At 46.1% G+C, this 72,089-nt stretch overlaps 1 protein-coding gene across 1 annotated transcript; it reads left to right on the top strand.

The window, feature by feature from the left end:
• The first annotated feature begins 28,931 nt into the window (after positions 1-28,931).
• Positions 28,932-59,325, top strand: LOC138651553 (RNA-binding protein MEX3B-like). The gene is made up of 2 exons (XM_069741849.1): positions 28,932-29,519; positions 55,575-59,325. The coding sequence occupies exons 1-2, from the start codon at positions 28,964-28,966 to the stop codon at positions 56,831-56,833; spliced, it is 1,815 nt and encodes a 604-aa protein (XP_069597950.1). The 5' UTR covers positions 28,932-28,963; the 3' UTR covers positions 56,834-59,325.
• Positions 59,326-72,089: the final 12,764 nt, after the last annotated feature.

Below are 72,089 nucleotides of genomic sequence, written 5' to 3'. Positions count from 1 at the left end.
TATGAGATGGTTTACTGTATGTAAACCATGTCTCATATCATGTCGGGTTTTAGGAAGGAGAAAGCAAAAGCCGGTAATTGAATTACCGGCTTTTTGCTATATCGCGGCTGTATGAAGTAAGAATATATATACATATATGTGTCTCACTGACATATATATATATACCTATTCTATGTGTACATATTTATTCTACCTATTCTACTGTAAGCTGTCAGTGTGATTTTACTGTACACCGCACTGAATTACCGGCTTTTCTCTGTAACAGCGCTGCGTATTTCTCGCAAGTCACACTGCTGGTCCGTGTGTAATCCGTATTTTTGGGGCTTCCATAGACTTTCATTGGCGTTTTATTTGCGCAATACGGTGACAAACGCAGCATGCTGCGATTTTCTACGGCCGTAGAAAGCCGTATAATACTGATCAGTAAAATACGGCAGATAGGAGCAGGGGCATAGAGAATAATTGTGCCGTATTTTTTGCGAGTTTTACGGACGTAGTTTCTGCGCTCTTACGTCCGTAAAACTCGCAAGTGTGACGCCGGCCTTATCTGGTGCTCTATTCTGAGCACTTACATTGGGGTTTCCATCTAAATCTCCTAGTGACGTGATTCAGATGAAACCCCCTATAATGAGGCAGCAATGCTATTCTGGCCTCCGTCTGGCCTCTGTTCAGCGTTGTCCTTCTTTTCAGAAGTGCGCAAAACTGTGGCCAACAGCACATTTATGCAATCCTAAAAAGACGGACACCACCGGATCACAGGTCCTATGGCGTCCGCAGTGCCTCCATCTGCCTCATTATATTGAATATTCCGCTGGGAGTTCCGTCTGAATCACGTATTTCAGAGTTTTACATGGAAACCTCAATGTAAGCACTCAGCGCAGGATAAATGTGTGCCGAGCCTTAAGGCGATCTTCAAGAGGCAGAATGTACAAAACAGCAGGTGAAGAATTGATTTTATTTATTTTTTACGCCGTTCCTCATGCGGTATAAGTGAATGAGCGACTTTATTCTTCTGGTCAATGCGATTACAGTGAGACCAGATTTATATCTTTTTTTTATTCTTGGCAATTGTCACACACTAAAAAACGCTGTTTATTGCTAAAATTTTTGCATCACCATATTTTGAGAGCTATACATTTTCCATAGTTCGGCCCATAGAGTCATGTAGAAAGGATTAACTCCCACATGACCAGTCCAGAGACAGGAGAGCTGAACATAATCTCAGAACTGGATCATGACAGTATTATTACACTGGTGCAATCCACCTCCTTTGGGGGAGAGGGGGCCACAGATAGGGCCTGCACAGGAGACAGGGATACGCTGGCGGCTCGGGCCTCCTAACCGTCATAGGTACCCCCGAAATAAGGGAAAGCCAGGGCCCCATTAAAGTGGTAGGGACAGGTGCGGGTCCCAGTACGCCGTCCTGCCCCTTTATCGTCGCTTACAGCGTGACAGTATCACTGACCTTAAAATTTTTTCTTGGTCCAATATGGACCCCATTGCTGCTTTAGCTGGACAAATGCAGCAACTCATTCTAGAGGTGGCTGACCTCCGCTCGGCGGTTGTGCAGCGCACTCCAGTGGCCACTGCAGGGGTTGCTACACCTCCACAAGCTTCGCTGGAGCCTAAAATTGCATTACCTGACAGGTTCTCTGGGGGGCGTGACAAATTTGTTACTTTCAGGGAGGCCTGTAAATTGTATTTTAGGTTGCGTCCTCACACTTCAGGTTCAGAGGAGCAGAGGGTTGGAATTATAGTATCGCTCCTACAAGGTGACCCTCAGGCCTGGGCATTTTCACTTCCCGCTGACGCTTTGCCGTTACGGACAGTGGAGGAGTTTTGTCGAGCCTTAGGTCAAGTGTATGATGATCCTGACTGTGTCTCCCTCGCTGAGTCCACAATACGCCATCTTACACAGGGAGACCGGCCAGTAGAGGAGTACTGCCCTGAGTTTCGGAGATGGGCTACTGACACAATGTGGAATGACTCTGCACTCCGCAGTCAATTTTATCAGGGCCTATCTGATAAAGTAAAAGATGCCTTCACCCTATAGGAGACACCAACCACACTGGAGGCAGCTATGTCTCTTGCGATCCGTGTGGACCGCCGCCTGCGCCAGAGACGTAATGAATCGCCGTTATTCAAGGGTAATTCAGATTTGGACTCACCAGAATCTGAGTCTCTAGGGGAACCTATGCAGATGGGTGGCGCTTCTCGTTCTAGGGGGGCTGCAGTAGTACGGCGTAAGGAAGGTGCATGTTTTTTTTGTGGCAGAATGGGTCATTATGTGAATGTGTGTCCTTCTAGAAGACAACTGCCAGAAAACTATTGGGGTTGCGGGCAGGTTGGCAACTCGGGTGTACTCATTTCCTCCTTAGGTAAACCTCAATTTTTCCTACCAGCCGAGATTCGTCTTGGTGAAAATAGGTTCAATATCTCTGCCTTTCTGGACTCTGGGGCAGGGTTTAATTTAATTGATGCAGGGTTTGTTCAGGCACATGGGTTTAAGACTCAAGAGTTGTCTAGACCCATACCTATAATTGCCATTGATTCTGCACTCTTGAGCCAGGGGACTTTCACTCAGATCGTCCGTGGGGTGAGCCTACAAATAGGGGCGTTACACTCTGAGTCATTAGATTGTTATGTGTTGGGGGGTTTGCCGTCGCCTGTAGTTCTCGGTTTACCATGGCTCACGTTACACAACCCGGTGTTAGAATGGCAGACTCGGGAGATTACTAGATGGAGTGAGATTTGTCAGGAACACTGCCTGGGTACTCGGCTGGCCAGATTGAGTTCTCAGGTTTTGCCAGAGTTCATCTTAGATTTTGAGGATGTATTCTCTGAGGAGGGGAGTCGAGAGCTACCTCCACACCGTCCTTATGATTGCGCCATACGTCTCATTCCTGGTGCTAAACTGCCTAAGAGTAGGCTATACAACATCTCTGCTCCAGAGAGACAGGCCCTGAAGGACTATATCAAGGAAAGTCTGGCCAAGGGTCATATCAGACCCTCGTCATCACCCATTGCTGACGGGTTCTTTTTTGTTAAAAAGAAGGATGGGGGTTTACGCCCATGCTTAGACTTCCGTGAATTAAATCAGATTACGGTCCGGGATTCTTTTCCGCTCCCTCTTATTCCGGACCTCTTTAACCAAATTGTGGGGGCTAAATGGTTGTCCAAATTAGATCTCAGGGGGGCATATAATCTCATTCGGATGAAGGAGGGGGATGAATGGAAGACGGCATTTAATACTCCAGAGGGACATTACGAGAACTTGGTTATGCCTTTTGGGTTAAGTAATGCTCCTGCTGTGTTTCAACACTTTGTGAATGATATATTTAGTCACTTAATAGGTAGGTTTGTGGTGGTATATCTCGATGACATCTTAATTTATTCCCCTGACCTCGAGTCTCATCAGGATCATGTACGGCAGGTCCTTCAAGTACTCAGGGACAATAAACTGTTTGCCAAACTTGAGAAATGCATGTTCACGGTTAAAGAGATTCCGTTTCTGGGTTATTTCTTATCCTCCACAGGTTTTTGTATGGATCCGGCTAAGGTCAGGGCGGTGTCTTGGAGTGGGATTGTCCTGAGGACCTTAAGGCTTTACAGAGGTTTTTAGGTTTTGCAAATTTCTATCGCAAATTTATTAAAGACTTTTCAGTGGTAGCCAAACCATTGACAGACATGACCAAGAGAGGCAAGGATTTCTCCGTATGGTCCAGTGCGGCCAGTAAAGCTTTTGAAACTATGTAAAAGTGTTTTTCCACTGCACCCATATTAACCCCTTTCTGCCATTAGACGTACTATTCCGTCCATGTGGGGTGGGCTTTACTTCCCAAGGACGGAATAGTACGTCATAGGCGATCGGCCGCGCTCACGGGGGAAGCGCGGCCAATCGCGGCCGGGTGTCAGCTGCTTATCGCAGCTGACATCCGGCACTATGTGCCAGGAGCGGTCACGGACCGCCCCCGGCACATTAACCCCCGGCACACCGCGATCAAACATGATCGCGATGTGCCGGCGGTGCAGGGAAGCATCGCGCAGGGAGGGGGCTCCCTGCGGGCTTCCCTGAGACCCCCGCAGCTACGCGATGTGATCGCGTTGCTCCGGGGGTCTCTTACCTCCTCCCTGCAGCAAGTCCCGGATCCAAGATGGCCGCGGATCCGGGTCCTGCAGGGAGGGAGGTGCCTTACCAAGTGCCTGCTCAGAGCAGGCACTTGGTAACGCTGCAGCGCTGTTTGACAGATCGGTGATCTGTCAGAGTGCTGTGCAAACTGGCAGATCACCGATCTGTATTGTCCGCCCCTGGGACAAAGTAAAAAAGTAAAAAAAAAATTTTACAAGTGTGTAAAAAAAAAAAAAAAAAATCCTAAATAATGAAAAAAAAATATATATTATTCCCATAAATACATTTCTTTATCTAAATAAAAAAAAAAAACAATAAAAGTACACATATTTAGTATCGCCGCGTCCGTAACGACCCGACCTATAAAACTGGCCCACTAGTTAACCCCTTCAGTAAACACCGTAAGGAAAAAAAAAAAAAAAAGAGGCAAAAAACAACGCTTTATTATCATACCGCCGAACAAAAAGTGGAATAACACGCGATCAAAAAGACAGATATAAATAACCATGGTACCGTTGAAAGCGTCATCTTGTCCCGCAAAAAACGAGCCGCCATACAGCAACATCAGCAAAAAAATAAAAAGTTATAGTCCTCAGAATAAAGCGATGCAAAAATAATTATTTTTTCTATAAAATAGTTTTTATCGTATAAAAGCGCCAAAACATAAAAAAAATGATATAAATGAGGTATCTCTGTAATCGTACTGACCCGAAGAATAAAACTGCTTTATCAATTTTACCAAACGCGGCACGGTATAAACGCCTCCCCCAAAAGAAATTCATAAATAGCTGGTTTTTGCTAATTCTGCCTCACAAAAATCGGAATAAAAAGCGATCAAAAAATGTCACGTGCCCGAAAGTGTTACCAATAAAAAGTCAACTCGTCCCGCAAAAAACAAGACGTCACATGACTCTGTGGATTCAAATATGGAAAAATTATAGCTCTCAAAATGTGGTAACGCAAAAAATATTTTTTGCAATAAAAAGCGTCTTTCAGTGAGTGACGGCTGCCAATCATAAAAATCCGCTAAAAAACCCGCTATAAAAGTAAATCAAACCCCCCTTCATTACCCCCTTAGTTAGGGAAAAATAAAAAAAATTAAAAAAATGTATTTATTTCCATTTTCCCATTAGGGTTAGGGCTAGGGTTAGGGTTAGGGCTAGGGTTAGGGTTAGGGCTAGGGTTAGGGCTAGGGTTAGGGTTAGGGTTAGGGCTAGGGTTAGGGCTAGGGTTAGGGTTAGGGCTAGGGTTAGGGCTAGGGTTAGGGTTAGGACTAGGGTTAGGGCTAGGGTTAGGGTTAGGACTAGGGTTAGGGCTAGGGTAATGGTTAGGGCTAGGGTTAGGGCTAGGGTTAAGGCTACAGTTAGGGTAAAGGCTACAGTTAGGGTTAAGGATACAGTTAGGGTTAAGGCTACAGTTAGGGTTAAGGCTACAGTTAGGGATGGGGCTAAAGTTAGGGTTAGGGTTTGGATTACATTTGCGGTTGGGAATAGGGTTGGGATTAGGGTTAGGGGTGTGTCTGGGTTAGAGGTGTTGTTAGGGTTACCGTTGGAATTAGGGTTAGGGGTGTGTTTGGATTAGGGTTTCAGTTATAATTGGGGGGTTTCCACTGTTTAGACACATCAGGGGCTCTCCAAACACGACATGGCGTCCGATCTCAACTCCAGCCAATTCTGCGTTGAAAAAGTAAAACAGTGCTCCTTCCCTTCCGAGCTCTCCCGTGTGCCCAAACAGAAGTTTACCCCCAACATATGGGGTACCAGCGTACTCAGGACAAATTGGACAACTTTTGGGGTCCAATTTCTCCTGTTACCCTTGGGAAAATACAAAACTGGGGGCTAAAAAATAAGTTTTGTGGGAAAAAAAAGATTTTTTAATTTTCACGGCTCTGCGTTATAAACTGTAGTGAAACACTTGGGGGCTCAAAGTTCTCACAACACATCTAGATAAGTTCGTGGGGGGGTCTAGTTTCCAATATGGGGTCACTTGTGGGGGGTTTCTACTGTTTAGGTACATTAGGGGCTCTGCAAACGCAATGTGACGCCTGCAGACCATTCCATCTAAGTCTGCATTCCAAAGGGCGCTCCTTCCCTTCCGAGCCCTCCCATGTGCCCAAACGGTGGTTCCTCCCCACATATGGGGCATCAGCGCACTCAGGACAAATTGGACAACAAATTTTGGGGTCCAATTTCTCCTGTTACCCTCGAGAAAATACAAAACTGGGGGCTAAAAAATAATTTTGGGGGGAATTTTTTTTTTTTTTCACGGCTCTGCGTTAGAAACTGTAGTGAAACACTTGGGGGCTCAAAGTTCTCACAACACATCTAGATAAGTTCCTTTGGGGTCTAGTTTCCAATATGGGGTCACTTGTGGGGGGTTTCTACTGTTTAGGTACATTAGGGGCTCTGCAAACGCAATATGACGCCTGCAGACCATTCCATCTAAGTCTGTATTTCAAATGGCGCTCCTTCCCTTCCGAGCCTTCCCATGCGCCCAAACGGTGGTTCCCCCCCACATATGGGGTATCAGCTGTTATGAACAGGTGATTCAGAACCACAATGGACCTAGTGGTTAAGAGCACACAAAGTGACCTGATAGTTACTAACATAGGACGAGCTCTGAGACGTGGGAACTCTGCTGACCGCAATCCCTAATCCTATCATACCACACTAGAGGTAGCCGTGGATTGCGCCTAACGCTCCCTATGCAACTCGGCACAGCCTGAGAAACTAGCTAGCCCTGAAGATAGAAAAATAAGCCTACCTTGCCTCAGAGAAATTCCCCAAAGGAAAAGGCAGCCCCCCACATATAATGACTGTGAGTTAAGATGAAAATACAAACACAGAGATGAAATAGACTTTAGCAAAGCGAGGACCGACTTACTGAATAGACCGAGGATAGGAAAGATAGCTTTGCGGTCAACACAAAAACCTACAAACAACCACGCAGAGGGGCAAAAAGACCCTCCGCACCGACTAACAGTACGGAGGTGCTCCCTCTGCGTCTCAGAGCTTCCAGCAAGCAAGAAAAACCAATATAGCAAGCTGGACAGAAAATATAGCAAACAAAAGTAACACAAGCAAAACTTAGCTTATGCAGGGCAGACAGGCCATAAGAACGATCCAGGAGAAAGCAAGACCAATACTGGAACATTGACTGGAGGCCAGGAACAAAGAACTAGGTGGAGTTAAATAGAGCAGCACCTAACGACTTAACCTTGTCACCTGAGGAAGGAAACTCAGAAGCCGCAGCCCCACTCACATCCACCAAAGGAAGCTCATAGACAGAACCAGCCGAAGTACCACTCATGACCACAGGAGGGAGCTTGACCACAGAATTCACAACAGTACCCCCCCTTGAGGAGGGGTCACCGAACCCTGACCAGAGCCCCCAGGACGACCAGGATGAGCCAAATGAAAGGCACGAACCAGATCGGCAGCATGAACATCAGGGGCAAAGACCCAGGAATTATCTTCCTGACCATAACCCTTCCACTTAACCAGGTACTGGAGTTTCCGTCTCGAAATACGAGAATCCAAAATCTTCTCCACTATATACTCCAACTCCCCCTCAACCAAAACCGGGGCAGGAGGATCAACGGATGGAACCACAGGTGCCACATATCTCCGCAACAATGACCTATGGAATACGTTATGGATGGAAAAAGAAGCTGGAAGAGTCAAACGAAAAGACACAGGATTAAGAACCTCAGAAATCCTATACGGACCAATAAAACGAGGCTTAAACTTAGGAGAGGAAACTTTCATAGGAATACAACGAGATGACAACCAAACCAAATCCCCAACACGAAGTCGGGGACCCACACAGCGCCTGCGGTTAGCGAAGCATTGAGCCTTCTCCTGAGACAATGTCAAATTGTCCACCACATGAGTCCAAATCTGCTGCAACCTATCCACCACAGTATCCACACCAGGACAGTCAGAAGAAACCTGCCCTGAAGAGAAACGAGGATGGAAACCAGAATTGCAGAAAAACGGCGAAACCAAAGTAGCCGAGCTGGCCCGATTATTAAGGGCGAACTCAGCCAAAGGCAAAAAGGACACCCAATCATCCTGATCGGCAGAAACAAAACATCTCAGATATGTTTCCAAGGTCTGATTGGTTCGTTCAGTCTGGCCATTTGTCTGAGGATGGAAAGCCGAGGAAAAAGACAAATCAAAGCCCATCCTAGCACAAAAGGCTCGCCAAAACCTCGAAACAAACTGGGAACCTCTGTCAGAAATGATGTTCTCCGGAATGCCATGTAAACGAACCACATGCTGGAAGAATAATGGCACCAAATCAGAGGAGGAAGGCAATTTAGACAAGGGTACCAAATGGCCCATCTTAGAGAAGCGATCACAAACAACCCAAATGACCGACATTTTTTGAGAGACGGGGAGATCCGAAATAAAATCCATAGAGATATGTGTCCAGGGCCTCTTCGGGACTGGCAAGGGCAAAAGCAACCCACTGGCACGAGAACAGCAGGGCTTAGCCCGAGCACAAATCCCACAGGACTGCACAAACGAACAAACATCCCGCGACAGAGACGGCCACCAAAAGGATCTAGCCACCAAATCTCTGGTACCAAAGATTCCAGGATGACCCGCCAACACCGAAAAATGAACCTCAGAGATAACTCTACTCGTCCATTTATCAGGGACAAACAGTTTCTCCGCTGGGCAACGGTCAGGTCTATTAGCCTGAAATTTTTGCAGCACCCGCCGCAAATCAGGGGAGATGGCAGACAAAATTACCCCCTCTTTGAGAATACCCGCCGGCTCAGACAAACCCGGAGAGTCGGGCACAAAACTCCTAGACAGGGCATCCGCCTTCACATTTTTAGAGCCCGGAAGGTACGAAACCACAAAGTCAAAATGGGAGAAAAACAGCGACCAACGAGCCTGTCTAGGATTCAACCGTTTGGCAGACTCGAGATAAGTCAAGTTCTTGTGATCAGTCAAGACCACCACGCAATGCTTAGCTCCTTCAAGCCAATGACGCCACTCCTCGAATGCCCACTTCATGGCCAGCAACTCTCGATTGCCAACATCATAATTACGCTCAGCAGGCGAAAACTTCCTGGAAAAGAAGGCGCATGGTTTCATCACCGAGCCATCAGAACTTCTTTGCGACAAAACAGCCCCTGCTCCAATCTCAGAAGCATCAACCTCGACCTGGAACGGGAGCGAAACATCTGGTTGGCACAACACAGGGGCAGAAGAAAAACGACGCTTCAACTCTTGAAAAGCTTCCACAGCAGCAGAAGACCAATTGACCACATCAGCACCCTTCTTGGTTAACTCAGTCAACGGTTTAGCAATACTAGAAAAATGATTGATGAAGCGACGATAAAAATTAGCAAAGCCCAGGAACTTTTGCAGACTCTTCAGAGATGTCGGCTGAGTCCAATCATAAATGGCCTGAACTTTAACAGGGTCCATCTCGATAGTAGAAGGGGAAAAAATGAACCCCAAAAATGAAACCTTCTGAACACCAAAGAGACACTTTGACCCCTTCACAAACAAAGAATTCGCACGCAGAACCTGGAACACCATTCTGACCTGCTTCACGTGAGACTCCCAATCATCCGAGAAGACCAAAATATCATCCAAGTATACAATCAGGAATTTATCCAGGTACTCTCGGAAGATGTCATGCATAAAGGACTGAAACACTGATGGAGCATTAGAAAGCCCGAATGGCATAACCAGGTACTCAAAATGGCCCTCGGGCGTATTAAATTCTGTTTTCCATTCATCGCCCTGTTTAATACGCACAAGATTATACGCACCACGAAGATCTATCTTGGTGAACCAACTAGCCCCCTTAATCCGAGCAAACAAATCAGACAGCAGCGGCAAGGGGTACTGAAATTTGACCGTGATTTTATTTAGAAGGCGGTAATCAATACAAGGTCTCAGCGAACCATCCTTCTTGGCCACAAAAAAGAACCCTGCTCCCAATGGCGACAATGACGGGCGAATATGACCCTTCTCCAAGGATTCCTTTACGTAACTCCGCATAGCGGCGTGCTCAGGCACAGACAAATTAAACAGTTGACCTTTAGGAAACTTACCACCAGGAATCAAATCGATAGCACAATCACAATCCCTATGCGGAGGTAGGGCACTGGACTTGGGCTCATCAAATACATCCCGGTAATCCGACAAGAACTCTGGGACCTCAGAAGGGGTGGATGATGAAATAGACAGAAAAGGAACATCACCATGTACCCCCTGACAACCCCAGCTGGACACAGACATTGATTTCCAATCCAATACTGGGTTATGTACTTGTAGCCATGGCAACCCCAACACGACCACATCATGCAGATTATGCAACACCAAAAAGCGAATATCCTCCTGATGCGCAGGAGCCATGCACATGGTCAGTTGGGTCCAGTACTGAGGCTTATTCTTGGCCAAAGGCGTAGCATCAATTCCTCTCAATGGAATAGGATACTGCAAGGGCTCCAAGAAAAACCCACAGCGCCTAGCATACTCCAAGTCCATCAAATTCAGGGCAGCGCCTGAATCCACAAATGCCATGACAGAATAGGATGACAAAGAGCAGATCAAAGTAACAGACAAAAGAAATTTCGACTGTACCGTACCAATGGTGGCAGACCTAGTGAACCGCTTAGTGCGTTTAGGACAATCGGAGATAGCATGAGTGGAATCACCACAGCAAAAACACAGCCCATTCTGACGTCTGTGTTCTTGCCGTTCAGCTCTGGTCAAATTCCTATCGCACTGCATAGGCTCAGGTCCATGCTCAGATAGTACCGCCAAATGGTGCACAGTTTTACGCTCACGCAAGCGTCGACCGATCTGAATGGCCAAAGACATAGACTCACTCAGACCAGCAGGCATAGGAAATCCCACCATGACATCCTTAAGGGCTTCAGAGAGACCTTTTCTGAAAATTGCTGCCAGCGCACATTCATTCCATTGAGTGAGCACAGACCACGTCCTAAACTTCTGACAATATATCTCTACCTCATCCTGACCCTGAGACAGAGCCAGCAAATTTTTCTCTGCCTGATCCACTGAATTAGGTTCATCATACAGCAATCTGAGCGCCAGAAAAAACGCATCAATATTACATAATGCAGGATCTCCTGGCGCAAGGGAAAATGCCCAGTCTTGAGGGTCGCCACGTAATAAAGAAATAATGATCTTAACTTGTTGAACTGGGTCACCAGAGGAGCGGGGTTTCAAAGCCAGAAACAGTTTACAATTATTCTTAAAACTCAGAAGCTTAGCTCTATCTCCAGAAAACAAATCAGGAATAGGAATTCTTGGCTCTAACATAGAATTCTGAACCACAAAGTCTTGAATATTTTGTACTCTTGCAGTGAGATGATCCACACAAGAAGACAGATCTTTAATGTCCATCACTACACCTGTGTCCTGAACCACCCAAATGTCTAGGGGAAAAGAGAGACAAAACACAGTGCAAAGAAAAAAAATGGTCTCAGAACTTCTCTTTTCCCTCTATTGAGAAGCATTAGTACTTTTGGCCTCCAGTACTGTTATGAACAGGTGATTCAGGACCTAGTGGTTAAGAGCACACAAAGTGACCTGATAGTTACAAACATAGGACGAGCTCTGAGACGTGGGTACTCTGCTGACCGCAATCCCTAATCCTATCATACCACACTAGAGGTAGCCGTGGATTGCGCCTAACGCTCCCTATGCAACTCGGCACAGCCTGAGAAACTAGCTAGCCCTGAAGATAGAAAAATAAGCCTACCTTGCCTCAGAGAAATTCCCCAAAGGAAAAGGCAGCCCCCCACATATAATGACTGTGAGTTAAGATGAAAATACAAACACAGAGATGAAATAGACTTTAGCAAAGCGAGGCCCGACTTACTGAATAGACCGAGGATAGGAAAGATAGCTTTGCGGTCAACACAAAAACCTACAAACAACCACGCAGAGGGGCAAAAAGACCCTCCGCACCGACTAACGGTACGGAGGTGCTCCCTCTGCGTCTCAGAGCTTCCAGCAAGCAAGAAAAACCAATATAGCAAGCTGGACAGAAAATATAGCAAACAAAAGTAACACAAGCAAAACTTAGCTTATGCAGGGCAGACAGGCCATAAGAACGATCCAGGAGAAAGCAAGACCAATACTGGAACATTGACTGGAGGCCAGGAACAAAGAACTAGGTGGAGTTAAATAGAGCAGCACCTAACGACTTAACCTTGTCACCTGAGGAAGGAAACTCAGAAGCCGCAGCCCCACTCACATCCACCAGAGGAAGCTCATAGACAGAACCAGCCGAAGTACCACTCATGACCACAGGAGGGAGCTTGACCACAGAATTCACAACAATCAGCGCACTCAGGACAAATTGCACAACAAATTTTGGGGTCCAATTTCTCCTGTTACCCTTAGGAAAATAGAAAACTGGGGGCTAAAAAATAATATTTGTGGGAAAAAATTTTTGTTTTATTTTTACGGCTCTGCATTATAAACTTCTGTGAAGCTCTTGGTGGGTCAAAGTGCTCACCACACATCTAGATAAGTTCCTTAGGGGGTCTACTTTCCAAAATGGTGTCACTTGTGGGGGGTTTCAATATTTAGGCACATCAGTGGCTCTCCAAACGCAACATGGCGTCTCATCTCAATTCCTGTGAATTTTGCATTGAAAAGTCAAACGGCGCTCCTTCCCTTCCGAGCTCTCCCATGCGCCCAAACAGTGGTTTACCCCCACATATGGGGTATCAGCGTACTCAGGACAAATTGTACCACAACTTTTGGTTCCAATTTCTTCTCTTACCATTGGGAAAATAAAAAATTGGGGGCGAAAAGGTCATTTTTTTTCACAAAAATTATTTTTTATTTTTACGGTTCTGCATTATAAACTTCTGTGAAGCACTTGGTGGGTCAAAGTGCTCACCACACCTCTAGATAAGTTCCTTAGGGGGTCTACTTTCCAAAATGGTGTCACTTGTGGGGGGTTTCAATGTTTAGGCACATCAGTGGCTCTCCAAACGGAACATGGCGTCCCATCTCAATTCCAGTCAATTTTGCATTAAAAAGTCAAATGGCGCTCCTTCGCTTCCAAGCTCTGTCATGCGCCCAAACAGTGGTTTACCTCCACTTATGGGGTATCGGCGTACTCAGGACAAATTGTACAACAAGGTTTGGGGTCCATTTTCTCCTGTAACTCTTGGCAAAATAAAACAAATTGGAGCTGAAGTAAATTTTTTGTGAAAAAAAGTTAAATGTTCATTTTTATTTAAACATTCCAAAAATTCTTGTGAAACACCTGAAGGGTTAATAAACTTCTTGAATGTGGTTTTGAGAACCTTGAGGGGTGCAGCTTTTAGAATGGTGTCACACTTGGGTATTTTCTATCATATAGACCCCTCAAAATGACTTCAAATGAGATGTGGTCCCTAAAATAAAATGGTGTTGTAAAAATGAGAAATTGCTGGTCAACTTTTAACCCTTATAACTCCCTAACAAAAAACAATTTTGGTTCCAAAATTGTGCTGATGTGAAGTAGACATGTGGGAAATGTTACTTATTAAGTATTTTGTGTGACATATCTCTGTGATTTAATTGCATAAAAATTCAAAGTTGGAAAATTGCGAAATTTTCAAAATTTTCGCCACGTTTCCGTTTTTTTCACAAATAAACGCAGGTAATATGAAAGAAATTTTACCACTATCATGAAGTACAATATGTCACGAGAAAACAATGTCAGAATCACCGGGATTCGTTGAAGAGTTCCAGAGTTATAACCTCATAAAGGGACAGTGGTCAGAATTGTAAAAATTGGCCCGGTCCATAACGTGCAAACCACCCTTGGGGGTAAAGGGGTTAATACAGCCTGACATCACTCAGCCATTTGTGGTAGAGGTGGATGCCTCTGAGCTAGGGTTGGGAGCTGTATTGTCTCAGAGGATTTCTCTGAGTAAGTGGCGTCCGTGTGCATTTTTCTCGAGAAAATTATCTCCTACGGAGAAGAATTATGACATTGGTAACAGGGAGCTGTTGGCAATTAAATGGGCATTTGAGGAATGGCGTCATTTTTTGGAGGGAGCACTTCACCCTGTCATGGTGATCACAGATCACAAAAATCTGTTATATTTAGAATCTGCAAAGCGTCTTACACCTAGGCAGGCAAGGTGGTCTCTGTTCTTTGCCAGGTTCAATTTCTACATTACGTACCGGCCAGGAAATAAGAATGTCAAGGCTGATGCGTTATCCCATTGTTTCCCGGGGGTGGGGATAATTGTGAACCAGGTCCTATACTGCAGAAGGGTGTAGTAGTCGCCACAATTAATTATGATCTTGAGAAAGAGGTGGTAGAGGCTCAGGGGGATGCCCCAGCAGCCTGTCCGTTAGGTAAACTTTTTGTTCCAGCTAATCTCCGTCTCAGGGTCATAAATGAGCATCATGACACGGTTTTGGCCGGACATCCTGGAAGTAAGGTTACCGCGGACCTTCTCACTCGGCGTTTTTGGTGGTCTGGGCTAAGACATGATGTACAGGAATATGTCGCTGCCTGCAGTGTGTGTGCGCGTTCCAAGTCCTCTCGTTCTCGCCCGTCTGGGTCTCTCCAACCTTTGGAGATTCCCAATAGACCTTGGACTCATTTGTCAATAGACTTCATCACTGACTTACCGGTTTCGGAGGATAATACAGTTATTTTAGTCGTAGTTGATAGATTTAGCAAGATGTCTCATTTCATTGCGCTCCTCGCATTACCAAATGCAAAGACCCTGGCACAGGTCTTTATTAAGGAGGCTGTGAGACTGCATGGTATTCCTTCAGATATTATCTCAGACCGGGGGTGCAGTTTATTTTTAAGTTTTTGAGGGCTTTCTGCAGCCGGCTGGGGACTCATTTGTCGTTTTCTTCAGCTTTTCATCCTCAATCCAATGGTCAGAGTGAAAGCGTAAATCAAAATCTTGAGACTTATCTTAGGTGTTTCATCTCAGAGAATCAGGAGGACTGGGTTAAATACTTACCATTAGCAGAATTTGCTATAAACAATCGTACTCATGAGTCTACTGGTAAGTCCCCGTTTTTCGGGGCATATGGTTTTCATCCTCAATCTAGTTCATTTAATAGGAGGGATTACTCAGGTGTTCCTGAAGAGGAGAGGTTTTCTTCATCCATCACGTCCGTATGGCAAGAGGTTCTTGAAAAATTAAAGAGGATGGGTTCCAGGTATAAGAATGCGGCTGATCGGAGACGTGTGGAAGGTCCGAACCTGTGTGTGGGTGATTGGGTTTGGTTGCCCTCGAAAAATATTAAGCTGAGAGTTCCCTCGTGGAAATTGGGCCCTAGGTTCATTGGCCCTTATAGGATTGTGGCCGTCATGAATTCCGCTTCTTTTCAGTTGGCTTTGCCTCAGTCATTTAAGATCCATAATGTTTTTCATCGCTCCTTACTCAAAAAGGTTGTGGCGCCATCCAATTAGTCCCCTTCACCTCCATCTCCGGTCCTTGTTGATGGAAATCTCAAGTTCCAGATTTCCAGGGTTATGGATACTCGTTTAGTTCGTCGATCTCTACAATATCTGGTACACTGGAGAGGGTACGGTCCTGAGGAAAGGACGTGGGTACCTGCTACCGATGTCCATGCAGTTAGGTTGGTTCGGGCATTTCATACTGCTCATCCTGAGAAACCTGGTCCTGAGGTCCCTCGTAGAAGGGGGGGGGGTACTGTCACGGGACTACCGCGACAGAGAGGTTCCAGAGAACCGCAGCACTCAGGGCCTCGTTCACACACAGTGAACAGAAGCTCTTCACCTGTTTTCTGACCTAGCTGCTTTGTGCCAGCAGTGCAGGAGTTAACCTCATTGCTGAGAGCTGGGTCTCTCTCAACTGAAGTGAATTTCTTAATCTGATCCTCTATATAGACCCAGTCCTGACTACAGCTAGTGTCAGTGATCAGTTCTACTGCCTGGCTTGGAGGTTGATGGAGCATGGTGTTGGTGTTGGAGGTTTGTTTACAGAGATTGGTGTCTGCTGTTTTGGTTGCTTGTTAAACCTGTTTTCCTTCCTAAGTTTATTCCTTCTCTTCCCTTCTCTGTGTATCCTCTGTGGTTGTGTGAGCATTTGGTGAGTTTGAGACTTTTAGTTACCTTGTCTGTATACCCTGTTATTTGTTGTATTATTACACTGCTGCAGTCCACCTCCTTTGGGGGAGAGGGGGCCACAGATAGGGCCTGCACAGGAGACAGGGATACGCTGGCGGCTCGGGCCTCCTAACCATCATAGGTACCCCCGAGATAAGGGAAAGCCAGGGCCCCATTAAAGTGGTAGGGACAGGTGCAGTTCCCAGTACGCCGTCCTGCCCCTTTATCGCCGCTTACGGCGTGACACCCTGCAGCAAATGATAGGGTGTGTCAGTCTTGGTTATGCAAACTGCAGAGCAGGTGGCTCTGCAGAACTTCAGCCTGTGTGAGGTAACACGGAGCCAAAAGGTCTGGCAACCCTCAGTGTACACGGCGGTGCAGTTGCCCACAGTAACTCGTCTCAGATTGTCATGTTTCCCGGCTGAAATCTGGAGGATACCGTGTGCTGTTTATGTTGTGAGTTTGGACATTAAACTACATTTACTCAGAACTTTCCTGGGCCACTGCCTCATCACTGCATAGTGTGGACACCGCTGCACTACACACTCTTTAGACAAAAAGTTATCCATTACCTGGAAGCTACCAGGGAATGCAAACAGGACTCAAAACTTGTTTGTCCAACATGTTGGAGTTAATATGGGGAAGAAAGAGGCAAAATCCAGAATAGCGGGGTGGATTAGATCCACAATAGGGATGGCTTACGAGGCAGAAAGGAAACCACCCCCTAAAACGTTAAAAGCCTTTTCCACCAAAGCAGTATCCACGGGCAGAGAGAGGGGGAGCTTCAGTGGATCAGATTTGTAGAGCTGCAACATGGTTCAGCCTAAGCACCTTTTCTAAGCATTACCTGTTAGATGTAGTCTCAGGACAGGTTATTATTATTATTTATTTATATAGTACCATTAATTCCATGTTGCCTTTGGCAGGTTCTTCACGCAGTGGTCCCACCCTAAAAAAAACATGCTTTGTATTTTCCATAGTGCTATCAGGATTGATGACCTGGAAAGTGGTAATTAGGCCTACCGGTATTTGTGTTTCCAGAAGTCCATCCTGACAGCACAGCTAGTTCCCTCCCCTTGAGAAATTCTATACTTATGTGACGTAATGTTTGTATTAGGCTATGTGCACACGTTGCGGATTAGGCTTAGGAATTTCTGGTGCGGCTTCTGCCTCTCCTGGCAGAAAACGCACCTGCGGATTTGTTGCGTTTTTTGTGCGGTTCCGCAGCGTTTTTGTGCGTTTTTGCTGCGGTTTTCTTGCGGATTTGCTGCGTTTTTTACCCCTGCGGTTTTCTATAATGGAATGGGTACAAAAACGCTGCAGATTCACAAAAAAGAAGTGACATGCTACTTCTTTTAAACCGCAGCGTTTCCGCAGCGGATTTTCCGCAAAGTGTGCACAGCATTTTTTTTTCTCATTAATTTACATTGTACTGTAAATCACTTGCGGATCTGCAGCGTTTCTGCACTGCAAAAAACGCTGCGGATCTACAGAGAATCCGCAACGTGTGCACATAGCCTAAAGAATGCTTAATGAATTCGGTTGCATCCATCTTGGTGGGGTACTTGGAAAAGACAGTGATGGGTGGAGGTGGGAGGGTCCTTTTAACCTCTTGTTGTTTCCTGTCCCAGCAAGGGTAAGAAGGACGTCCTCCATGGTGCTGTCAGGAGGGGTGACCTGGAAAAAAGTTATGACTCTTGGGAGAAGGGGAGGAAAAAACAAAGCCAAAAAACCCAGAAATTAGCTGGAGTTAATCTTGAAAACCTTTCACCATTTCAAATTATTTTTCTTCTAAAGGTTTCTTAAACCATGAGTGCAATGAAATGCTTCCTTCTAGTCACTGCGTTCTAGCGTGCTCTGACCAGATGATGGACTGCAGAGGGACATGGACCACCTGCTAACACCTCCAGGCCAGATTATGGACTGCAGAGGGACGAGGACCCTCTGCTAACACCTCCAGGCCAGATGATGGAATGCAGGGGAACGAGGAACCCCTATTAACACCTCCAGGCCAGATTATAGACTGCAGAGGGACAAGGACCCATGCTAACATCTCCAGGCCAGATGATGGACTGCAGAGGGACGAGGGCCCCCTGCTAACATCTCCAGGCCAGATGATGGACTGCAGAGGGACGAGAACCCCTGCTAACACCTCGGCCAGATGATGGATTGCAGGGGGACGAGGAACCCTTACTAACACCTCCAGGCCAGATTATAGACTGCAGAGGGACAAGGACCCATGCTAACATCTCCAGGCCAGACAATGGACTGCAGAGGGACGAGTGCATTGAACAGCAAGGTGGATTGCAGCTGAGGGGAAAAAAAAATCTTTAAATCTTCAGCTTAGCGAGTGTGAACGAGCTGAGTGTGACCTGAGCGAAAGTGTGAACGGCGGTAAGTGTGACTTGTGATTCAGTGACTTTGGATTCAAGGAGTTTCCAAGGGAGGAATTACTGAATTGCTGTCTGTATTTTATTAATACTTTGCATTTGTTTTTTTTTTGTTTTTTTATTTAACGGTTCTGTCTGGTGCAAACCCCATTAGGAAATGTGCTCCACTATTGTTAATGCCATCCAGTGCACATCTTGCCACATGTATGCAGTCCTTGATCAGCCGGTCGAGGGTGCATACTGCTGTGCGCGATGTGAGCACGTTGAGCATTTGGAAGCCCAGATACTGGATCTAAATGTGCAGCTGGCAACACTGAGATCCATTGACAACATGGAAAGGAGTCTTCTGCTCACTGAGCAGACGCTCAATGGGATAGATGATGCGTGGGATGGTAGGATGGAGCTGCAGTACGGTGAAGTAGCAAGCTGGGTGACAGAAGGCAGGGTAGAGGGAAGAGTGCCAGGGAGGCTAGTCCTGATCAGTTAATAATTTAAGAAAGAATAGAGGTACAGAGAGGAACAACATCAAGTGCATGTATACTAATGCCAGAAGCCTCGCCAACGAAATGGACGTATTAGAATTACGGTAATGTTGGAGCATAATTATGACATGGTGGGGTATCTGAAACTTGGCTGGATGAGAGCCATGACTGGGCTGTTAACTTGCAGGGCTGTAGCCTGTTCAGAAATGACTGAACGGATAAGCGGGGGGGAGGGGTGTGTCTATATGTAAAATCATCCTTAAAACCCTATAGGCGTGATAATATAGGTGAATCTAATGAAAATGTAGAATCCCTGTGGGTGGAGATAAGGGGAGGGGGGAAAAATAATAAATTACTGATAGGGGTTTGTTATAAATCTCCAAAAATAATGGAAGCAATGGAGAATATCCTCGTAAAGCAAATAGATGAAGCTGCGACTCAAGGAGAAGTCATTATTATGGGGGACTTCAACTCCCCTGAAATAGATTGGGGAACAGAAACCTGCAGTTCCAGCAAAGGTAATCGGTTTTTGACAACTATGAGAGACAATTGCAGCGCCCCAGAGATCTGGTCGTTGCAGTATGACACTCTGCCGCTAAGGGGAGTGATGGTACGTCTGATGGCACTGAAGGAATTCTACTGACCAGGTATCACCAGCACACATTACACTTCACACTCCGGCCATTAGGGGGAGAAAAAGACTTTATTTATTGGGCCACTCCTCACACTGGTAAAACTAGGGGTTGGGTAGGAAGTTAGTCAGAAGCTGACTGGGTTGGATTCATGCAACATCCCGTGGCAGGGGGTGTTGCAGGGAGAAGACACAGGGGAGTCCCTGTCGGGCGTGGGAACCTAGCAGGTACCTAGCGAACAGAGCAGAACGTTATGGAACCGCGCCTGCACTACCTTGCGGTAAGAAAGAGACACGAAGCGAAGGGTATTGTGGGAACAGTGAGAAACGAGATCAAGCACAAAGGAGAGCCAGTAGGAGTCGTGCCGTGAGACCAAGGCAACAACCTACTGAGGCGCGTAGCCTGTGGCCGGAACACCGCGGAAGTAACTGACTCTAGGCCTTACTTCGAACTCCGCAGGACAGTTAATTATAGGTTGGCTGTCCTTAAATTTCCTACGAAGACATAGAGGGCAAGGCGTGGAGAGGGGCGTCTCTAGGGTCCCGGAAGAGCTCCGAGCCTTCCCGTCATACGGGTGCGTCCTAGCCATAACATATCTGGGGGACGAGAAACTAGTAACATCTGGAACAAGACAGAGAGAATTAGAAAGAACGAACGAGAACAGAAGTTGTGAGGACTATTCCGAATGCTCAGCAGGGTAGCACTACAACACACAGGCGCTAGTGGTAGGCACTGATTTCCACCTGCAAAGGGAACTCTGGATGTGCCCATCGGACCGGCCGGTCTCAGAAAGCCCTGTTAAACGTGCTCTGGATTGCGGATCCTGAAGTCTTCAGTAAACAGGTAAAGAGACTGCAACCTTGTGTCCTTGTTATTGTCTGCACCTCACACCATCGCCATCTACATCACTGGGAAGCCTGTTATGAACAGGTAATTCAGAACCACAATGGACCTTGAAGTTCAGAGCACACAAAGTGACCTGACAATTACCAAAAACATAGGACGAGCTCTGAGACGTGGGAACTCTGTTGACCGCAATCCCTAATCCTATCACACCACACTAGAGGTAGCCGTGGATTGCGCCTAACGCTCCCTATGCAACTCGGCACAGCCTGAGAAACTAACTAGCCCTGAAGATAGAAAAATAAGCCTACCTTGCCTCAGAGAAATTCCCCAAAGGAAAAGGCAGCCCCCCACATATAATGACTGTGAGTAAAGATGAAAATACAAACACAGAGATGAAATAGATTTAGCAAAGTGAGGCCCGACTTACTGAATAGACCGAGGATAGGAAAGATAGCTTTGCGGTCAACACAAAAACCTACAAACAACCACGCAGAGGGGCAAAAAGACCCTCTGCACCGACTAACGGTACGGAGGTGCTCCCTCTGCGTCTCAGAGCTTCCAGCAAGCAAGAAAAACCAATATAGCAAGCTGGACAGAAAATATAGCAAACAAAAGTAACACAAGCAGAACTTAGCTTATGCAGGATAAACAGGCCACAGGAACGATCCAGGAGGAAGCAAGACCAATACTAGAACATTGACTGGAGGCCAGGATCAAAGCACCAGGTGGAGTTAAATAGAGCAGCACCTAACGACTTAACCTCATCACCTGAGGAAGGAAACTCAGAAGCCGCAGTACCACTCTCATCCACCAAAGGAAGCTCATAGACAGAACCAGCCGAAGTACCACTCACGACCACAGGATGTAGCTTGGCCACAGAATTCACAACAGAAGCCCTGGGGACATACTTCACCTGTGGGAAGGTATACCATCTAGCTGCCATTCCACCACCCCAGCGGACCCCAAGCAGCGTCGGTCATCCTGACCGAACACCACAGGTGGCGTCACGAAACCTTGACAGACTCCTATCACCCTTTATTGGATGCCCCTTAGCAGGGTCACAGACCGGGTCCAGCCACCGTGACATTCCCAGAACTGAGCCAGCAGAGGACCGGTACCGAGTAATCCGTGGCCCTGTGTCAGGGGGCGATCCACAATTACCGTATATACTCGAGTATAAGCCGAGATTTTCAGCCCAAATTTTTGGGCTGAAAGTGCCCCTCTCGGCTTATACTCGAGTCACGGTCGGTGGTGGGGTCGGCGGGTGAGGGGGAGAGAGGTCTGAGGCATACTTACCTGCTTCCGGGGCTCCTGGCGCTGTCCCTGCAGTCCCACGGTCTTCGGGTGCCGCAGCTCTTTCCCTGTTCAGCAGTCATGTGGGACCGCTCATTAAAGTTATGAATATGGACTCCACTCCCATAGGGGTGGAGCCGCATATTCATTTCTCTAATGAATGGTGCCAGTGACCGTTGACAGACGAAGAGGCTGCGGCACCCGGAGACCAGCTGTCTGGGAGAAGGAGCCAGGGACGCCGGGAGCAGATGAGTATTACATATTCACCTGTCCACGTTCCACACGCCGGGCGCCGCTCTGTCTTCGCATCCTCTTGCAGTGACTGTTCAGGTCAGAGGGCGCGATGACGTACTAGTGTGCGCGCCGCCCTCTGCCTGATCAGTCAGTGCGGAGAGACGCCGAGACGGGACGCTGAGGAGCTGCAAGCAAGAGAGTGGGGGTATGTCGTTTTTTTTTTTTTATTGCAGCAGCAGCATTATATATGGCACAGTTTTATATGGCACATCTATGGGGCAATAATCAACGGTGCAGAGCATTCTATATGGCGGAGCACTATATGGCACAACTTTCTATGGCACATCTATGGGGCAATAATGAACGGTGCAGAGCACTATATAGCACAGCTTTATATGGCACATCTATGGGGCAATAATGAACGGTGCAGAGCACTATATGGCACAGCTTTCTATGGCACATCTATGGGGCAATAATGAAGGGTGCAGAGCACTATATGGCACAGCTTTCTATGGCACATATATTTGGGGCAATAATGAACGGTGCAGAGCACTATATGGGGCACAGCTTTTTATGGAGCATCTATGGGGCAATAATGAACAGTGCAGAGCATTCTATATGGCACAGCTTTCTATGGCACATCTATGGGGCCAAAATGAACAGTGCAGAGCATTATATGTGGCACAGTTTTATATGGAGCATCTATGGGGCAATAATGAACGGTATAGAGCATTATATGTGGCACAGCATTATACGGAGCATCTATGGGGCCATAATGAACGGTGCAGAGCATTATATGTGGCACAGCTTTATATGGAGCATCTATGGGGCAACAATGAACGGTATGGAGCATCTATTTTTATTTTTGAAATTCACCGGTAGCTGCTGCATTTCCTACCCTAGGTTTATACTCGAGTCAATAAGTTTTCCCAGTTTTTTGTGGCAAAATTAGGGGGGTCGGCTTATACTCGGGTCAGCTTATACTCGAGTATATGCGGTACCTTTCACAACTGGTTCAGGACCCAACAAGAAGGGGGGCACTGCTAGACCTAATATTAACCAACAGGCCAGACCGCATATCACATATAAGGGTTGGGGGTCACTTGGGGAATAGTGATCACAAAATAATAAGTTTTCATGTATCCTTTAATAAGATGTGTAGTAAAGGGGTTACAAGGACACTAAACTTCACGAGGGCAAATTTCCAACGGATGACAGATGATCTTGGTGTAATTAACTGGGACGATATCCTGAGACATAAAAATACACAAAGAAAATGGGAGACGTTTATTAGCATCCTGGATAGGACCTGTGCACAGTATATACCGTATGGGAATAAACATACTAGAAATATGAGGAAACCAATATGGCTAAATAGAGCTGTAAGGGGCGCAATAAGTGACACAAAGAAAGCATTTAGAGAATTAAAGGAAGTGATGAGGCATTAAATAAATACAGAAAATTAAATAAATTCTGTAAAAAGCAAATCAAGGCAGCAAAGATTGAGACAGAGAGACTCATTGCCAGAGAGAGTAAAAATAATTCCAAAATATTCTTTAACTACGTAAATAGTAAGAAACTAAAAAATGAGAGTGTTGGCCCCCTTAAAAATAGTCTGGGTGAAATGGTGGATGAGGATGAGGAAAAAGCCAATATGCTAAATGACTTTTTTTCATCAGTATTTACACAAGAAAATCCCATGGCAGACAAAATGACTAGTGATAACAATTCCACATTAAGTGTCCCCTGCTTAACCCAGCAGGAAGTGCGGCGGCGTCTAAAAATCACTAAAATTGACAAATCTCCGGGCCCGGATGGGATACACCCCCGAGGACTGCAGGAATTAAGTACAGTCATTGATAGATCATTATTATTAATCTTTAAAGACTCCATAATAACAGGGTCTGTACCACAGGACTGGCGTATAGCAAATGTGGTGCCAATATTCAAAAAGGGGACAAAAACTGAACTCGGAAATTATAGGCCAGTAAGCTTAACCTCTACTGTGGGTAAAATCCTGGAGGGCATTCTAAGGGATGATATACTGGAGTATCTGAAGAGGAATAACCTCATGACCCAGTATCAGCACGGGTTTACTAGGGACCGTTCATGTCAGACTAATCTGATCAGCTTCTATGAAGAGGTAAGTTCCGGATTGGACCAAGGGAACCCAGTGGATGTAGTGTATATGGACTTTTCAAAAGCTTTTGATACGGTGCCACACAAAAGGTTGATACATAAAATGAGAATAATGGGGATAGGGGAAAATATGTGTAAGTGGGTTGAGAGCTGGCTCAGGGATAGGAAACAAAGGGTGGTTATTAATGGAGCACACTCGGACTGGGTAGCGGTTAGCAGTGGGGTACCACTGGGGTCAATATTGGGCCCACTTCTTTTTAACATATTTATTAATGACCTTGTAGGGGGCATTCAGAGTAGAATTTTAATATTTGCAGATGACACTAAACTCTGCAGGGTAATCAATACAGAGGAGGACAATTTTATATTACAGGATGATTTATGTAAACTAGAAGCTTGGGCTGATAAATGGCAAATGAGCTTTAATGGGGATAAATGTAAGGTCATGCACTTGGGTAGAAGTAATAAGATGTATAATTATGTGCTTAATTCTAAAACTCTGGGCAAAACCGTCAATGAAAAAGACCTGGGTGTATGGGTGGATGACAAACTCATATTCAGTGGCCAGTGTCAAGCAGCTGCTACAAAGGCAAATAAAATAATGGGATGCATTAAAAGAGGCATAGATGCTCATGACGAGAACATAATTTTACCTCTATACAAGTCACTAGTTCGACCACACTTAGAATACTGTGCACAGTTCTGGTCTCCGGTGTATAAGAAAGATATAGCTGAACTGGAGCGGGTGCAGAGAAGAGCGACCAAGGTTATTAGAGGACTGGGGGGTCTGCAATACCAAGATAGGTTATTACACTTGGGGCTATTTAGTTTGGAAAAACGAAGACTAAGGGGTGATCTTATTTTAATGAATAAATATATGAGGGGACAGTACAAAGACCTTTCTGATGATCTCTTTAATCATAGCCCTGAGACAGGGACAAGGGGGCATCCTCTGCGTTTGGAGGAAAAAAGGTTTAAGCATAATAACAGACGCGGATTCTTTACTGTAAGGCCGGCGTCACACTTGCGAGTTTTACGGACATAAGAGCGCAGAATCTACGTCCGTAAAACTCGCAAAAAATACGGCACAATTATTCTCTATGCCCCTGCTCCTATTTGCCGTATTTTACTGATCAGTATTATACGGCTTTCTACGGCCGTACAAAATCGCAGCATGCTGCGTTTGTCACCGTACTGCGCAAGAAATACGCCAATGAAAGTCTATGGAAGCGTGAAAAATACGGATTACACACGGACAAGCAGTGTGACTTGCGAGAAATACGCAGCGCTGTTAGAGAGAAAAGCCGGCAATTCAGTGCGGTGTACAGTAAAATCACACTGACAGCTTACAGTCCAATAGGTAGAATAAATGTGTACACATAGAATAGGTATATATATATATATATATGTCAGTGAGACACATATATGTATATATATATTAATATTTATTCCAGCGCTATACAGCTTGAAAGCCGGTAATTCCAATACCGGCTTTTTCTTTCTCCTTCCTAAAACCCGACATGATTTGAGACATGGTTTACATACAGTAAACCATGTCTTCTCTCCATTTTTTTTGCAGATTCCACACTACTAACGTCAGTAGAGTGTATCTGCAAAATTTGGCCGTTCTAGCTCTTAAAATAAAGGGTTAAATGGCGGAAAAAATTGGCGTGGGCTCCCGCGCAATTTTCTCCGCCAGAGTAGTAAAGCCAGTGACTGAGGGCAGATATTAATAGCCTGGAGAGGGTCCACGGTTATTGGCCCCCCCCTGGCTAATAATATCTGCCCCCAGCCACCCCAGAAAAGGCACATCTGGAAGATGCGCCTATTCTGGCACTTGGCCACTCTCTTCCCATTCCCGTGTAGCGGTGGGATATGGGGTAATGAAGGGTTATTGCCACCTTGCTATTGTAAGGTGACATTAAGCCTAATTAATAATGGAGAGGCGTCAATTATGACACCTATCCATTATTAATCCAATTGTAGTGAAGGGTTAAATAAAACACAAACACATTATTTAAAATTATTTTAATGAAATAAAAACAATGGTTGTTGCAGTATTTTATTCAACGCCCAATCCAGTCACTGAAGACCCTCGTTCTGTGAGTAAAAAAACATAATAAACCAACAATATACTTAATATATTTTACTGTAGCCAGGGAGCTTTCTAGGTAATTTCCCACGATCTATGAACAGCCAGCAGAGGGCGCCTCACCGCAAATAAAGCTAAATATAGATCATTGATCTATTTTTAGCCTCATTCCCTGGGGTTTTGCAGCGAGGAGGAGCAGCCTGCATTAGCACAGCTCCTTGCTGCAAAATGTTTTAACCCCTTCAGAAGGATTTACATCGTTGGACGTTACAGATCTGCGGAGGGTAAGTATATTGTTGGTTTATTATGTTTTTTTACTCACAGAACGAGGGTCTTCAGTGACTGGATTGGGCGTTGAATAAAATACTGCAACAACCATTGTTTTTATTTCATTAAAATAATTTTAAATAATGTGTTTGTGTTTTATTTAACCCTTCACTACAATTGGATTAATAATGGATAGGTGTCATAATTGACGCCTCTCCATTATTAATTAGGCTTAATGTCACCTTACAATAGCAAGGTGGCATTAACCCTTCATTACCCCATATCCCACCGCTACACGGGAATGGGAAGAGAGTGGCCAAGTGCCAGAATAGGCGCATCTTCCAGATGTGCCTTTTCTGGGGTGGCTGGGGGCAGATATTATTAGCCAGGGGGGGGCCAATAACCGTGGACCCTCTCCAGGCTATTAATATCTGCCCTCAGTCACTGGCTTTACTACTCTGGCGGAGAAAATTGCGCGGGAGCCCACGCCAATTTTTTCCGCCATTTAACCCTTTATTTTAAGAGCTAGAACGGCCAAATTTTGCAGATACACACTACTGACATTAGTAGTGTGGAATCTGCAAAAAAAATGGAGAGAAGACATGGTTTACTGTATGTAAACCATGTCTCAAATCATGTCGGGTTTTAGGAAGGAGAAAGAAAAAGCCGGTAATTGAATTACCGGCTTTCAAGCTGTATAGCGCTGGAAAAAATATTAATATATATACATATATGTGTCTCACTGACATATATATATATATATATATATATATATATACCTATTCTACGTGTACACATTTATTCTACCTATTCTACTGTAAGCTGTCAGTGTGATTTTACTGTACACCGCACTGAATTACCGGCTTTTCTCTCTAATATATGTGTCTACTGACATATATATATATATATATATATATATATATATATATATATATATAGACAGTATATATATGTTTTTTTTTCTTTTTGGGACACATGGATCACTTCTATAGCGGTATGTTGGTTTTGCTAGCCTGCGAGAAAACCACGCAGTACGGATGACATACGGATTACATACGGTGGATGCCATGCGCAAAAAACGCTGACACACCCTGCCTACGGAGGAGCTACGGACCACTTTTTTCGGGACTTTTCAGCGTATTACGGCCGTAATATACGGACCGTATTGTTTTACGCTGTGTGTGACGCCGGCCTAAGAGCAGTGAGACTATGGAACTCTCTGCCATATGATGTTGTAATGAGTGATTCATTACTTAAATTTAAGAGGGGGCTGGATACATTTCTGGAAAAGTATAATGTTACAGGGTATATACACTAGATTCCTTGATAGGGCGTTGATCCAGGGAACTAGTCTGATTGCCGTATGTGGAGTCGGGAAGGAATTTTTTCCTCAATGTGGAGCTTACTCTTTGCCACATGGGTTTTTTTTGCCTTCCTCTGGATCAACATGTTAGGGCATGTTAGGTTAGGCTATGGGTTGAACTAGATGGACTTAAAGTCTTCCTTCAACCTTAATAACTATGTTACTATGAGGACCCCCTGGTAACACCTCCAGGCCAGATGATGGACTGCAGTGGGACGAGGACTCCCAGTTGACACTTCTAGACCAGATGATGGACTTAAAGGGACTCTGTCACCTGAATTTGGCGGGACTGGTTTTGGGTCATATGGGCAGAGTTTTCGGGTGTTTGATTCACCCTTTCCTTACCCGCTGGCTGCATGCTGGCTGCAATATTGGATTGAAGTTCATTCTCTGTCCTCCATAGTACACGCCTGCGCAAAGCAATCTTGCCTTGTGCAGGCGTGTACTATGGAGGACAGAGAATGAACTTCAATCCAATATTGCAGCCAGCATGCAGCCAGCGGGTAAGGAAAGGGTGAATCAAACACCCGAAAACTCCGCCCATATGACCCAAAACCAGTCCCGCCAAATTCAGGTGACAGAGTCCCTTTAAAAAGAGGGCCTCTTCCTAACACCTCCGTTCCAGCAACCGTAGTACGTCACAAACGTGCGCCACTGTTCGCAGCAAGGCGTCACTTGCCGGCCGGCTTAGCCCGGGCGCGCCACTTTTCACGCCCCTTTGTCTCCCTGCTCTCAGAACGCTGGATTGTGCCGTCATCGCGGAGTGGGCGGTGCCAGCGTCTGTGTCTCGCAGCCAATTGACCAATCTTTGTGTGAGCGCACGATGGAAAGAGAAGCCAGCCCCGCCCACCCGGCCAATGAAGGCGGAGAGCTCTCTGTGCAGCTGCTGTGGGCGTTACCTTCCGACCTGAGCGTCGTGCACGTGCAGCAAACAAAGGGCGAGCACGAGCACGGCTCGGGAGCGAGCGCCATAGGTAGCAGCGGCATGGATGAGCCCCGGGGAGAGGAGGAGCCGGGCGGAGAGAGCCCCCGGGGGCTACACGGAGATTCGGCAGGACAGACCGGCACCCGGGGGCGAGCTGCACAGGTGCTGTGCCGGGAAGCGCCCCAGTTGTCACACCATGACTCCGAGGAGCAGTGCCACATGCCAGTCCGGAGCCATGGCCGTCTGGAAGATGAAGAATCCTGCAGCGAACTCCTACTGGGCGAGGACCGGGCATGTGTGAGCGCCGCCGAGCGGACACCGCCGGGACACCCCCGGGAGCTGCCCGTGCCCGGCCCTGGAGCCCGGCCAGTGTGTGCGCCCTTCCCCGCCACTCAGGACTTTCCTCTTGTGCTGGACTCGCTCTCAGTGCTGGCACTCCACGATGATTCTGCGGAGGACGAGGCGCTGGACTCTGGGCTGCCCAGTCCAGACATGTTCGGGGAGATGACCGCGGAGCAGCTGCTGCTCTCAGGGGCCCGCAGGAGAGGGGCCAACATGACGGAGGGCGTCCCGGTGCCCAGCTCCGAGCATGTAGCCGAGATTGTGGGGCGCCAAGGTGAGTGGTACATGTGCACTGATGGAGGGGGGCCCTGGGGGTGTCTGCTGCCATCCTGGCACTGTATATACTGCACAGGTGTGTATGGTGCCCATTATAGGGCCCCGGGGGTGTCTGCTGCCATCCTGGCACTGTATATACTGCACAGGTGTGTATGGTGCCATCCTGGCACTGTATATACTGCACAGGTGTGTATGGTGCCCATTATAGTGCCCTGGGGGTGTCTGCTGCCATCCTGGCACTGTATATACTGCACAGGTGTGTATGGTGCCCATTATAGGGCCCCGGGGGTGTCTGCTGCCATCCTGGCACTGTATATACTGCACAGGTGTGTATGGTGCCATCCTGGCACTGTATATACTGCACAGGTGTGTATGGTGCCCATTATAGTGCCCTGGGGGTGTCTGCTGCCATCCTGGCACTGTATATACTGCACAGGTGTGTATGGTGCCCATTATAGTGCCCTGGGGGTGTCTGCTGCCATCCTGGCACTGTATATACTGCACAGGTGTGTATGGTGCCCATTATAGTGCCCTGGGGGTGTCTGCTGCCATCCTGGCACTGTATATACTGCACAGGTGTGTATGGTGCCCATTATAGTGCCCTGGGGGTGTCTGCTGCCATCCTGGCACTGTATATACTGCACAGGTGTGTATGGTGCCCATTATAGGGCCCCGGGGGTGTCTGCTGCCATCCTGGCACTGTATATACTGCACAGGTGTGTATGGTGCCCATTATAGTGCCCTGGGGTGTGTCTGCTGCCATCCTGGCACTGTATATACTGCACAGGTGTGTATGGTGCCCATTATAGGGCCCGAAGGGGTGTCTGCTGCCATCCCGTCACTGTATATGCTGCACAGGTGTGTATGGTGCCCATTATAGGGCCCCGGGGGTGTCTGCTGCCATCCCGCCACTGTATATACTGCACAGGTGTGTATGGTGCCCATTATAGGGCCCTGGGGTGTCTACTGCCATCCTGGCACTGTATATCCTGCACAGGTGTGTATGGTGCCCATTATAGGGCCCTGGGGTGTCTACTGCCATCCTGGCACTGTATATCCTGCACAGGTGTGTATGGTGCCCATTATAGGGCCCTGGGGTGCCTGCGGCCATCCTGTCACTGTCATCCTGTCACTGGCCATCCACACTTATCCCATCCCTAACCCACCTCTTCAACCTAACACTATCTTCTGGCACCTTCCCTTCTGCTTTCAAACATGCCACAATCAAGCCTATCCTTAAAAATCCAACCCTCGATCCAACTGCTATGTCCAGCCATCGCCCAATATCGCTGCTCCCATTCGCTTCCAAGCTTCTGGAGCAGCACGTCCACTCTGAACTTTCCTCCCACCTCTCATGTAACTTGCTCTTTGACAATTTGCAATCTGGTTTCTGCCCCCATCACTCAGCTGAGACAGCCCTGACCAAAATCACTAACGACCTACTTACCGCCAAAGCTAGACCTGTCTTCTGCTAGACCTGTCCTCTGCTTTCGACACAGTTGACCACTGCCTCCTACTACAGATCCTTTCCTCCTTTGGCATCAAAGACCTCGCCCTATCCTGGATCTCCTCGTACCTTTGTAACCGCACATTCAGCGTCTCCCACTCCCACACTATCTCTTCATCCCACCCTCTCTGTTGGAGTCCCACAAGGCTCTGTTCTAGGACCCCTACTCTTCTCAATCTATACACTTGGCTTGGGACAACTCATAAAGTCCCATGGATTCCAGTACTTACCTCTATGCTGACGACTTTCAGATCTACCTCTCTGGCCCAGACGTCACCGCTCTGCTGTCCAGAATCCCAGAGTGCCTATCAGCCATATCATCATCATCCTCCTTCTTCTCCTCTCGCTTCCTCAAACTCAATGTGGACAAATCTGAACTCCTCATCTTTCCTCCATCCAATAGATAAGTCAGGTAAGGAAGATCTATCTATCGCAATCAATGACATCGCTCTTTCCCCCATAGCGGAAGTCCGCTGCCTCGGAGTAACCTTCGACTCTGCCCTGTTCATCAAACCGCACAACCAAGCTCTATCCACCTCCTGTCGCCTCCAGCTCAAAAATATCTCCAGAATCCGTCCTTTCCTCAACCGTCAATCTACTAAAATGCTTGTACGAGCTCTCATCATCTCCCGCCTCGACTACTGCAACATCCTTTTCTGTGGCCTCACTAACACCCTTGCACCTCTTCAGTCCATTCTTAACTCTGCTGCCCAACTAAAATTCATCTCTCTCCTTGCTACTCCTATGCTCCCCCCCCTTCTGCAAATATCTTCACTGGCTCCCATTCCCTCAGCGTATCCAGTTCAAATTACTAATACTGACCTACAAAGCCATCCATAACCTGTCTCCTCCATATATCTCTGAACTATTCTCCCAATATCTTCCCTCCCGTAATCTCCGGTCCTACAAAGACATCCTTCTCTCCTTCACACTTATTTGCTCCTCATCCAATCGCCTCCAAGACTTCTCCCGAATATCCCCCATCCTCTGGAATTCTTTGCCACAACACGTCCGACTATCAACCACATTCAGATCCTTCAGATGGAACCTGAAAACCCATCTCTTCACGAAAGCCTACAGCCTGCACTGACCCCGCTGCCTCCTCATCACTACCGGAGCTACCGCTTCACCAACACCGGAGCTCCTGCAACCTACTGTCTACTTCCCCACCATCCTGTAGAATGTAAGCCCACAAGGGCAGGGTCCTCGCCCTTCTGTATCAGTCTGTCATTGTTAGTTTGTTACTGTACGTGATATCTGTAACTTGTATGTAACCCCTTCTCATGTACTGCACCATGGAATCAATGGTGCTATATAAATAAAAAATAATATACTGCACAGGTGTGTATGGTGCCCATTATAGGGCCCTGGGGTGTCTGCTGCCATCCCGGCACTGTATATACTGCACAGGTGTGTATGGTGCCCATTATAGGGCCCCGGGGGTGTCTGCTGCCATCCTGGCACTGTATATACTGCACAGGTGTGTATGGTGCCCATTATAGGGCCCTGGGGTGTCTGCTGCCATCCCGGCACTGTATATACTGCACAGGTGTGTATGGTGCCCATTATAGGGCCCTGGGGTGTCTGCTGCCATCCCGGCACTGTATATACTGCACAGGTGTGTATGGTGCCCATTATAGGGCCCTGGGGTGTCTGCTGCCATCCCGGCACTGTATATACTGCACAGGTGTGTATGGTGCCCATTATAGGGCCCTGGGGTGTCTGCTGCCATCCCGCCACTGTATATACTGCACAGGTGTGTATGGTGCCCATTATAGGGCCCCGGGGGTGTCTGCTGCCATCTCGGCACTGTATATACTGCACAGGTGTGTATGGTGCCCATTATAGGGCCCTGGGGGTGTCTGCTGCCATCCCGCCACTGTATATACTGCACAGGTGTGTATGGTGCCCATTATAGAGCCTTGGGGGTGTCTGCTCCCCTGTCACAGAATACACAAGAGCTAGGTGGATACCTGAATATTCACATCTGGCAGTTTCGGACGAACAAATACAAATAAGGCTACGTTCACATTAGCGTTGCGTCGGCGGCGCGACGCACGCTAAAACGCGCGCAAAAACGCGCGCGTTTTGCGACGCGTGCGTCGTTTTCCGACGAAAATCGGACGCACAGAAAATGCTACATGTAGCGTTTTCTTGCGTCCGACGCTAGCGTCGGAAACGACGCACGTGGCGAAAAACGCCACCAAAACGACGCACGCGTCCCCTATGTTAAACATAGGGGCGCGTCGCCGCTGCGTCGCCGGCGCAACAGCGACGCACATTGGCGGAACGCCAAAGTTCATGTTTGGGCACCAGAACAGTACCTGAAACGGATCCCCATTCACTTGAATAGGGGGCCCTAACATCCTGTGTTTGCTACACTGTCATGTGCATGATAATGCGGCAAACACCGTTTCGGACTGGTGGTAAAATTATCACCGCTGGTCGGACAGCCGCGGATCCCATGCTGTCAAATGACAGTGTGAGTGCTCAGCTGTGACCGGAGGTGTAAACTTTATTCATCACCTGGCTCCTAGGCTGTAAATAAATAATAATTAACAAAAAAAAAAAACCCCAGCATAGGTTACCTTGTGTTTTTGATAGCCAGGCACAATTCACATCTGTGGGCTGCAACCCTCAGCTTCAGCAAGGCTGGTTATCCAGAATGGAGGGATGGTAAGGGGCCACGGACATTGCCCCTCAGCCAAAAAAAAGCAGCCACCCAGAAAAGGCGCCTCTATTAGGCCATGTTCACACAGTGCGTTTTTTACCGCGGAACCGCGGCGGTTTTGCCGCTGCGGTTCCGCAGCTGTTTTCCATGCAGGGTACAGTACACTGTACCCTATGGAAAACAGGACACACTGTGCACATGGTCCGGAAATTGTAAAAAAAAAGACGCGCTGAATAGCTCCCGGAAAAAAGAAGGAGCATGTCAATTCTTTTTCCGGAGCCGCAGCGGTTCTGCACCCATAGACCTCCATTGTGAGGTCCAAACCGCAGTAAAACCCGCAGATCAAAAATATATCTGCGGGTTTTACTGCGATTTGATGTGCAGAACCGCTGCAGCAGGAAGTGCGGGGAGCGGGCGGAAGTGCGTGGGCGGAGTGTGGCTGCCCCCCCCGTGCTCCGATCCCGCCCCCCCGTGCTCCGATGCCCCCCCCAGTGCTCTGATGCCCCCCCCGTGCCCTAATCTCCCCCCCTTATACTCACCCGGCGTCCCGGTGTCCGTCCGGCCGTCTTCTCCCTGGGCGCCGCCATCTTGCAAAATGGCGGGCGCATGCGCAGTGCGCCCGCCGAATCTGCCTGCCGGCAGATTCGTTCCAAAGTGCATTTTGATCACTGAGATAGGTTATATCTCAGTGATCAAAATAAAAAAATAGTAAATGACACCCCCCCCCCTTTGTCACCTCCATAGGTAGGGACAATAAAAAAAAATAAAGAATTTTTTTTTTTTTTTTCCACTAAGGTTAGAATAGGGTTAGGGGTAGGGTTAGGGGTAGGGTTAGGGGTAGGGTTAGGGTTAGGGTATTTTCAGCCATTTTAACCCTAAAAAAATTCCTAGAAAACACACAGACTCTGGCTAGAAAACTGCATCAAAAAAACGCATCAAAAAACGCATCAAAAACGGACCAAAAAAGGACCTGCGTTTTCTGCCAAGAGCTGCAGTTTTTTAAAAAAACAGTCAGGAAAAAAAAAGGATGGAAATCCTGAACGTGTGAACATACCCTTAGACTCTCCAATTCTGGATCTTTGCCTGGCTCTTCCCACTTGCCTTGTGGTGGCAAGTGGGGTTGATGTCCCCTTTGTATTGTCAGGTAACATCAAGCCCACGTATTGGTAATGGAGAGGCGTCTATAAGACACCAATCCATTACTAATGCTATGGTTATATGGTAAATAAAGACACAGCCAAAGTAAAGTCCTTCATTAGAAATGAAACAAAAGACACTTTTCCACTTTAATTAAAAATAACAACCGTTGTACTCACTAATCGCCTAATTCCATTGTCTCCTGTAATAAAACAAAAATTAAAAAATATCCCTCACCTGTCCGTCGTTCTGCACACGCCGTAATCCATATCTGGGGGACATGTGCTGCTTGGGGACCCCCTCCATTCTTGATGAGCCTTGATGAGAGCTGAGGATTGCAGCCCCCAGCTGTGAATTTTGCCTGGCTGGTTATCAAAAATACAGCGTTGAAGTCCTGCTATACTCACCATCCGCCGCCTTTCCTGCTCCTCGGGACGCTCCGGTGACTGCTCCATTGCAAGCGGCAGCTTCCGGTCCCAAGGCTGGTATGAGCGCAGGACATGTGATGACGTCGCGGTCACATGACCGTGAGGTCATGGCAGGTCCTTGTCGCATACAATCCTTGCCACCGGAACCTGCCGCTTGCATGGAACGGTCACCGGAGCGGGGAAATGCGGCGGATGGTGAGTATAGCAGGTTTGTTTTTTTTATTCAACATGACATATTTTTACTATTGATGCTGCATAGGCAGCATCAATAGTAAATAGTTGGGGGGACACAGGGTTAATAGCAGCGGCAACGGAGTGCGTTACACCGCGGCCCGTTACCGCTGCCATTAACCCTGTGTGAGCGGTGACTGGAGGGGATTATGGAGCTGGTGCCGGGCACTTACTGTAGGGGAGAGACTAATCGGACTGTGCCCGTCGCTGATTGGTCGTGGCCGCCATGACAGGCAGCTGCCGAGACCAATCAGCGACGCGGGATTTCTATTATGGAAGTTGAGGACAGAAAGACGGAAGTACCCCTTAGACAATTATATACTAGACTAGATGGTGCCCGATTCTAACGTATTGGGTATTCTAGATTATGCATGTCCACGTAGTATATTGCCCGGCCACGTAGTATATTGCCCGGCCACTTAGTATATTGCCCGGCTACGTAGTATACAACACAGATCCACGTAGTATATTGCCCAGCTACGTAGTATATTGCCCAGTGACGTAGCATACAGCACAGAGCCATGTAGTATATTGCCCAACCACATAGTATATTGCCTAGCCACGTATGTCACAGGTTAAAAAATAAACATACTCCCCTTCCGATCCGAGGGCCCCTTGTAGTTCTAACATACTCACCATACTTGTAGTTCTGTCGCCTGTGCGAGGTCCAGGCGGCAGCTTCCGGTCCCAGCCTGCTCGCGCAGGGCCTGTGATGTCGTCGCGGTCACATGACCATGACGTCACGGCAGGTCCTTCTGCCAGACGATCTGTGCCAACGGAACGTGGTGGTTGTATCGCGAGGAGCGGGAAAGGCGGCGTAGGTGAGTATATAATCGTTTTTTATTTTTTTAATTATTTTTAACAGATGTTTTTACTATTGGCGCTGCATAGGCCGCGTCAATAGTAAAAAACTTGGTCACACAGGGTTAATAGCAGCGGTAACGGAGTCCGTTACCCGCGGCATAACGCGGTCCGTTACCCGCTGGCATTAACCCTGTGTGAGGGCAGACTGGAGGGGTGTATGTGGGCGCCGGGCAGTCAGTGCGGGGAGTAAGGAGCGGCCATTTTCTTCCGGACTGTGCGCGTCGCTGATTGGTCGCGGCAGCAATGACAGGCAGCTGCCGAGACCAATCAGCGAACGAATAACCGTGACAGAAGGACAGGCAGACAGCCGGAAGTACCCCTTAGAATCGGGCCACCATCTATATATAATTGTCTAACTCATCGGGTATTCTAGAATATACATGTCCACGTAGCATATTGCCCAGCGGCGAAGTCTATTGCCCAGCCACGCAGTCTATTGCCCAGCCACGTATGTAACCGGTTAAAAAAGAGTTAAAATAAAAACTAAACATATACTCACGTTCCGAGGGGCCCCTTGTAGTCCTGTCGCCTGTGTGAGGTGCACGCGGAAGCTTCCGATCCCAGGGTTGGTATGAGCGCAGGACCTGTGATGACGTCGCGGTCACATAACCGTGACGTTATGGAAGGTCCTTCTCGCATACCATCCATGGCCCCGTATCCTGCCGCTTGCACTGCCGAGGAGAGGACGCGACGGCGGAGGGTGAGAATAACCTTTTTTTTTTTTTTATTATTATTATTTGTAACATTAGATCTTTTTACTATTGATGCCGCATACACATCATCAATAGTAAAAAGCTGGTCACACAGGGTTAATGGAGTGCGTTACACCGCGGTCCATTAACGCTGGCATTAACCCTGTGTGAGGGCTGACAGGAGAGGAGTACGGAGCGGGCACTGACTGCGGGGTGGAAGGACCTGCCATTTTTCTGCTGGACTGTGCTGGTCGCTGATTGGTTACGGCAAAACAGCCATGACCAATCAGCGACTTGGATTTCCATGACAGACAGAGGCCGCGACCAATGAATATCCGTGACAGACAGACGGAAGTGACCCTTATACTTATAGTATCTACTATATAATTGTCTGTATATGTATCTTATCTATATCTATCTCACATACCGTATACACTCGAGTATAAGCCGACCTCCCCCCCCCCCCTTCCCCTCTTAATTTTGCCACAAAAAAACTGGGAAAGCTTATTGCCTTGAGTATAAGCCTAGGGTAGAAAATGCAGGAGCTACCGGTAAATGTCAAAAACAAAAGTAAAATTAATTGAGACATCAGTAGGTTAAGTGTTTTTGAATATCCATATTGAATCAGGAGCCCCATATAATGCTCCATACAGTTCATGATGGGCCCCATAAGATGCTCCATACAAAATATGCCCCATATAATGCTCCATATTAAAATATGCCCCATATAATGCTGCATAAAGGTTAATAATGGCCCCATAAGTGCTCCATAGAAACATTTGCCCCATACAATGCTGCATAAAGGTTGATGGTCCCATAGGATGATCCATGCATTATTGCCCAATAAGATGCTCCACACATCATTCCCCATACAATGCTCCACACATTATTCCCCATACGATGCGCCATACGTTGTGGCCCCATACAATGCTCCATACGTTGTGGCCCCATATGCTGTTGCTGCGATTAAAATAAAAAATCATATACTCGACTCTCTTCGCTCAGGCCCCCGACACTTGCGATAGTCACCTTCCTCGTTCTACGCTCCGCTCTGTCTTCCGTCCTTTGCATTGACTGTTCAGGCAGAGGGCAGCACGCACACTAATCGCGCCCTCTGACCTGAACAGTTAGTGCAAAGGATGAAAGACAGAGCGGCGCGCAGCGGTGGAATGAGGAAGGTGACTATCGCGCAATGCTCTCCTCCGATATACTCACCTGCTCCCGGCGCGGTTCCTGGCAGCGTCTCACTGTCAGATGGTCTCCGGGAGCCGGCGGCATCTTCCTGTGTTCAGCGGTCACTTACTGCTCATTACAGTAATGAATATGCGTCCATATTCATTACTTTAATGAGCGGTACCACGTGACCGCTGAACACAGGAAGAGCTGCCCGGAGACCATGGGACATGCAGGTACAGCGCCAGGAGCAGGTGAGTATATCACAGCCCAAAAAAGTGGGCTGAAAATCTCGGCTTATTCTCGAGTATATACGGTATCTACTATATAATTGTCTAAGGGTCACTTCCGTCCGTCTGTCTTTCTGTCTGTCACGGATATTCATTGGTCGCGGCCTCTCATGGAAATCCAAGTCGCTGATTGGTCATGGCTGTTTTGCCACGACCAATCAGTGACTAGCACAGTCCGGCGGAAAAATGGCCGCTCCTTCCTCCCCGCAGTCAGTGCCCGCTCCGTACTCTCCTCTAGTCAGCGCTCACACAGGGTTAATGGCAGCGTTGACCACGGTGTAACGCACTCGGTTAACGCTGCTATTAACCCTGTGTGACCAACTTTTTACTATTCATGCTGCCTATGCCGCATCAATAGTAAAAAGATCTAATGTTAAAAATAATAAAAAAATAAAAAATAGTTATATACTCACCATCCGTCGGATCAGGAACAGGCCTTTCCCGCTCTTCGTGACGCCCCTGTGACCGCTCCATGCATTGAGGTCTCACGAGATTATGATGTGCGGTCTCGCGAGACTGCTACGTCATCATCTTGCGAGACCGCAATGCACTCTTCAGACCGGAGCGCGTGAGGAGCGTCGGTAACCGCTTCGATCCGGGGGCCAACGGAGGGTGAGTACCGTATATAACTATTTTATTTTCATTCTTTTTTTTCTTTTCTTTTTTTTTTTCCTAACATGGATATGATGCCCACATTCCTATATACTGCGTGGGCTGTGCAATATATTACGTGGGCTGTATTATATACTACTGCGCGGGCTAGCATATTCTAGAATATCTATATATATCTCGTCTAATTCTGTCTGTCTGTAACGGAAATCCTGTGTCGCTGATTATTGGAGCAGAATTTAACCCCCCACTCGCAGTGCGACGTAGTTCACTCGCGTTTACTGGACAAGTTCTGTCAGTCATAGTGCCACATAGGCTACGTTCACGTTAGCGTTTTGCGTGTTTGCGTCGGACGACGCATGCGTCATGCGCCCCTAGACTTAACATGGGGGACGCATGGACATGCGTTGTGCGACGCATGCGTTTTTTTTGCCGCAAGCGTCGGGCGCATAAAACGCAACAAGTTGCATTTTTCTTGCGTCCAAATTTTGGCAAAAAAGGACGCATGCGTCGCAAAACGCAGTGTTTTTGCGTGCGTTTTGGTGCGTTTTTATTTGCGTTGTGCGCCGCTGCATCGGCGTAGCCATAGTGTTACGTTTACTCAATAATTTCTCAGTCACAGTCCCATATAATTCATTCACGTTTACTTCATAAATAAACTACATACATATTCTAGAATACTCGATGCGTTCGAATCGGGCCACCATCTAGTATATTATAAATATATATATTACAGTGCGGGAGCTGGATGATGAATACTCCCATCAGCCACTCCTGCTTTCACTGTTTAGCAGCAGCAGGCGTCGGATGATGGGAGCTGTAGTCCCAACAGCTGGCACCATTAATCGAAGGTAAACTTTATACCTCCGATCACAGCTGCGCGCTCACTCTGTCATTTAGCAGCGTGGGAGCTGCGGCTGTCTGACTGGCGCTGATGATTTTACTGCCGGTCAAAAATGGTTTTTGTTGCCCTGTCATGTGCATGATAGAGTGGCACTGGCAAACCTGGGAGCCGGACCACAACAGTAAGGGTCTGTGCACACGTTATGGATTTGGCTGCGGATCCGCAGCAGTTTTCCATGCGATGTACAGTACCATGTAAACCTATGGAAAACCAAATCCGCAGTGCCCATGGTTCGGAAAATACCGCGTGGAAACGCTGCAGTTTATTTTCCGCAGCATGTCAATTCATTGTGCGGAATCCGCACCATTTTACACCTATTCCATTATAGGAATCCACAGGTGGACTCTGCACGTAAAACGCAGGTCATTTTACCTGCGCATTCTTCAGAATCCGCTCAAAAATCCGCAGAGGAATCCGCAACGTGTGCACAATACCCTTACACTGACTTCCTGGTGAAGTCCGTGTTCGGTGTCGCCCATTTCTACATCAGACATACCATCCTGTATATACTGCACAGGTGTGTATGGTGTCCATTATAGAGCCCCCTGGCTGTTTGCTCACATCCCGTCACTGTATACACCAGAAATAACATACTGTGTATCTGTTCCATTGAGGGTTTTGTCTGAATCTCTTTTATTTTGGAGATTTACATGGAAACCCCCGATGTAGATGCTCTGGATAAATGTGAGCCAAACCTTATTGGTAATGTTTTGGAGGCAGAATGAACAAAAAACAGCAGTTGGGGATTTTTCATTTCCATACAACTTTTTCTTGTGTATGTTTTTTCTTTTTTTTTTTTCCCATGTACCGTATATACTCGAGTATAAGGCGACCCCCCCCCCCCCCCCTAATTTTGCCACAAAAAACTGGGAAAACTTAATGACTCGAGCATAAGCCTAGGGTGGAAAATGCAGCAGCTGCCAGGAAATTTCAAAAATAAAAATAGATGCCATTAAAAGTAAAATTAATTGAGCCATCAGTAGGTTAAGTGTTTATGAATATCCATATTGAATCAGGAGCCCCATATAATGCTCCATACAGTTTATGATGGGCTCCATATTAAAATATGCCCCATATAATGCTGCACAAATGTTGATCATGACTAGGGTTGAGCGACTTTTACTTTTTTAGGGTCGAGTCAGGTTTCACGAAACCCGACTATCTCAAAAGTCGAGTCGAGTGAAATCGGCCGATTATTGGGAAGTCGGGGATCGACCGAAACAAGAAACCCAATGCAAGTCAATGGGGAAGCATAGTCGGCAGTGAGTGGAGGCCAGGAAAACGCCTACAGTGCCCATTTTAATGGCAAAAGCATCCATTCTTGGTACTGAAGCTTGTCAATCTTAATTTACCTTATAATAATAGTTAGGCATTGGACATTGGGGGTCATTTGGCTAAAGTTGGGGGTATGGCTGGGTCAAGTATTTAGTGGGCCCACGGCAGTGGAGCAGGGAGAGGTAAGTATTTAAACTTTGCAAGTGCTGTGATCCTGAGCAAGCAGGGGGGGCCCACTCGTTGGCACTGGCACAGGGCCCATCAAAGTACGGCGGTGTGTTTGCACGGCGGGGGCGCCTCCCACCGGCAGCGACACTTTTGCGTACTATGAGGGGCCCTATGCCAGTGACGTCGCCAACGGGTATCTCCCCCCCCCCCCCCCCCCCCACCTGATGAAGGAACCTGCACTTTCATCTGCACCTTCCTCTTTGTCCCCGTGTAAGGTGGTATAGTATGTGGGAAGGGGAACCTCACTTTCAGCAGGGTCAGAATCTGGCTGTGTAGCGTGCAAGGGGAATGTAGCGGTCTGGGTCAATGTACCAGCAGAGTCATCTAGCACTGGCTGGGCAATGGGCAGGATGAGGAGGAAACACAGATATAGTCCCAAATACAAAAGTAGGCAAAAAGCAGTTAAAAATTGGTAACCGGACTAACCAGGCGGCATTGCTTTGTTCAGTGGAGGACAACTGTAATGAGAGGCTGACACAGTGAGTAGGCCCAAATCAGTAAGTAGTCTAAATGCAGTTCAAAATTGGTAACAGTAGTAAACAGGCAGACACCATTAGTAGGCCCCAACCTAACTAGTAGGCCAAATTCAGTTGTTCCATTTAACAACTATTTAACAAGAGCCTGAAGATAGAAGCTCAGGAAAGGCAACCAGGAGAACACCTTGGAGCGGCAGACACTGTTAGTAGGCCCCAACCAAACTAGTAGCCCCACTGCAGTTTTAAAATTCCGATAGGCTGAAAACCTGATAATTGCAGGTCATTTTTTTTTTTTTTTAAGAGGACAGCTGTATTGAGTGGCACAGACAGACACTGCTAGTAGGCCTTACACCACAAAGTTGGCTTGATGCAGGTTTAAAAAAGGTTACATGGGTACATGGTCGGCATTGGTGTGGTCAGTGGAGGACAATTGGAAGGAGGGACCGCAGACAGACTTAGTAGGCCTAAAATAACAAAAGGAGGCTCAATGCAGTTTCAATTATCTTGCAGGGGTACACAGGCAGCATTGGTGTGGTCAGCGGAGGACAATTGGAAGGAGTGTCTGACACAGTTAGTACTCCAAAATAATACATAGATGTTAATGTCTCGCAAAAAAACAAAACAAACAAAAAAAAAAGGGTGGCATACTTAGGTACAGGGGTGGGCTCCTCTGCTGACTTTCAGACATTGTTATTTGGCGCAAAGTATTTACTGGTGTAAATGTAGGACAGGGCCACTAAATATTTTAAGTAGCATCATACATGTCAACACATTGGTATTGTCAGTGCCAGGCATTGAAGGATGTCAGCGCATAGACTAAACAGCGGTGGAGCAGTGACGGATAATTTTGCAAGTGGTAGAGCACAGTTTGGGGTGGGGGGGCACTCTCTCGTGCCCGGCGGTACAGGCCCATGGCCCCTCATGTTACAACGGTGTGTCTGACGTTGGGTGCACGCCACCACCGCCAGAGACACTTCATTGTACTATGAGGGACCCGGTGCCAGTGCGGTCGACCAAAAGTGGGCGCACACACCTCTTCAGACAAACGGCACTCTCATGGGTGCTTTCGCCAAGTGGCGAGACCACGGCCACGTGGGGGGAGTCAGCCCATTTAGGGAGGTGTAAACATGTCGTATGCTGGACATACAGCAGCTGCAAATGGAGAAATTGGAACACTCAGTAAGACCTTTTTAAAGGAAAGCTAGGTGTCAGCTGGGAAAGGTGAGGCAAAATAATTAGAAATCCATGAGTGGTTCATTTTAATGAAGGTTAGATCATCAACATTTTGGGTAGCCAGACGAGTCCTTTTTTCGGTCAGTATTGAACCAGCAGCACTGAATACTCTTTCTGATAGCACACTAGCTGCTGGGCAAGAGGGCTCCTGCAATGCATATTCGGACAATTCAGGCCAGGTGTCTATTTTGGATGCCCAGTAATCAAATGGGAATGACGGGTGAGGGAGAACATCGATAGGGGAGGAAAAATAGTTAGTAACCATACTGGACAAATGTTGTCTCCTGTCACTTTGAATTGATGCTGCAGTACCTGTCCTGTCTGCGGTCATTGCGATATCACTCCACAACCTGGTCGGAAAACCCCCTCTGTCCAACGCCACTTCTGATTTGTGCACCTCTAACAACTCTGCCCTGTTGCCCCCTGCAGCTCGTGTGGGAACCATCACCGGCGCTGTGCTGGGAATGCCTGAATCAAACGGTCAGCAAGAGTTGCTTGTTTGGTTGCCAATATTTGTTCAAGGTTCTCATGTGACATGATGTTTTGCAGTTTCACCTTATAGCGTGGATCCAGGAGGCAGGCCAACCAGTAATCGTCATCGGTGGTCATTTTTATAATGTGGGGGTCCCTTTTTAGGATACGCAAGGCATAATCCGCAATCTGGGCCAATGTTCCAGTTGTCAATTCACTGCTTGTGCTGGGTTGAGGAGCACTTTCGGGCAAATCAACGTCACTTGCCTCCCTCAAAAACCCTGAACCTGGCCTTGCAACGCCACCAGTTTCTATTGCCCCCTGAGAAGCTTCCTAATCCAAAAAATACTCATCCCCATCATCCTCCTCGTCCTCCTCCTCTTCGCCCGCCACCTCGTCCAGTAGACTTCCCTGACCAGACAATGGCTGACTGTCATCATGGCTTTCCTCTTCCTCGGCTGCAGACGCCTGATCCTTTATGTGCGTCAAACTTTGCATCAGCAGACACATTAGGGGGATGCTCATGCTTATTATGGCGTTGTCTGCACTAACCAGCCGTGTGCATTCCTCAAAACACTGAAGGACTTGACAGAGGTCTTGTAGCTTCGACCACTGCACACCTGACAACTCCATATCTGCCATCCAACTGCCTGCCCGTGTATGTGTATCCTCCCACAAATACATAACAGCACGCCTCTGTTCGTACAGTCTCTGAAGCATGTGCAGTGTGGAGTTCCACCTTGTTGCAACGTCGATGATTAGGCATTGCTGGGGAAGGTTCAAAGATCGCTGATGGTTCTGCATACGGCTGGAGTGTACGGGCGAACAGCGGATGTGCGAAAGTCTGCGCACCTTCAGGAGCAGGTCGGGTAACCCCGGATAACTTTTCAGGAAGCACTGCACCACCAGGTTTAAGGTGTGAGCCAGGCAAGGAATGTCTTTCAGTTGTGAAAGGGCTATGGCAGCCATAAAATTCCTTCCGTTATCACTCACTACCTTGCCTGCCTCAAGATGTACACTGCCCAGCCATGACTGAGTTTCTTGATGGAAGAACTCGGACAGAACTTCCGCGGTGTCTGTTGTCACCCAAACACTTCATTGCCAATACAGCCTGCTGACGCTTGCCACTAGCTGTTCCATAATGGGACACCTCATGTGCAACAGTGGCAGCTGCGGATGGAGTGGTCGTGCGACTGCGGTCTGTGGACGAGCTCTCGCTTCTGCTGGAGGAGGAGAAAGGGGGGGGGGGGGCGAACGCCTGCAGCCAACGGTTTCCTAGACCGTGGGCTACGCAGAACTGTCCCAATATTGCTGTCCCCTGTGGACCCTGCATCCACCACATTAACCCAGTGTGCTGTGATGGACACGTAACACCCCTGGCCATGCCTACTGGTCCATGCATCTGTTGTCAGGTGCACCTTTCTACTCACAGATTGCCTGAGTGCATGGACAATGTGGTCTTTTACATGCTGGTGGAGGGCTGGGATGGCTTTTCTCGAAAAGAAATGTCGACTGGGTAGCTCGTAGCGTGGTACAGCGTGGTCCATCAGGGCTTTGAAAGCTTCGCTTTCAACTAACCGGTAGGGCATCATCTCTAACGAGATTAGTCTAGCAATGTGGGCGTTCAAACCCTGTGTACGCGGATGCGAGGATGAGTACTTCCTTTTCCTAACGAGAGTCTCTTGTAGGGTGAGCTGGACTGGAGAGCTGCATATGATGGAACTAGTGGGGGTGCCGGTGGACATGGCAGACTGAGAGAGGGTTAGTGATGGTATTCTTGCTGTTGGCCTACATACAGTGTTTCCTACCAACAACCTGGTTATTCCCTGACTGCTTTGGCCTTGCGACGAAACCTCCACATTTGCTGCAGGTGGTGTGGTAAACGGTGGGCTTACAGTGAGGGAAGGGATGTAGCATTGCTGACTAGCTTCATTGTGAGAGGGTGCAACAACGTTAAGGGTAGTTAGTCCAGGCTTTTAAGTGCATGGTGGTTAAATGTCTACGCATGCAACTTGTATTTAGATTTTTAACATTCTGACCTCTGCTGAAGGTCCTTGAGCATTTCTTACAGATGACTTTGTACTGATCATTTGGATCTTGGTTAAAAAAATGCCAGACTGCACTCTTCCTACTATCGGATACCTTTTCAGGCATTGCTCACTGAGCTACTTTAACCGGATGTCCACGCTGTCCTACAACTGTTTTTGGTTTTGCCACACGCTTTTGGCCAGATACGGGCCTGCCAGATGGAACCTGTTGCGATGTTGATGCCTGCTGTGGCTCCTCCTCCTCCGCTTCAGAGCTACTGCCGGCTGCACCCTGTTCCCCCAATGGCTGCCAATCGGGGTCAACAACTGGGTCATCTATGACCTCCTCTTCTATGTCCTGTGCACCTTCCTCTGTGTCACCGTGTAAGCTGGTGCTATAGCGTTCGTGACGGGGCTCCATAGTCTCATCTGGGTCAGATTCTGGATCAGTACACTGCGAGGGCAATGTTGTGATCTGAGTCAAAGGAACAGCATAATAATCTGGCTGTGGCTGTGCATCTGTGCACTCCCTGTCCGATTCATCTTGTAATGGGCATGGCCTGTTACCGTTCCTGGGTTAGAAAGGGAAATTGTTATGTGTAAAGAGCTCCATGGAGTAACCCGTTGTGTCGCCTGACGCATCCTTCTCTGTTGTTCTGGGTGAAGAACGCAAGGAAGCGACTTGTCCCTGACCGGGAACGTCCACTGACGACGCGCTGCTTTTACATTTTGCACTTTCCGAAGAGGAGGCAAAAGAGCTAGAGGCAGAGTCAGCAAGGAAAGCCAAAACTTGTTCCTGCTGCTCCGGCTTTAAAAGCGGTTTTCCTACTCCCAGAAAAGGGAGCGTTCAAGGCCTTGTGTAGCCAGACGATGACGGTGGCTGAACAACTCGAGACTTAGGTGCTATATTGCTTTTCCCACGACCACCTGATGCTCCATCACCACTACCATCATTACCAGCTGGCAATGACCGGCCACGACCTCTTCCACCAGACTTCCTCATTCTTGGAAATATGTAACCAAACTAACAAACAGTATTTGGTACTGTAAAACCAGTTACAAGGTGGACGCAAAATTGTTGTGAATTTAAATCTCCCTTTATAGGTGTGTGAGACTGCAGGGTAAATCAGGCCCACTGTATTACAGTACACAGTTTCAGTGGCTGACAGATATGCCACTAACAGGACTGACGCAGATGCACACACTGGAAATAAAAATCTCCCCTTTTTTTTTTATATGGAAGACTAGTGAATAAATCTGGCCCACTGTATTACAGTATATTTTCTGTGGCAGAAAATCAGACTGGACTGGCACAGATGCACAGATTTGCCAATATTAATCTTCCCTTCTTTTTTTTTTTTTTTTTTTTTTGATGGGAGACTAGTGAATAAATCTGGCCCACTGTTTTACAGTATTGTTTCAGTGGCACAAAATGACAGACCGATACCACAGACTGGACTGGCACAGATTTGCCAAGATTAATCTCCCCTTTTTGTTTTCATATGGAAGACTAGTGAATAAATCTCGCCCACTGTTTTACAGTATTGTTTCTGTGGCACAAAATAACTGACAGATACAACAGACTGGACTGGCACAGATGCACTGATTGGCAATATAAATCCCCCTTTTTAGGTGCGGGACAGTGCAGAAAAATACAGGCCCACTGTTTCACACTACACAGTTTCAGGGGCAGAAAGTGGCTTGAAGATATATATACTGTACTACAATTACTATCTCCCTACAGTAATCTCAGAAAAGTATGGCAGGCAGCAATAAAAAGGACTGCTGCACACAAGTGTGGACAAACAAACAAGATAGCTGTGCAGAAAGGAAGGAACAACACGATTTGTGCTTTGAAAAAGCAGTTGGTTTGCACAGCGGCGTACAAACAGCAATGCAGCTATCAGGGAGCTTTATAAGGCAGCCTAATCTACAGAGCTGATGCACAGAAATCTAGCCTCCACTGTCCCTGCAAGGAAAAGGTGGTGTTGGACAGTGGAAATCGCTCCAGCACAAGCAGTTTGGGGGTTTATATTCCCTGCCTAACGCTATCCCTGCTTCTGACGAAGCGGCAGCAACCTCTCCCTATGCTCAGATCAGCAGCAGTAAGATGGCGGTCGGCGTGCACGCCCCTTTATAGCCCCTGTGACGCCGCAGAAAGCAAGCCAATCACTGTAATGCCCTTCTCTAAGATGGTGGGGACTGAGACCTATGTCATCACGCTGCCCACACTCTGCGTCCACCTTCATTGGCTGAGAAATGGCGCTGAACGTGTCATATGAAACGCGACTTTGGAAAACTTATTGACTCGAGTATAAGCCTAGGGTAGGAAATTCAGCAGCTACCGGTGAATTTCAAAAATAAAAATAGATGCTCCATACCGTTCATTATTGCTCCATATAAAGCTGTGCCATATATAATTCTGCATACCGTTCATTATTGCCCCATAGATGTGCCATAGAAAGCTCTGCCATATAGTGCTCTGCACCGTTCATTATTGCCCCATAGAAAGCTCTGCCATATAGTGCTCTGCACCGTTCATTATTGCCCCATAGATGTGCCATATAAAACTGTGCTACCGGTATATATCTCTCCCCTCTCCCCATCTGCTTCTCACCTTTTATCTCTATCCTCCTCTTTTGGCCTCTCGCAGCATACTAACTCTCCAACACATGAAGATGGAAACTCCCTTGACTTGGTCTTCTCCCGACTTTGCTCAGTGGATGACTTCACAAACTCCCCTCTCCCGCTCTCTGACCACAACCTTCTTTCATTCTCTATCAAGAACTGCCATCCCGCTCAGGTCACCCCCACTTTCCACACCTATAGAAACATACAGGCCATTAACACCCAGAAACTTATGATGAACTTGCAGTCCTCATTGGCCCCTATTTCCTCCATCTCATGTCCTGATTCTGCTCTGAAGCATTACAATGAAACCCTGCAAAGTGCTCTGGATGAAGCTGCTCCTCCTATACATAAAACAACTCGGCACAGACGGCAACAACCGTGGCACACGCTGCAAACACGTTTCCTGCAGCGGTGCTCCAGGTGCGCAGAACGTCTGTGGAGAAAATATAATCTACCCGAAGATTTCATCCATTATAAGTTCATGCTAAAGACATACAATTCTGCCCTTCACCTCTCCAAACAAACCTACTTCAACACCCTCATCACCTCCCTGTCCAATAACCCTAAACGTCTCTTTGACACGTTCCAGTCCCTACTCAACCCAAGAGAGCAGGCCCCAACCACGGATCTCCGTGCTGACGATCTGGCCAATTACTTCAAAGAAAAAATTGACCACATTCGACAGGAAATCATCTCCCAATCTCTTCATACCATGCACTGTCCTCCCTCCCCCACTGCATCTAGTTCACTCTCTGACTTTGAAGCAGTTACAGAAGAAGAAGTAAGCAAGCTCCTTGCATCTTCTCGCCCGACCACTTGCACCAGTGACCCCATTCCATCACATCTCCTCCAGTCCCTTTCCCCGGCTATCACCTCTCACCTAACAAAAATATTCAACCTTTCCCTCACTTCCGGTATTTTTCCCTCCTCATTTAAGCATGCCATCATACATCCATTACTTAAAAAACCATCCCTCGATCAAAACTGTGCCGCTAATTATAGACCTGTCTCTAATCTTCCCTTCATCTCTAAACTCCTCGAACGCCTGGTCCACTCCCGTCTTACCCGCTATCTCTCAGATAACTCTCTTCTCGACCCTCTTCAATCTGGCTTCCGCTCTTTACACTCTACTGAAACTGCCCTCATTAAAGTCTCTAATGACCTACTAACAGCTAAATCTAATGGTCACTACTCCATGCTAATTCTCTTGGATCTCTCTGCAGCATTTGACACTGTGGATCATCAGCTCCTCCTCACTATGCTCCGCTCCATCGGCCTCAAGGACACCGTTCTCTCCTGGTTCTCCTCCTATCTCTCTGACCGATCCTTCACTGTATGTTTTGCTGGTTCCTCCTCCTCTCACCTTCCCCTTACTGTTGGGGTTCCTCAAGGATCAGTCCTAGGCCCCCTACTCTTCTCGTTGTATACTGCCCCTATTGGACAAACAATCAGTAGATTTGGTTTCCAGTACCATCTCTATGCTGACGACACCCAATTATACACTTCTGCTCCTGATATCACACCGACCTTTTTAGAAAACACCAGTGATTGTCTTACCGCTGTCTCTAACATCATGTCCTCCCTCTATCTGAAACTAAACCTGTCAAAAACTGAACTCCTCGTGTTCTCTCCCTCTACTAACCTACCTTTGCCTGACATTGCCATCTCCGTGTGCGGTTCCACCATTACTCCAAAGCAACATGCCCGCTGCCTTGGGGTCATCCTTGATTCTGACCTTTCATTCACCCCCCACATCCGATCACTGGCTCGCTCTTCTTACCTGCATCTCAAAAACATTTCTAGAATTCGCCCTTTTCTTAATTTCGACTCTGCAAAAACTCTGACTGTTTCACTCATTCATTCTCGTCTGGACTATTGTAACTCTCTACTAATCGGCCTCCCTCTTACCAAACTCTCCCCACTCCAATCTGTCCTGAATGCTGCTGCCAGGATCATATTCCTCACCAACCGTTACACCGATGCCTCTACCCTGTGCCAGTCATTACACTGGCTACCCATCCACTCCAGAATCCAGTACAAAACTACTACCCTCATCCACAAAGCACTCCATGGCTTAGCACCACCCTACATCTCCTCCCTGGTATCAGTCTACCACCCTACCCGTGCCCTCCGCTCCGCTAATGACCTCAGGTTAGCATCCTCAATAATCAGAACCTCCCACTCCCGTCTCCAAGACTTTACACGTGCTGCGCCGATTCTTTGGAATGCACTACCTAGGTTAATACGATTAATCCCCAATCCCCACAGTTTTAAGCGTGCCCTAAAAACTCATTTGTTCAGACTGGCCTACCGCCTCAATGCATTAACCTAACTATCCCTGTGTGGCCTATTTATAATAAAAAAAAAAAAAAAAAAGGTTCCTCGCATCATGTTCTCATACACTTTATGCAGTATTAGCCCTCTGTGTCTGTACTGCTACATACTTAGGCAGGTAACTGGTTCATGCAGCTTTACATGAACACCTGAGCCTTACACTATAGCTGGTCCGAATAACTAAAGCAATTGTTACCATCCACCTCTCGTGTCTCCCCTTTTCCCCATAGTTTGTAAGCTTGCGAGCAGGGCCCTCACTCCTCCTGGTATCTGTTTTGAACTGTATTTCTGTTATGCTGTAATGTTTATTGTCTGTACAAGTCCCCTCTATAATTTGTAAAGCGCTGCGGAATATGTTGGCGCTATATAAATAAAATTATTATTATTATTATTATTATTATATAATGCTGCGGCTGCTGCAATAAAAAAAAAAAAAAAATGCCATACTCTCCTCTCTTGCTTGCAGCTCCTCAACGTCCCGTCCCGGCATCTCTCCGCACTGACTGTTCAGGCAGAGGGCGGCGCGCACACTATACGTCATCCCGCCCTCTGACCTGGACAGTCAGAGCCAGAGGACGGGAAGACAGAGCGGCGCCCGGCGTGTGGAACGGGGACTGGTGAATATGTAATACTTACCTGCTCCCGGCATCCCTGGCTCCTTATCCCGGACAGATGGTCTCCGGGTGCCGCAGCCTCTTCCTCTGTCAGCGGTCACTGGCACCGCTCATTAGAGAAATGAATATGCGGCTCCTCCCCTATGGGAGTGGAGTCCATATTCATAACTTTAATGAGTGGTCCCACGTGACCGCTGAACAGGGGAAGAGCTGAAAAAGGCTTGAAAAAGGCTCAGATGGAGCTGAAACATCACCCGGCTATGTGGGTTGATTAAAACCTTCCACTTTTTTTCACTTTACAATGGAGTGCTGCCTCTTTTTTTCTATGTGAATTTGGTGCAATCGTTGGACTGGTTGCCTGGGGCCTTGCACCCGAAGATAAGTACAAGTGTTGTGCTGTTCCTTTTTTCCTAATATAAATAAATAAATAAATAAATATAAATATATATATATAGCACACGTTCAGTTTTTTTCGCGGTAAAAACGCTATAAAAACTCATTAAAAAACACATACATTATGCATCCTATCATTTAGAATGCATTCTGCATGTTTTGTGCACATGATGCGTTTTTTTTCCGCCAAAAAAAAAGGCATCGTGGTAAAAAAAAGCAGCATGTTCATTAATTTTGAGGATTTTCTGCGTTTTTCCCGCTATTCTATGCATTTGGAAAAAACGCACCACAAACACATCAAAAACGTGTTAAACGCATGAAAAAAAAACGCGAAAAAAAAAATGCATGCGGATTTCTGGCAGAAATGTCCGGTTTTTGTCAGGAAAATTTCTGCAAGAAATCCTGACGTGTGCAGATACCCTAAATGCCCTGATCCTGGAACCAGCAATATATACTTATTACTGATCAATACAGTGGGTACAGAAAGTATTCATATACGGTATACCCCCTTTAAATTTTTTCACTCTTTCATTGCAGCCATTTGGTAAATTAAAAAAAAATTCCGTCAGTTTGGATAGTGAACGTTGGTGGACAGCCATTTTCAGGTCTCTACAGAGATGCTCAATTGGGTTTAGGTCTGGGCCAGTCAAGAATGGTCACAGAATTGTTCTGAAGCCACTCCTTAGTTATTTTAGCTGTGTACTTAAAATCATTGTCTTGTTGGAAGGTGAACCTTTTGGCCAAGTCTGAGGTCCAGAGCACTCTGGAAGAGGTTTTCCTCCAGGATATCTCTGTACTTGGTCACATTCATGTTTCCTTCAATGACAACCAGTCGTCCTGTTCCTGCAGCTGAAAAACACTTCCATAGCATGATGCTGCCACCACCATGTTTCACTGTTGGGATTGTATTAGGCAGATGATGAGTAGTACCTGGTTTTCTCCACACATACGTCTTAGAATTATTACCAAAAAGGTCTGTCTTCGTCTCATCAGACCAGAGAATCTTATTTCTCATACTCTGGGAGTCCTTCATGGGTTTTTTTTTTTTAGCAAACTCTGTGCGGGCTTTCATATGTTTTGCTCTCAGGAGAGGCTTCCGTCAGACCACTCTACCATAAAGACCTGACTGGTGGAGGGCTGCAGTGATAATTTACTTTGTGGAACTTTCCCATCTCCCTACTGCATCTCTGGAGCTCAGCCACAGTGATCTTGGGATTCTTCTTTACCTCTCTCACCAAGGCTCTTCTCCCAAGTTTTGTTGTAACCTTGGCCAGATCTTTGCCTTGCCACAATTCTGTCTGAGTTCCTTGGCCAGTTCCTTTGACCTCGTGATTCTCATTTGGACTGACATGCACTGTGAGCTCTTATATAGACAGGTGTGTGCCTTTCCAAATCAAGTCCTATCAGTTTAATTAAACACAGCTGGACTCCGATGAAGGAGTAGAACCATCTCAAGGAGGATCACAAGGAAATGGACAGCATGTGACTTAAATAGGAGTGTCTGAGCAAAGGGTCTGAATACTTATGACCATGTGATATTTAAGGTTTTCTTTTTTATGAACTTTGCAAAAATTTCTACATTTCTGTTTTTTGGTTTTTTTTTTCAGTCAAGATGGGGTGCAGAGTGGACATTAACCCCTTACCGGCATCGGACGTACTATACCGTCCGATGCCGGCTCCCCTGCTTTGATGCAGGGCTCCGCGGTGAGCCCGCACCAAAGCCGGGACATGTCAGCTGTTTTGAACAGCTGACATGTGCCCGTAATAGGTGCGGGCAGAATCGCGATCTGCCCGCACCTATTAACTAGTTAAATGCCGCTGTCAAACGCAGACAGCGGCATTTAACTACCGCTTCCGGCCGGGCGGCCGGAAATGACGTCATCGCCGACCCCCGTCACATGATCGGGGGTCGGCAATGCTTGTGAATGGTAACCATAGAGGTCCTTGAGACCTCTATGGTTACTGATTGCCCGTCGCTGTGAGCGCCACCCTGTGGTCGGCGCTCACAGCACACGTGCAATTCTGCTACATAGCAGCGATCAGCAGATAGCTGCTATGTAGCAGAGCCGATCGGGTTGTGCCTGCTTCTAGCCTCTCATGGAGGCTATTGAAGCATGGCAAAAGTTAAAAAAAAAAAGTTTAAAAAAATGTGAAAAAAATAAAAAAAACATAAAAGTTTAAATCACCCCCCTTTCTCCCCAATCAAAATAAATCAATAAAAAAAATATCAAATCTACGCATATTTGGTATCGCCGCGCTCAGAATCACCCGATCTATCAATTAAAAAAAAGTATTAACCTGATCGCTAAACAGCGTAGCGGGGAAAAAACTCGAAACGCCAGAATTACGTTTTTTTGGTCGCCGCGACATTGCATTAAAATGCAATAACGGGCGATCAAAAGAACGTATCTGCACCGAAATGCTATCATTAAAAACGTCATCTCGGCACGCAAAAAATAAGCCCTCAACCGACCCCAGATGATGAAAAATGGAGACGCTACGAGTATCTGAAAATGGCGCAATTTTTTTTTTTTTTTTTTTTTTTTTTTTTAGCAAAGTTTGGAATTTTTTTTCACCACTTAGATAAAAAATAACCTAGTCATGTTTGGTGTCTATGAACTTGTAATGACCAGGAGAATCATAATGGCAGGTCAGTTTTAGCATTTAGTGAACCTAGCAAAAAAGCCAAACAAAAAACCAATGTGGGATTGCACTTTTTTTGCAATTTCACCGCACTTGGAATTTTTTTCCCGTTTTCTAGTACACGACATGCTAAAACCAATGATGTTGTTCAAAAGTACAACTCGTCCTGCAAAAAATAAGCCCTCACATGGCCAAATTGACGGAAAAATAAAAAAGTTATGGCTCTGGGAAGGAGGGGAGCGAAAAACGAACACGGAAAAACGAAAAAATCCCCCGGTCATGAAGGGGTTAATGTGAAAAAAATTAAACTTTTTTTGAATTAACCAAAATGGCTGCAATAAAACACAGTGAAAAATTTAAAGGAGTCTGAATACTTTCCGTACCCACTGTAGATTGGGGATAACTTGCTGGTTCTGAAATTGGGGCTTTAGGCTATGTGCCCACATTGCGGATTTCATGCGTTTTTGTGCGGATTCCACCTGCGGTTTTACACCTGTGGATTCCAATTACGGAACAGGTGTAAAACGCTGTGGAATCCGCACAAAGAATTGACATGCTGTGGAAAATACACCACAGCATTTCCTCATTGTATTTTCCGCAGCATGGGCACAGCGGATTTGGTTTTCCATAGGTTTACATGGTACTGTAAACCGCATGGAAAACTGCTGCTAATCCACTGCGGACCCGCAGTCAAATCCGCAACGTGTACACATAGCCTTAAAACCCTGAGAACAGATGGAAGCATGAGATGCACATATACAGTCTCCGCTTCTTGTATTGTCTATGGGCCTGCTGAGTACAGTTTTCATATAGTCACTTTGATAGAATGGCGTGATTTCTGTATATGTGAACCTCTGATACATTTTTATATTAGAATCAATGTTGGGGCTACTTTTTTTTTTTTTTTTTTTTTAGTTATTGCGACGCCATTGTTTCTAATCAGTGGAGTCGCATTGCACCATTTATGGTAGTGTGACTGCAACGAGTTGCTGGACTACATAGGAGTCTGTAATTTTAGCTGTATACTGCATTACTAATGTATTGCATATTGTACAAGCGATCACACTATTTGGTTTTGCCATGTCTGTAAAAGTCCAATCTTTTAACATAATTGATAATGGGTAGATCTTTCTGGTATAAGAAGCATTTTATTTTTCTAAATTCTTTTCTAATATCTATTCTCTCTCTCTTTCTTTTTTTTTTTTTTTTCTTTTTTAAATAGGGTGTAAAATAAAAGCTCTTCGAGCCAAGACGAATACTTACATCAAAACTCCTTTGCGAGGAGATGAGCCTATCTTTATTGTGACTGGAAGGAAAGAAGATGTAGAAATGGCCAAGCTTGAGATCCTTGCAGCAGCCGAACATTTTTCCATTATAAGAGCCACCAGAAATAAAATTAGTGGAATTCCAGGATCTACACAGGGACCTCCAAACTTACCAGGTCAAACTACGATTCAGGTCCGTGTCCCATATCGCGTGGTTGGTCTTGTGGTAGGGCCGAAAGGTGCTACCATTAAGCGGATCCAACAAAGTACTCACACTTATATTGTAACACCCAGTCGAGACAAAGAACCTGTTTTTGAAGTTTCTGGGATGCCAGAAAACGTAGACCGTGCACGCGAGGAGATAGAGGCTCACATTACCATGAGGACAGGTTCAGTGATCGATTTCCAACCAGATAATGACTTCCACTCAAATGGTACAGATGTTTGCATGGACTTCCTAGGGAGAGTCACGGGCAGTTTATGGTCCAAGGTACCAGCTCCTCGTCGAGGTTCCAGTGCATCACGAAATGACCTTTTGCATAGCTCATCATTGGAGAGTCCCTACTATGGCACAGAGGGCAGAGAACAAGGCCCTGAAAGTCCTTTTAGATCGGTTCTGACTGGAAGCTTTCAACTAGGAGAAGCCAACACAGGACAACCTCCAGTAGGTATTGAAGATTGTGAATTTGGCCTTGATCATCTTACCCTGGATTTAAATACACCCACAACTCTTTGGTCAACTTTTGATGCTTCACATGGACAGCTTCAGAATCTCAGTGGGTCTCCAGCTCATAGAAGACATAGTGGATTTAGTGGCTGTACGACACCTTTACTCTCACCTACTGTACCTGATAATGGTATTGGGCTTGAGCATCCACTGGCCCGCCGGATACACAGTGATCCAGTCAGTAGTATTTCATGGCTGCCGAACCAAGGATCTTTTTCGAATAGTGCTGGTTATTCATCCTCCTCCTCTCTTCCTACCAGTTCATCTGTGGCATCTGGTTCTCCCACTGACTCCAGCAGCTCAGAAGGCCACCGCAAGAATGGACGAGACTGTGTAGTTTGCTATGAGAGTGAAGTTATTGCAGCCCTAGTGCCTTGTGGCCATAATCTCTTCTGTATGGAATGTGCCATCCGAATCTGTGAGCGAGTGTTACCAGAGTGTCCAGCCTGCCATACCCCTGCCACCCAAGCAATCCGTATCTTTTCTTAACATCATATTCCGCCAATAACACTAGCCAAAGCTTTAGACTTACTTGGTTCTGTTTTTGTTTTGTTTTTTGTAATTTAAAAAGTGTTTTAACAGTTGACTATTATGTTAAGAGATGCAAAGGGTAGAAAGTCACTATGCTGGTTCAGTGTAAAATGTACAAAAAAAAAGTTTCATATGTTTACAGAAAGCCAATTTTGCCTCGGGAGAACACAACTGGGTCCAACCATCTTGCAGTATTCACTTAATGAGTTAAATGAGAAAAGGAGAGAACGCACCTTTTTGTGTAGACAATGGAGGGCATGACAGTGATCAATAGGGTTGTCTCATTCCAATAGCATCTTATATATGGGAGTATATTGCAGCTGCAAAAATGATGGCAATATGGTGTATGCTGTCCTGATTCAGTAATGACGGAGACCCCTGACTTGGTAGTACTCGATGGAAAGGACACCAGCGCTGTATCCGAAAATATGAAAGATTAAAAGCATCGTGTCTGGCACGGGGTAGTGACGGATTCCCTTTAAATTTCAGCAGGAGTTCCTTGCAGTAACAGACGGGATCAATGTAATGCTGCTCTTGTATAGATGCAATACTGGCCATATATTTTAATTCAGATCCATAAAATCAAGCCTTCCTTTCTGAGTGCACAGTGTTCTGATATAGTGGTTATGCTCTAGCATGGAGCAATGATGGCCAGTGAAGACTAGCATGGCTGTTCATTGTTATATATGGTATTCAGACTTCTATGTTCAATTCACTACACAATATTCATTAATAACCACTAGAGGTAGGCAAAGGAGGTAGTGATGGATATGCTTTTGCATTTAGCTTCTGGACTAGTAGTCTCCTTAATTTATTGCACCAGTCTCGTCTGCAAATTGTGGAAGTGACAGACTCCTTGTGGGCCGTCCGTGTAACGCAGTGTCCCCACGATCCCTAAACATCATGTTTTCAGCATTTCCTTAGTATTACACAGGTGATGGAAGAGGTAACAAGGCATCAGAAGTTCTCACCTGTGCAATACTGGCAAAATCCTGAAAACGTGATCTTTTGGGGGCCGTGATGACTGGAGTGGGGAAACACTGGTATAGCGGACACAGACAGGAGTTGCCTGCTAGTTTCTTACTCTTGTCTGGTCTGTAAATTGGACTACATGCTACGTTTATTTTCATTTTAATTTTTTAACATGAATCTGAAGTCAAAACACACGTTAATATGGACGTTCCCTCTTAGAGCTGATTGGGTGAATGCGCTTTTATTTTTTTCGATTTGCAATAGGCACACATTTCATACTTTTTATGTGCTATATAGATTACAAAATTGATTCCTCTTAACTTGAGACGAAAATGTTTTTTTTAAAGATTTCTGTGTAGAAGAACTTATTCCACCCAATAGTACATATCAACTGCCTGTTATTTTTCAGGCACGGGCAATCGTACATAAATGAATATATATATCATCCAACACTAATAACCTACAAAATATATATTATATGTTCGCCCTGCTGCCATAATGATATAGTTTCTGTGCCCAGATGAAAGTACCGTAGGTTCCATTTTATTGTTTCCTATTTAGAATGATTATAAAAGTCCAATTTTAATAATGAACTGAAGTCTTGGTTGCCAGTGCTCTTTTACTATCCATGTTAAATGTATCTATATACACTGTATTTTATTTTATTTTTTTTAAAGCATCATGTTCATACTTGTATTTTCAATTTACAATCTTGTTTCTTTTCATGGTCAGAATATACTATGCACATCTGTCCATTAAAAATGCAGAATAGCCCCATAATTAATTTCCATTTTGACCACTAAAATCAGGAGTTACAGCTGCTGTCAGTGTGAACAGAGGCTTCCTATGTCGTTGTATTGGCATGTTTCGATTTATTCAACTGACGGAATATTTTTTATTTATTTTTATTTATATATTCTGGGATTAATGTTTAGCATTTTTTGCTTCTGTAGCTTCGTACTTCTGAGTTCAGGCAGTCTATAAAAAAAATTAAAAAAAGTGGAAGAACTACCGAGAAGGCCAATGTGTACGATTAAACTCTGAATCAGAAGGGCTAGTTGAAAAACCCAACTTGCCACAATTGCAAACTATTAGGTTTGGACATTAAACGTGTTGTAGCCCTATTTAAAAAGTTGTTTAAATGAATTGGACATGCAAGTTACAACAATGTCTGGACTTTTGCTCTGGTCCACACTATTTTCAGGATTGTTTCAACAGGCTTAAAGCAGACCTGTCGCAAGTCAAAAGTGGCCAGCTTTTGCTCCTTTTTAATCCCTTCTACTCCCCTGAATATTCTGTTTTCCATTTTATTAAAATCTGCTATATTCTTACTAAGATATGGGCTTTTTTGGGGTGTAATTTTACTAAGAGGGCGGTGCTCAAAGTGAAACATGCGGAGCAACCTACACCCTTCAACCCCATTGGTGAAGACCATAAACAGTAGCACCCCAATATGGAACACTATATGGCAGAGTTCCAAAAAAAACACACAAAAAAAACCTGCTTACTCCGGGGGGCAGCAGGAATAAAATAAGAAGGAAAATATTATCTACTTTTGACCTGGAGACGAATCCTCTTTAACTATTAACCAGGTTCGGTCAGAAAGCGCTGTTCACACCATGCTGACAGAAGTTAGGGAGCGCCCTTTCTGTGTTGGAACGAAGCCAGCAGGGGACCAGACAGGCACTGAAATTTTGACATCAGGGGCAGCTATCGTAATGAAAAGTATATTTTGAACACTTGTAAACGTTCTATTTGGTTGGACTACACCTTTTTCGCTTTCTGTGTTGAAACTTAAATTTGGTTGAGTTTGTCACCTTGAAACTAGTACGTTAGAGATTTAATATTTTCTGATTGGTGCATTTTCTGTTAAGATGCCATTTCGCATTTGAGGATAGATTTGTAAATGGGAATACTTTTAGTACAATTTGAGAAGGCTTGTCGAATGTAGTGATTTTTAATTGCCATAATGTAAAAATTTAATCTGATGTTTTGGGGGCTCAGCCTATTGCACAACAAGCTTATGTGCCATTGACTATACCAGTTTTCTTTTGTACCACCAGACCGGAGTTTAAAAAAAAAACAAAAACTAAAGCTAGCATTCTAAATAGCACAATGTAGTATACAATAGTTTTTTTTTTTTGTTTTTTTTGTTTCCCCATTTTTTATTTATTTATTTTTTCAAATCATTTAAGATCAACTATTTCATATGCATGCAGTCATATCGAACAAGAACCAAAGAATACCCTTTGAAGCAATAAAATTGAATAAAGTCCAGCATCACCAGGTGCAAAAAGTTCTGGGTTTAGTAGATGCGTGCAACGAGATAAAAGCATATTCGCTTCCCATACCATAAGGTGCCACGTTTTAGTTGTATAGTTCCTTTCCAGTCATTGCCAGACTTGGGCTATGTTGCCTTTGTTAACACAGATGTTCATTGAGATTATCCACACTCAATCCTTTCTGATGAGGGATCTTCAATAATACTTCACATGATGATGTTTCCAACTGCTTAGTATTGCTTACAATCCTTGATACTGGCCAGTGTATTAGTGAACGTTAAAACCGTAAGATGGTGTCATCATGGCAAGTTTCTCACCAATTTAGCTCTTTGTACTCAAGTGCTGCAGTGTTGTTGGATTTCCTTCTCTGGCACAGATGCTAGGATTTTATGCAGTCACCTGTGCAGTTGTAACATCAGAAGAGATGCAATACAATTGCAATGTGGACTGTTAATGGCATTTAATAAAAGCTGGGCAAAATCCAATGATGGCCAACAGAGTCTAAAAATGCCCAAACCACAATTAAATTGCATGTGCTTGGAGAAATGATGTATATGCGTTAATAATGTAATTTCACCATTTATTTGAGTTATCCATACATTTCATATGGGTAATAACTGATATGACATCTGTGAGGGTGCCACGAATTAGAAGTTTGTGTCCCAGTTTTCTTTTTTTTCCCTTGGACCAAAACTTGAAATGAGTTGTTTGTTTTTTTTTTTTTTTTGTTTTTTTTTTTTTTATAAAATGTTTTATTACCACCAATTTTTCTGAATTAACTTTTATATTCTTATGTAATGTATAATTTTGAGTGACTAGAATTAAACAAGTTGTCTATTTTGACACCTTCTTCTCATACTCCATGCTTGGTCCCAATAAAATTAAAGCGACTGTGTCGGCAGGATTTTCCTATGTAAATTACAGACAGTATCAGGTTGGCACTGTTATACTGATTATAATGATACCTGGGGTGATGGCATCCTTTTTGTGTAATAAGTTTTCAGTTAGTGAGATGCTCGTGCTCCGGGGCTGGACTGTAGGCGCAGAGTCTTATCTTCCTGCTCTAAGCCAACGAAACGCCTGCCCACAGGCCGCTGCAAAGCACATAAACCACTTACCTACAGAATAACACTACATGTGCAGATAAATGTCTTTTTTGAAGATGACTAGTTCCTTTTTAAGTAAAATTTTATTTCTGTTATTAGATTTGACTACACATCACATTGCGTTAATTGAAAGAATTGACCTTTTTAAATTATTTTAAAAATTGTATACTACAATGGTGTCTAGAGTGCCAGTTTGCTTAAAATGCACCAATTCAGGGTCCTCTTTTCATACAAACTTGTACTGGGCTATTCCTAGAAATGTATCAACTTATGGCAACAAAATTTCACCAGATGGAGTTGTCCCTACAGAATCGCACTGTTCAATCAGTGTGGACTTTGGTGACAATCCATTTAAATCCATTTTTTTTTTTTTTTTTTTTTACTTATTGTAGTATTTATAAGTTACAATACAGTAATTACTAGATTAGTTGGTGCTAATACTGCACAAATGACTAGAAAGGTTGGTATTCCTACTACTTAAAAGCACAATTCTGTAATGCTGCCTTTGTCACCATAGACATTGTAATGCTTTGAGATGTTTGAACCCTTTTTTTCTTTATTTTTATACTTCTTCCTGTTTGCCAAACTAGAGTTTTCAATTGGCACACTTAAGATTACCATTAAGCTTTGCCTTACGTTCCTCTATAGAATATTTAATAGCCAGTAGTCTACATTTTCAATCCTACAAGTTTTTAACCAATGGGGGGGGGGGGGGGGGAGTTTTATATTTTTCCAGCTCTTCCATGTGTTTTTTTTATTTTTTCTTATTTTTTTTAAAAGAGGTTATCCACTACTTTTTACATTGATGACCTATTCGACACCTTGCAATTCACTTCCCGATCAGCTTTTACCGGTGTTTGTAGCGGCGCTTGGTACTACACATCATCCTCCTCTTCAAATCATTCAGAGGTGGCTGCTGCAGGGTACTATCAGAAGACTGCCAGCTGCGTAAGTGAGTACTTCTGGCTGGCAGCAGTTGACACCGATAGCAGCTGACACGCAGGGGCGTCAGACCCTGGCCGATCAGACTTTGATGACCTATCCTAAGGATAGGTCATCAACATAAAAGTAGTGGACAACCTCGTTAAATTCCTTACTGTGAAATTTTTTAATGGAATTTTGTATTTCGATTTTCATCTTGAGATTATATTTTGCACAGCTATGACATCTTTCTATGATTGCATAATATAACTTATCTTTGGAGAAGAACTGGATACATATAATATTTCTTCAAAACTGGACAAAGGAACACATTGGGATTTCTTGAAACTACGGTAATGTTGCCAAAAAGATTACAGTTAAAGGGAACCTGTTGGCACAATTTTGTAATGTTAACGGCATGGCTGTACTGGTGCTACTAATACTGGTTAAATTGAAACCTTTTGGTGAAGAAATCCTTTTTGTGCTTCTTCTGTAATTGGCATTTGGACTTTTCTAAATAAATTTGGGACACATGGGCCGGACTGTGCACTAAGTTGTCTCCTCCCTCCCTCCTGCCTCTGCTTTTGAGTGATAAGTCTCTGAATGACTTCCTCCTGTTTGAGATCTCGGCAGAGTACAGAGTGGCTAGGGAATCGGATAGGGAGAAGACAAGGAGAGTCCGGCCCCCGTGCACCGAAATCAAATTGGCAGAAAACCTCAAATGTTGATTAAAGAAAAAAAACACAACGGATTTCATCACCAAAGGTATCAGTATTACCGCACCAGTACAACCATGTCTTGCATTACAAAATCGTACTGACAACTTAACTTTTAACAATTTTCAATTGTGTTAGAAAATAACACCTCATTGGCTGCAGTTTCTGGCTCAGATTACCGCGAAGGGAAAAAAAGCCAAAAAAAAAACCCCTGCACTCCACTGTATATGGTTATATATATATATATATATATATATATATATATACTACATATATCTACATATATATCTACGTATACTGACTACAATGGATTTATTTATATTTGTTTTAAAGTTGATCTCATACAGTGGCTGTGAGGTTTGCAGCACGTTGTTCCTCAGGTGACCAAAACTCATGAAAAAAAGATCCATTGGTGAAAAAATGTCATGTCTGTTTTTTGTCTTTTGTTTTTGGAGGGGGGGTGGGGTGGTTATGGGTGTAATAAAAATAAAACACAAAAAACTTATTTTGAGTAGAATTAAGCAACGTTTTAATTCTAACATTATTTACATCTACAATACCCAGATGGGTATAAATGGTTAAAAAAAAGTTTTTATTTTTTGTAATGTGAAAAATTCTTTAATAAAGTAAAACCTTTTTATATGAAAAGTGAACGTCTCTGATAACATTCCATGCACATTCACACAATTTTGACATAATTGCGTGTTACTTTTTAATACACATACCATCTCATTTCTGCTACTAATAAAACCTTTTCCCACAGATTAAAAAGTATAGATTTATTGATTAAAATATTGTAACTTCTGGTCCATGTTCCAGAATACCATTCGTATCTTCGCATTCTGCCACCTAGTACCTTTTTATAGCAGAAATATGTAAAATCTGTATGCCGTAACAGTGTAATTCAGGTGTGACTGCAATAAGAGGGGATCGTCTGGGTTTATCTGGTCTATGACATTTTCCACTTTATATACCGTATTTTTCGCTTTGTAAGACGCTCCGGATTATAAGACGCACCCCAAATTTTGAGGAGAAAAATAGGAAAAAACTATTTTTTAATAAATTGGTGGGGCGTCTTATAATCCATGCGTCTTATTACTTACCAGGGGTTGTGGTTGTGGTGGATCAGGGTCCCAGGCTCGTTGCCGGAGGCAGGAGTGGAGCATTGCTGCAGGCTGGGATGAGGGGGTCTGCAGGGGGCTCCTGTGCTGCAGGGGGGCTCCTGTGCTGCAGCCTGGGATGAGGGGTCTGCAGGGGGCTCCTTTGCTGTAGGGCTGTCTCCGGTGCGGCGGGGGGCTCTGGCGACATTTTGTGAAAGACCAGAGCCCCCCGGCAGTTCTTCCATGCGTTCCAGTATGACTAATTCCGGGAAAATGGCCGCCGGAATCTCGAGAGATGAGATCTCAGCGCTGAAATCTCATCTCCCGAGATTCCGGCGGCCATTTTCCCGGAGTCAGTCATACTGGAACTAACTCCGGGAAAATGGCCGCCGGAATGTCGAGAGATGAGATCTCAGCGCTGAAATCTCATCTCCCGAGATTCCGGCGGCCATTTTCCCGGAATTAGTCATACTGGAACGCATGGAAGAACTGCCGGGGGGCTCTGGTCTTTCACAAAATGTCGCCAGAGCCCCCCGCAGCACCGGAGCCTTCAGCATCACCCGGGGCAGCAGCGGACAACCCCGGCAGTGGCGGCGGACGACAGCGGCGGCAGGCGGTAGCGGCGGCGGACACCCCCTCCTCCCAGCCTGTAATGGTAAGCGGTATATCCGCTTTGTTAGACGCACCCACATTTCCCCCCCAAATTTGGGGGAAATAAAGTGCGTCTTACAAAGCGGAAAATACGGTATCTGGGACATTGATGCTGCTTAATTATTCACAGTAGTGTTCAAAATAATACCAGTGTGTTCAGAAACATGAGTTAATCATAGCGAGAAACATGCATATAAATTTGGATTCGCATAAGAAGGGTTAAAAGGTGTTGGAGATGGATTTTCTCTAGTTTGCCCCTGTGATATCCCTGCCTGCTGCGGAGGTTGCTGCCCCCGCTCGTCGGCAACTATCGCTCATAACCCTTTTATTCAAACCAAACATAGAAAAACATAAGGAAATATGAATCCAATATAAAGTGCTTGGTGCATCATACGCAGAGGTATGGGTACAACATTCCTCATCGTGGTTCAGTACAGTCCAAAACACAGCATTTGTAATACATGGTATATAAAGAAAAAAAATCCCTTAAAAATATACACTGCTCAAAAAAAACAAATGGAACACTAAAATCCCACATCCTCTATATCACTGAATGAAATACTCCAGTTGTAAATCTTCATTCATTACATAGTGGAATGTGTTGAAAACAATAAAACCTTAAAATTATCAACGTAAATCACAACTAATGTCCCACGGAGGTCTGGAGTTGGAATGATGCTCAAAATCAAAGGGGAAAATGAAGTTACAGGCTGATCCAACTTCAGTGGAAATGCCTCAAGACAAGGAAATGATGCTTGGTAGTGTGTGTGGCCTCCACGTGCCTGTATGACCTTCCTACAACGCCTGGCCATGCTCCTGATGAGGCGGCAGATGGTCTCCTCCCAGACCTGGATTAAAGCATCCGCCAACTCCTGGACAGTCTGTGGTGCAATGTGACGGTGCATGGTACGAGACTTGATGTCCCAGATGTGTTCAATCGGATTCAGGTCTGGGGAACCAGCGGACCAGGCCATAGCTTCAATGCCTTCATCTTGCAGGAACTGCTGACACACTCCAGCCACATGAGGTCTGGCATTGTCCTGCATTAGGAGGAACCCAGGGCTAACTGAACCAGCATATGGTCTCAAGGGGTCCGAGGATCTCATCTCGGTACCTAATGGAAGTCAGGCTACCTCTGGCGAGCACATAGAGGGATGTCTAGCCCTCCAAAGAAATGCCACCCCACACCATTACTGGTTGCCAATCCGGTCACGCTGAAGGATGTTGCAGGCAGCAGATCGCTCTCCACGGCATCTCCAGACTCTCACGTCATATGTGCTCAGTGTGAACCTGCTTTCATCTGAAGAGCACAGGGTGTCAGTGGCGAATTTGCCAATCCAGGTGTTCTGTGTCAAATGCCAAACGTCCTGCACGGTGTTGGGCTGTGCGCACAACCCCCATCTGTGGACGTCGGGCACTTGCCATCCTCATGGAGTCCTCCTGGTGTACTGGCCTGTCTCCTAGTAGCGCCTCCAGCCTCTGGACACTACGCTGACAGACAGCAAACCGTGCCACAGCTCGTATTGATGTGCCATCCTGGATGAGCTGCACTACCTAAGCCACTTGTGTGGGTTGTAGAGTCCGTCTCATGCTGCTACGAGTATAAGCACAACCAACATTCTAAAGTGACCAAAACATGAGCCAGAAAGCATTGGTACTGAGATGTGGTCTGTGGTCCCTACCTGTAGAACCACTCCTTTATTATTGAGTGTGTCTTGATAATTACCAATAATTTCCATCTGTTGTCTATTCCATTTGCACAACAGTATGTGAAATTGATGGTTAAACAGTGTTGCTTCCTAAGTGAACAGTTTGATTTCACAGAAGTTTGATTTACTTGGACTTCTATTCTGTTTAAGTGTTTCCCTTAATTTTTTTGAGCAGTGTGTGTATATATATATATATATATATATATATATTCGCTATTGAACCCGTTCTACGCCCGGGTGGCGAGCATTTATATTGGTATATGGTCTCCATCCTGTGTCCCCATCCTGTCGTGTGCTGCTCCATCCTGCATCCCCATCCTGTCATGTGCTGCTCCATCCTGCGTCCCCATCCTGTCATGTGCTGCTCCATCCTGCGCCCCCATCCTGTCAAGTGCTGCTCCCATCCTGCGCCCCCATTCTGACATGTGCTGCACCCATCCTGCGCCTCCATTCTGACATGTGCTGCACCCATCCTGCGCCTCCATACTGACGTGCTGCACCCATCCTGCGCCTCTATTCTGACATGTGCTGCACCCATCCTGCGCCCCTGTTCTGTCATGTGCTGCTTCCATCCTGCACCCCTGTTCTGTCATGTGCTGCTGCCATCCTGCACCCCCGTTCTGTCATGTGCTGCCCTAATCTGTCATGTGCTGCTCCAATCCTGCGCCCCTGTTCTGTCACGTGCTTCTCCCATCCTGCGCCACCATTCTTTAATTTGCTGCTCCCATCCATATGCCCCATATGCTGCTCCATAAAGGTTGATGGCCCCCATAAGATTCTCCATAGTATATGCCCCGTACACTGCTCCATAAAGGTTTATGGCCCCCATAAGATGCTCCATAGTATATGCCCTCGTACACTGCTCCATTATGGTTGATGGCCCCATAAGATGCTCCATAGTGTATGCCCCCGTACGCTGTTCCATAAAGGTTTATGGCCCCCATAAGATGCTCCATGGTATATGCCCCCTTACACTGCTCCATAAAGGTTTATGGCCCCCATAAGATGCACCATGGTATATGCCCCTGTACACTGCTCCATTATGGTTTATGGCCCCCATAAGATGCTCCATTGTATATGCCCCGTATGCTGCTGCAATATATAAAAAAAAAAAAATACCATACTCGCCTATCATCGCTGGGTGCCGAGTGCTGGGGGGCCTGAGCAAGCGGGGACACCGGCGCGCTGTAGGGGTCAGGTGCCGGTATCACCGCTCGCTCAGGCCCCCGACACTTGTTATATTCACCTGGCCCCATTCCACCACTGTGTGCCGCCATATTCCGGCTCCTCTGGCTGTGACTGTTCAGTCAGAGGGCGGCGCGCATTAAGCGCGTCATCGCGCCCTCTGAACTGAACGTCACAGGCAGAGGACCGGGACACGGAGACGGAGCCGCACGCAGCGCTGGAACGGGGGACAGGTGAATATAGCCGATACTTACCCTCCTGGTGGTCCCTGCTTCTCCATTGGAGATCGCGGTGTGCGTTCAGTGTTTACGCATACCGCGATCTCCTGGGAGCGTCACTCCGTGGGGTCCAGACTGCGCCGGCGCTTGCGCAGTCTATAAAGGCTTCGGACAGAGTGACGCTCCCAGTATTATATATATATATATATATATACACACACACACACACACACACACACACACACACACACGCTTCTCACAAAGTTAGAATATCATCAAAAAGTTTATTTCAGCTCTTCAATACAAAACGTGAGTCATTCCAAACAGAGTGATCTATTTCAAGTGTTTATTTATGTTAATATTGATGATTATGACTTACAGTCAGTGAAAGCCCAAAAGCCATTACCTCAGTAAATTAGAATAATTACCAAAATACACCTGCAAAGGCTTCCTAAGTGTTTAAAAAGGTCCCTTATTCTGTTTCAGTAGCCTCCACAATTATGGGGAACACTGCTGGCTTGATAATATCCAGAAGGCAGTCATTGACACACTCCACAAGGAGGGTTAGCCACAAAAGGTCATTGCTAAAGAAGCTGGCTGTTCACAGAGTGCTGTATCCAAGCATATTAATGGCAAGTTGAGTGGAAGGAAAAAGTGTGGCATACAAAGGTGCACAAGCAACTGGGTTAACTGCAGCCTTGAAAGGATTGTTAAGAAAAGGCCATTCAAAAATTTGAGACAGATTCACAAGGAGTGGACTACTGCTGGAGTCATTGCTTCAAGAGCCACCACTCCCAGACGTATCCAGGACATGAGCTACAAGTGTCACATTCCTTGTGTCAAGCCACTCATGACCAATAGACAAAGTCAGAAGCGTCTTTCCTTGGCCAAGGAGAAAAAGAACAGAACTGTTGCTCAGTGGTCCAATGTATTGTTTTCAGATGAAAGTAAATTTTGCATTTCACATGGAAATCAGTGATGGTTTGGGGAGCCATGTCATCTGCTGGTGTAGGTCCACTGTATTTTATCAGGACCAAAGTCAGCACAGCCATCTACCAGGAAATTTTAGAAATGATTCCCTCTGGAGGCTCTGGACTCCATTCTGGAGTCAACTCACTGGTTGACCACCACTGCTGAGCTGACTCCTGCTGCTGCGGCCACCGCAGATGATGCTGCAGGACCACTACATGGGGCTCACTGATGCTGCTGACAGACACCACCTCCCCGGATCAAGCATCATGGTCCCTTTTAAAAATGGCGCCCACCTTCCCAGCATGACCCAGAAGTCAATACTTCTAGCGTGCTCCTAACGTCACTGCTATGCGCAGCCCCCGAATCATTCAGCAGTCGGCGGACTTAAAAGAAACACACTGCTACCACCTTACCACTCATCACCTGCCTTCCCCCAACTCCACATGATTGGCTGGGGCAGTATATGACCGCACCAGGGGCGACCAGACCAGGGCCTGTGTAAGTCAACCTACAAAGATCTCCTGTTCCTGGATGGACTCCAGATTGCAGTTTCCCTCTCCAAGGACAGGAAGCTAACTAAGGTTTTTTTTAGAGGCTTCTGCCTTTTATTCTGCAGGTTTCCTGTCCTTGAAGGATGGATCTTCTCTCTCTCTGGGGTGGTTGAAAGGAAAATGTCTGTCCATACAATACCCTAAATAAGCTGTGAGGCAGTGACAGGTGTTATATGCGAGAGTTGCTATGTGTCCCCCGGGATGCACATAGAAGCGTATTAAGACCGCTGGAGTGCATTGCAGTCACAGACATAGCTGTGATTGCAGTGCAAAATAAAAGTAAGTTTGGTCTTGGGCAAGCTATTTGCCAAAGGCAGATTTTAGAAAACCCGGCATGGGCTTTTATTTTTGGAGCGAACTACAGGATGGTAGTGGGGCAGCTGCTCCCGCCAGTCTGGGTCTTACAAGTGGCCTATGGCCACAGATTCCATTTAAAAACCCTGCAGCAAAGGGTTGGGTGTGTCAATCTGTGTTTGCACACTTGCAGAGCAGGTGGCTCTGCAAAACTCAGCCTGTGTGAGGTAACATGGTGCCAAGCAGAGCCAAAAGGCCTGCACCCCTCAGCGTGACATGGTAGTCCAGTCATCCACGGCAACCGGTCTCAGATGTAGGACTGTTTTGACGCTCAGTTGCGATCCGGAGGACTTCCATGTGCTGTTTCTTTTGTGAGTTTTTGGACATTAAAATACATTTGCTCTGAACTTTCCTATGGTCACCACCTGTCTGTCACACTGCACCAACCCCACTGCACTACAAAGCCTACTACGGTATCCACACTGTCTGCCATTATGAGCTACACCCGGCACACAATCTGCCTTAATAAGCTATAACCGCCACACCGTCCACCATTATGAACCACAGCCTATACTATGGCTGTCCCCTCCACTGTTTTCCCTTACAAGCTCTATATTATTCTTTATTTATATAGCACCATTGATTCCATGGTGCTGTACATGAGAAGGGGTTACATACTAATAACAGATATCACTTACAGTAAATTAACAATGACAGACTGATACAGAGGGGCGAGGACCCTGCCCTTGCGGGCTTACATTCTACAGGATGGTGGTGAAGGAGACAGTAGGTTGAGGGTTGCAGGAGCTCTGATGGTGTTGAGGTGGTCGTGTGGTCATTACAGATTGTATTTGCTGTTATCCTTTTAGAGACATCCTTCTAGAAACAGACCAGGGTCCAGACAGACCTGTGTCTCTCTATAGTCACACTGTCCCCTTGCCATGCTAACCTACCTCCATACTTTGATCTAATTTCACGCTACCCCTTTCCATATCCATTTTGTGTCCTCTCTTCACACTATGCCCACCACACTTCCCTCTCCAAACTGTACCCCTCCCTCACACTGTCCCTTTACCACATCCACCCATACTGTATGATATCTACAACAGCCCCACTTGTTATGAACTGGTGATTCAGAACCACAACAGACCTGGTGGTTAAGAGCACACAAAGTGACCTGATAGTTAACAATAACATAGGACGAGCTCTGAGACGTGGGAACTCTGCTGACCGCAATCCCTAATCCTATCACACCACACTAGAGGTAGCCGTGGAGCGCTCCTGACCAGACCTAGGCGCCTCGGGCACAGCCTGAGAAACTAGCTAGCCCTGAAGATAGAAAAATAAGCCTACCTTGCCTCAGAGAAATTCCCCAAAGGAAAAGGCAGCCCCCCACATATAATGACTGTGAGTAAAGATGAAAATACAAACACAGAGATGAAATAGATTTTAGCAAAGTGAGGCCCGACTTACTGAATAGACCGAGGATAGGAAAGATAGCTTTGCGGTCAGCACAAAAACCTACAAACAACCACGCAGAGGGCGCAAAAAGACCCTCCGCACGACTAACGGTACGGAGGTGCTCCCTCTGCGTCCCAGAGCTTCCAGCAAGCAAGAAAAACCAATATAGCAAGCTGGACAGAAAAAATAGCAAACAAAAGTAACACAAGCAGAACTTAGCTTATGCAGTGAAGACAGGCCACAAGAACGATCCAGGAGAGAGCAAGACCAATACTGGAACATTGACTGGAGGCAAGGAACAAAGAACTAGGTGGAGTTAAATAGAGCAGCACCTAACGACTTAACCTCGTCACCTGAGGAAGGAAACTCAGAAGCCGCAGCCCCACTCACATCCACCAAAGGAAGCTCACAGACAGAACCAGCCGCAGTACCACTCATGACCACAGGAGGGAGCTTGACCACAGAATTCACAACAGTACCCCCCCTTGAGGAGGGGTCACCGAACCCTCACCAGAGCCCCCAGGCCGACCAGGATGAGCCAAATGAAAGGCACGAACCAGATCGGCAGCATGAACATCAGAGGCAAAGACCCAGGAATTATCCTCCTGACCATAACCCTTCCACTTAACTAGGTACTGGAGTTTCCGTCTCGAAATACGAGAATCCAAAATCTTCTCCACTATATACTCCAACTCCCCCTCAACCAAAACCGGGGCAGGAGGATCAACGGATGGAACCACAGGTGCCACGTATCTCCGCAACAATGACCTATGGAATACATTATGGATGGAAAAAGAAGCTGGAAGGGTCAAACGAAAAGACACAGGATTAAGAACCTCAGAAATCCTATACGGACCAATGAAACGAGGCTTAAACTTAGGAGAGGAAACTTTCATAGGAATATAACGAGACGACAACCAAACCAAATCCCCAACACGAAGTCGGGGACCCATACAGCGCCTGCGGTTAGCGAAACGTTGAGCCTTCTCCTGGGACAATGTCAAATTGTCCACTACATGAGTCCAAATCTGCTGCAACCTATCCACCACAGTATCCACACCAGGACAGTCAGAAGA

Source organism: Ranitomeya imitator, chromosome 1, assembly GCF_032444005.1.
Source record: "Ranitomeya imitator isolate aRanImi1 chromosome 1, aRanImi1.pri, whole genome shotgun sequence".
NCBI classification, from domain to species: Eukaryota; Metazoa; Chordata; class Amphibia; order Anura; family Dendrobatidae; genus Ranitomeya; species Ranitomeya imitator.
The sequence above is the reverse complement of the archived record's forward strand: the minus strand, read 5'-3'. Positions and strand labels throughout refer to the sequence as shown.

What these genes read in the sequence shown, in the direction of transcription:
- LOC138651553 (XM_069741849.1), top strand. Translation starts at nt 28,964, where the DNA reads ATGGATGAGCCCCGGGGAGAGGAGGAGCCGGGCGGAGAGAGCCCCCGG. An exon ending in CGAGATTGTGGGGCGCCAAG is followed by an intron (nt 29,520 to 55,574) that starts GTGAGTGGTACA and finishes TTTTTTAAATAG; the next exon opens with GGTGTAAAATAAAAGCTCTT.